Source organism: Nicotiana tabacum, chromosome 7 (assembly GCF_000715075.1).
Source record: "Nicotiana tabacum cultivar K326 chromosome 7, ASM71507v2, whole genome shotgun sequence".
In the NCBI taxonomy this organism is placed as follows: domain Eukaryota; kingdom Viridiplantae; phylum Streptophyta; class Magnoliopsida; order Solanales; family Solanaceae; genus Nicotiana; species Nicotiana tabacum.
The window spans coordinates 1,963,206-2,035,294 of NC_134086.1; the positions used below are offsets into that span (position 1 = coordinate 1,963,206).

The following is a 72,089-nucleotide window of genomic DNA, read 5'->3' on the forward strand; positions in this document are numbered from 1 at the left end:
AATGGTACTAAAGGGGTGCAAATTGTACTGCCCAAAACAAAGTTAAACCTGAAACTAATTCATCGACCCAATGTATTTTCAATCGATTATATAGTTTACACACATACACTTAATTAGTTAATAGAAAAACACGACCAAATAAAAGGTCTCATGAAGACAGGGGGGATTGAAAGAACATGTCAGAAATATCAAACAAATTAATTAAACATGCTGACAAACTGAAACAAACGTTTAAAACAACAATGGAAAAGAACAAAGGAACTCACTCTGAAAGCTTAACAAACAGTCGACTCCCAGCTTTGACCAGATTTGCCCATTTTGGGGTTGAACATATCTTAATCAAGGTGTTCTCGACCGAGAACACTTCTATTAGGGTCTATTAGACCCCACCTTTCCATTTAAATCTAAATAGACTCCAAAAATTCTTGTATTCTAAGGGTTGAACCTTTAGATTTGGGGTTTTGGGATTTGTGGGTAGATTCGGACCAAACAAAGCTTGGTTTGGTCACGAGGAAGGTCAAGGGTATACCTGGTATGAATTTGGGGTAGGTTGGTGTAGATCGAGGTTTTGCTCGAATCTTCAAATGAAGATTCGAGAACCTAGGGATTGATTCGAACTAAACGGTTGGTGGATTTGGATTCAGGGTGATTGAGTGGTCCTAGGGTGTTAGTCTGGTGGCCGACGGCGTTGATGCCGCCGAGTTTCAAACGGAAGGGGGCTAAGGCGGCTAGGGTTCTAAACCCAGGTTCGTCTCTGAAATGAGAGAGACGGAGGAACAGTGAGGAGGGGGGTCTGGCTCGGGGGGTGCGGGGTGAAGGAGGTAAGCTTATATACGGAGTGAATGGTTTGATGTTGGCTGTTGGATCAACAATGATCAACGGCCTTGATCATTCCACTGGGGGGAATGGCGTCGTTTGGTCTTATGTTGGGAACAGATCAAACCGGGTTTCATTGGGTCAGGTCAGGTAACGGGTAAAGGAGATGGGACGAGGGCCGTTAGATCAACCTGGTTTGAACGACTGAGATGGGTTGTCCTTGAAACGACGTAGTTTTGGTGTCAAACTACGTCGTTTGGTGGCCTGCGAGATGGGTCGCTTGGACCGGCTGCCTTGGGTTGCTTTTGGGCCTCAATTTTAAAGAAACACAGGCCCAATCTGATTTTTAAACCAATTTGCACTCTTTTTCTTTTATTTTCTAATTTAAAAAAAATACCTAATGAAAGTGAAATTAAACACCCATTAATTAACACTTAACACAATTATCACACACATATTAAAATATTTAAATAGGTAAAACCACACCATGGCGACAAATAGAATCAAAGATGCATATTTGTGATTTTTCTTTTAATAAGCAAATTATGGTTTAATTACACACGACATATTTTTTTTGTATTTTTGTTTGATAAGACTAAATAAAAAATGGACAAAATAACAAATAACTACCAAAAATACCACGTAAATTCTAAAAATTGTATAGCAAGACCATTTGTTATTATTTTTTGATTTCTTTTGGAGTGATTGTTGCGTAAACAATCACGTGCTCACAGCTGACCCTCTTTGTCCGAAAACACGAAGAGTTTTCGTGCAAAGATAAAGTGAGCGGATATGAGTAATTTTTGCCTATTGGAATACTCCGTGTGGAGCATATTTTGAAAGATTTGACCGAATCTTCGCTTCAAAGATTTCCTACATATCCTGGGCTAAACAGGAATCAGGTCAATGTAATTCGGGAAACTTTGGTAGCTGGGATTACCATGGGATTTGCAATGCTTGCCGTTACTGCCGTTGTTGTTGCCACTACTGCTTACCGACCGCCGTATTACAACCAAAGGAAATTGAAACTGAACTAACTATTTATGCCTGTCAACCGCTAGTTACAAGATTCCTATCTATAATTCTTTTGCAACTTGACCTTGGGTCTTAGCTGATTCTGCTTGTATACTTCGATCCGAATCTTGATGCTTGCAAGTTGTAGGCGTCTGTTTATTTCTGCGATATTGAGTGAGACGGGATTGGCGGAACTTGGGACCTTGATCAAATTTGGAGCGATCCGCCCTTTGTTTGTTCCAATATCTCGGAACATCTTCTTTTTATCCTTTTCTTCTTTTCTTTATTCTGGATTGAGACTCATCCCGTAGGTCGTTTCGATCCATGCGCCTCGAGGTTAGACTTGCTGAGACAAACAAAACAAACGAACGAAATTTTCTGCCCCAGTTTTACTAGGAAAATTTCGTGAATTAATCGCCATAACAACTTACAGAATTGATGAGGGGATTGGAAAACTTTAGTCTACAAAACGCAACTCAGGGATTGGGGTCCTAATGCCGTCATAAAGTAAAAACACTCAGTTTAGGGATTGGATCCCTAATGCTGGCTAACAAAAAAATGCTCAGTTCAGGGTTGAAGCCCTAATGCTGGCTAACAGAAAAATGCTCAGTTCAGGGTCGAAGCCCTAATGCTGGCTAAATGGAAGTTGCTCAGTTCAGGGTTGGAGCCCTAATGCTGGCTAACAGAAAAATGCTCAGTTCAGAGTTGGAGCCCTAACGCTGGCTAACAGACAAATGCTCAGTTCAGGGTTGGGGCCCTAATGCTGGATAAATGGAAGATGCTCAGTTTAGGGTTGGAGCCCTAATGCTGGCTAACAGAAAAATGCTCAGTTCAGGGTTGGGGCCCTAATGCTGGCTAAATGGAAAATGCTCAGTTCAGGGTTGGAGCCCTAATGCTGGCTAAATGGAAAATGCTCAGTTCAGGGTTGGAGCCCTAATGCTGGCTAACAGAAAAATGCTCAGTTCAGGGTTGGAGCCCTAATGCTGGCTAAATGGAAAATGCTCAGTTCAGGGTTGGAGCCCTAATGCTGGCTAAATGGAAAATGCTCAGTTCAGGGTCGGAGCCCTAATGCTGGCTAAATGGAAAATGCTCAGTTCAGGGTCGGAGCCCTAATGCTGGTTAAATGGAAAATGCTTAGTTCAGGGTTGGAGCCCTAATGCTGTGTAATGCTTAGTTCAGGGTCGGAGCCCTAATACTGGCTAAATGGAAAATGTTCAGTTCAGGGTCGGAGCCCTAATGCTGGCTAAATGAAAGATGCTCAGTTCAGGGTTGGAGCCCTAATGCTGGCTAACAGAAAAATGCCCAGTTCAGGGTTGGGGCCCTAATGCTGGCTAAATGGAAAATGCTCAGTTCATGGTCGGAGCCCTAATGCTGGCTAAATGGAAAATGCTCAGTTCAGGGTTGGAGCCCTAATGCTGGCTAACAGAAAAATGCTCAGTTCAGGGTTGGAGCCCTAATGCTGGCTAAATGGAAAATGCTCAGTTCAGGGTTGGAGCCCTAATGCTGGCTAACAGAAAAATGCTCAGTTCAGGGTTGGAGCCCTAATGCTGGCTAAAAGAAAAATGCTCAGTTCAGTGTTGGAGCCCTAATGCTGGCTAACAGAAAAATGCTCAGTTCAGGGTTGGAGCCCTAATGCTGGCTAAATAGAAAATGCTCAGTTCAGGGTCGGAGCCCTAATGCTGGCTAAATGGAAAATGCTCAGTTCAGGGTTGGAGCCCTAATGCTGGCTAAATGGAAAATGCTCAGTTCAGGGTTGGAGCCCTAATGCTGGCTAACAGAAAAATGCTCTGTTCAGGGTTGGAGCCCTAATGCTGGCTAAATGGAAAATGCTCAGTTCAGGGTTGGAGCCCTAATGCTGGCTAACAGAAAAATGCTCAGTTCAGGGTTGGAGCCCTAATGCTGGCTAAATAGAAAATGCTCAGTTCAGGGTTGGAGCCTTAATGTTGGCTAAATGGAAAATGCTCAGTTCAGGGTTGGAGCCCTAATGCTGGCTAAATGGAAAATGCTCAGTTCAGGGTTGGAGCCCTAATGTTGGCTAACAGAAAAATGCTCAGTTCACGAGCCCTAATGCTGGCTAAAAGAAAAATGCTCAGTTCAGGGTTGGAGCCCTAATGCTGGCTAACAGAAAAATGCTCAGTTCAGGGTTGGAGCCCTAATGCTGGCTAAATGGAAAATGCTCAGTTCAGGGTCGGAGCCCTAATGCTGGCTAAATGGAAAATGCTCAGTTCAGGGTCGGAGCCCTAATGTTGGCTAAATGGAAAATGCTTAGTTCAGGGCTAGAGCCCTAATGCTGGCAAATAGAAAAATGCTCAGTTCAGGGTTGGAGCCCTAATGCTGGCTAAATGGAAAATGCTGGTGATTCTAAACTGACCCTCTTTTTCGAGTTTTCTTTTTTTAGTAAAAATGTAAAAGAGAATTTTGGGGAAACTTCCCTTTTGAGTGGATTCCTTTGTCGAGCCATTTCTTGCACTCATGTATTTCTTTTTTTTGGGCGGCAACCTGCTTCTTGTATGGTTGCTCTGGGTCACACCTGTTTTAATTTCCAAACAAAGAACAATTGTCAGTTCGGCAATGGCGGTTGATTCGGTGACCTTGATTGTTCCAGTTGCTTTGTCGCGTCCTTATTTCTGTTGAGAAACTCTGCCATTGATTGGATTCACAGGCAAAACCCTTTGGACTACTCAGACTCGCGTTTCCAGATTTTGTGATGATTTTCCTTGTAAGGCTTTGGTTTTTCCATCCCGTTCTGTTTGGGGATTTCAGTGGGGATTTTTATTAGGGAGACTCCGTGGGGATTTGTACAAGGGGAGGCTCTGTGGGGATTTGTCTAAAGGGAACTCTGTGGGGATTTTTACAAAGCAGACTCGCTGAGGATTTGCTGGGGCGACTCTTTGGGGAATTTTTACAAAGGAAGGCTCTGTGGGGATTTTTACAAAGGGAGGCCCTGTGGGGATTTGTACAAAGGGAAACCCTGTGGGGATTTGTCTCTCGCTTTTTTTTTTTAATATGTGTGTGGCTCTACTTCGAATGCAACCAAGATCATGATCCATCGGGTTTGGACAAACGTACCACTGAAGCGGGGTATTTACTTCTTACAAAACAGAATTCCGTGAAACCGGTCCTGCCACCTATTCTTTCCGGTATATCTGGAACTTGGAGTTAAAAATGGAAGGGATTCAAAGAAAAGTAAAACGAAGAACGGAGAAACCAAATTTTAGAAGAGAAGTGCCCCTTTCGGGACAAGAAGGACTTATCTGATGGAAACATGCTGACTTTAAATTGACATGACATGCTTTTTGGACTGGATGCCTGACCTTCAATGAACTTGCATTTCCTCATGAACCAAAATGGATCTATGTTTCCAAACCGGTGGAACTTTGCCGAGACTTCCTGAGGTGGAGTCATCCTTTCGGCCGACAGCGCCCTTTACGGGTTTTCGCTAGTTGACCTCTCTCATTTCTCTTCTTGGTGTCGCTTGATAGCACTCTTTGCGAGTTTTTACTAAACAAGCTCTCTCATTTTGGTTTCTCTACTCCCGTCGCCTCGCGGTGCCCGAAGGTTTTCACCGACAAGACTTTCTCGTTTTATTTCTCTCAATTCTGAATGTACCGGCCTCCAATCATGATATCTCTTGGCTCGCTCCCCTACCTTTGGTAATTGATCCGAAGGACTTGTGCTTGGTAAATAATGGCAGATGAAACTACAACTTCTAAGCCGTTTGGTGTGCCCCGGCTTCAATATCAGGGTAAATGGGATTTTATTTTTGGTGTGACTGAACCTCAGAGAGAGGCTGCCTACGTATCCTTTCTGAATCAAGTTGGACGTAGTTCAGGCTCAATCAATGTTTTTTTTGATAGGTAGCCAAAGAAATGTAACCGGCTCAAAGGGCTTGTAGAGAGAGTTGATAGTGTTTGGGGTAGTGGGAATAAAACCTTCATCATTTCAAATGTGTCAGGACCACTGGAGTATAACTCAGACATAGTACCTTTTGACTGCATCCGCATTCACTGCTGTTTCAGGATCATTTCCTTCAATATCACCTAGATACAATGCTCCTCTCGGCAATATCTTCCTGATGATGTATGGGCCTTTCCAATTTGGAGCAAATTTTCCTTTCGCTTCCTGGTGATGTGGCAGAATGCGCCTCAGTACCAGTTGACCCACTTCGAAATTCCTGGGTCGGACTTTCTTGTTGTAAGCACAGGCCATTCTTCATTGGTACAACTGCCCGTGACAAACCACAGCCATTCGTTTCTCGTCAATCAAAGTCAACTGCTCCAATCGAGTCTTAACCCACTCGCTATCTTCAATTTCTGCTTCGACAATGGTTTGGAGCGAAGGAATTTCTACCTCTATTGGTATCACAGCCTCGGTCCCATAAACCAAAAGATAAGGGGTTGCTCCTACTGACGTGCGTACCGTAGTGCGATATCCCAACAATGCAAAGGGTAACTATTCATGCCACTGTCGGGAACTCTGGATCGTCTTCCTCAAAATCTTCTTGATGTTCTTGTTTGCTGCTTCCACAGCGCCATTGGCCTTGGGCCGATAAGGAGTGGAATTCCTATGCGTTATTTTGAACTGTTCGCATACATCCCCCATCAAGTGACTATTCAGGTTTGCCGCATTATCTGTGATGATAGTCGCAGGAATACCAAAATGACAAATAAGATTTGAATGCACAAAATCCACTACAGCCTTTTTAGTGACCGACTTGAGAGTGACAGCTTCCACCCATTTTGTGAAGTAGTCCATAGCAACCAATATAAATCTATGTCCATTTGAGGCCTTCGGCTCGATCGGACCAATGACATCCATACCCCAAGCAACGAATGGCCAAGGTGCAGACATGGGATGCAGTTCTATGGGGGGCGCATGAATCAAATCGCCGTGCACCTGACACTGATGACACTTTCGAACGAAGCTAAAACAGTCCTTTTCCATGGTCATCCAGTAATAACCCGCTCAAAGGATTTTCTTTGCCAAAACATACCCGTTCATGTGGGGCCCGCACACACCTGCGTGTATTTCGTGCATGATTCTTCTCGCCTCCTCGGCGTCAACACATCTTAGCAGATTGAGGTTCGGGGTCCTCTTATACAACAACTCGCCGCTCAAAAAGAAACCGCTTGCATGCCGCCTAATGGTTCTCTTTTGATCTCCAGTAGCATGTTCGGGGTATTCTTGTGTCTTAAAGAACCTCTTGATATCATGGTACCATGGTTGTGTACACGATCCTGCCTCGCTTACGTTACAGTAACCGTGTCTTTCCCTGATTTGGATTTCCAAAGGATCGACGTGGGCGTTTCCTGGGTAGGGTAACATTGAAGCTAAGGTAGCAAGTGCATCCGCTAGTTCATTGTGACACCGCGGGATATACCTGAACTCTATTGATTTAAAACGCTTGCCGAGGTCCTCCACGTGCTGTCAGTAAGGAATGAGCTTGACATCCCGAGTTTCCCATTCACCTTGGGCTTGCCGGATAATCAGGTCAGAATCTCCCATAATCAATAAATCTTCAACATCCTGATCGATCGCCATATGCATGCCCATGATGCAGACTTCATACTCAGCTGTATTGTTCGTGCAAAAGAAACGTAGTCTAGCTATAGCAGGATAATGCTAACCAAAGGGCGAGATCAAAATTGCCCCGATTCCTACACCTTTGGCGTTTACGGCCCCATCAAAGAACATCTTCCAAACATAAGCGTTTTCCGAGACTACTTCTACGGTGTTTATTTCTTCATCCGGAAAATAAGTACTCAATGGTTGGTATTCTTCATCAATCGGGTTTTCGACCAAATGATCTGCTAACGCCTGGGCTTTCATTGCCGTGCGGGTGACATAGACTATGTCAAATTCAGTAAGCAAGATTTGCCACTTTGCCAGTCTTCCAGTAGGCATTGGTTTCTGAAATATGTACTTCAAAGGATCCAACCTGCTTATGAGGTAAGTAGTGTGAGCTTGGAGATAATGTCTCAATTTTTGAGCAACCCACGTCAAAGCACAACATGTTCTTTCCAGCAGAGTGTACTTGGCCTCGTAGCCGGTGAATTTCTTGCTCAAGTAGTAGATCGCTTGTTCCTTCTTTCCGGTTATGTCATGTTGCCCGAGGACACAACCGAAAGAATTTTCCAAGACTGTCAGATACAAGAACAGTGGTCTCTCTGGCTCTGGCGGGACCAAAACTGGGGGATTTGAAAGATATTCTTTGATTTTGTCAAAAGCTTCTTGACACTCAACCGTCCATTTGATCGATGCATCTTTCCTCAATAGCTTAAATAGGGGCTCACATGTGCTAGGCAGCTGGGCAATGAATCGGCTGATATAGTTTAACCTGCCCAACAGACTCATCACGTCTTTCTTCATTCTTGGGGGAGGTAGATCTCTGATAGATTTTATCTTTGTTGGATCTAATTCGATACCTCTCCTACTTACTATGAAACCCAAAAGCTTGCCCGATGGGACTCCGAAAGCGCATTTGGCTGGGTTCAGCTTCAAGTCATACTTCCTCAGTCTCTCCAAGAATTTCCTCAAGTCTTGGATATGATTGTCCCGCGTCCTGGACTTGACTATCACGTCGTCCACGTACACCTCTATTTCTTGATGCATCATGTCATGAAAAATAGCAGTCATGGCCCTCATGTAAGTTGACCCAGCATTCTTCAGACCAAACGGCATAACCCGATAACAGTAAGTGCCCCAAGGTGTAGTGAAAGCAGTCTTCTCGGCGTCTTCTTCATCCATCAACACCTGATGATACCCAGCGTAGCAATCTACGAAAGACTGTATCTCATGTTTGGCGCAATTATCAACAAGGATGTGGATGTTGGGCAATGGAAAATTGTCTTTGGGACTCGCCCTATTCAAGTCTCGATAATCCACACATACCTGAGTCTTCCCATCTTTTTTCGGCACTGGAACTACATTCGCCAACCACGTGGTGTACTGGACTACCCGAATTACTCCCGTTTTCAGCTGCTTGGTGATCTCTTCTTTAATTTTATTAGTGACATCAGTTTTGAACTTTCTTTGCTTTTGTTGAACTGGAGAACATTCAGGGTGGATTGGCAATTTATGAACCACTAGATCAACACCTAATCCTGGCATGTCATCGTATGACCAAGCAAACACATCTTTAAATTCAAAAAGGAGTTGAATTATCGTGTCTCGCATTTTCTTGTCCGTGTGAATGCTTATTTTGGTCTCTCGGATTTCTTCAGGAGTTCCCAAATTAACCGGTTCAGTGTCATTCAGATTCGGCTTAGGTTTATTCTCAAAGTGTTCCAATTCTCGGTTTATTTCCCTAAAAGCCTCTTCTTTTTCATATTCCTGTTCTTGGTTCATTATTTCACAATTAAATAGCTCGTTGTGATCTGGGCGTGAAGTCCGCAAGCATGTAATATTATTTAAAGCCGCATTATTATAACTAAAAGAAAAGATAAAGGAAAAATAACAAAAATCAGAACAAAGGAAAAATGAGAAAACAATGATTTTTATTTTCTTGGAATTTGGAAGATAACAATGTTTATAACTCAGGAATTCAAAACAACAATTGAAGGGAAAAACATCCAAGTTATATCCTGGGGATAACTCGTGATACAGGAAGGATGGCAGGACAGGTCTACCCGGACTTCTGTCTAGTAGGGAATGGCGTGGCCTCCCAGTTTCGAAGCATGGCATTTGGCCCCACGTATAGCATCTCAGCGGTGCTTGTGCCTTCTCCTGGTTGAACCATGTGAGCTTCGTAGAGCATTTCCCTCATTGCCCCACATATCTCCTCGATCTCTTCGGCTGTGAAAACCTCATCGTCCTTTTCTTCGATGTATTTCGGTCCGACGAAAGTTTCATATTAATCCGGCAATGGCCGAGGCAGTTTCCAACCCTCATTTTTCCTCTTCTTTGCCCACTCTTCATCTTTTGGAGTGGGTAGGAAACCTATCCCAAAAAGTTTCTTGGTGAAAGGCAAGGTGATGGGTTCTGTTATTCCTTGCAATGTTCGTCCGAGCCCTTTCCCTGGCCTGAATCCATGTCGGATCATTTCTTTAGCCACCATGATCGAGGCGTTAGACAAGAAAGGTTGGGGGTAAGGTCTTCCCTCTTCATACTGCTCTGCTAGCACAACTTCGAAAGCCTGATAAACCGTGTGCTCGCTCCCTTCCCTTGGTTCAAGATATGGGATGGATGGGTCCCGATAAATAGACTGTTCGTCTTCTCCGTGGACCACAATTTCCCGGTCTTCGTACTCAAACTTCACCATTTGGTGAAGAGTGGAAGGCAAAACTCCTGCCGCATGAATCCAAGGTCTGCCGAGGAGAAAATTATAGGACGTATCCATGTCAAGCACCTAGAAAGTTATTTCAAACTCCACTGGTCCTATAGTCAACACCAAGTCTATTTCCCCGAGGGTATCCCTCTTGATGCCATCAAAAGCCCTTACGCAGACATTATTGGGGCGAATTCTTCCGGTCCCAATTTCCATTCTCTGCAGTGTGGAGAGGGGACAAATGTCAACACCTGATCCTCCATCCAACATTACCCACTTGACATAGTAGTCCTCGCATTTAACTGTTAGATGTAAGACTTTGTTGTGAGCTGCTCCCACTGGAGGTAAGTCGTTCTTGCTGAAAGAAACCTGGTTAACGGCGAAGAACCTCTCCGTCATCCGTTCCAGTTGTTCGACTGAGGTTTCAACTGGTACGTATGCTTCGTTCAGGGTTTTGAGCAAGATCTTTTGGTGTTCAGCCGACCTCATCAGCAGAGATAGCATGGACACTTGCTCGGGGCACTTGTGTAGTTGATCTACCACTTCGTAGTCTAGAATTTTCATCGTTTGGAAGAAAACTTCCGCTTCTTCAACGCTTACAGGCTTCTTTGGTGGGAAACGTCTCCGTGTGGCGTTGTTTAACTCTTGAGTGTTCGAATACCTTCCAATGAAAGTATTTTCCGGAAGTTCTCCCGTGACTTCTCTACCTTTGTACGTAACTAACGTTCTTTGATAGTTCCACGGCACTGTGGACGGGTTTGTCATCGGCATCTATGGCACGCGTCCGATAACCACTGGCTCATTCAGCCGAGGTGGTTGAATCGTCCCTCGGACCACATAGGCCCCTTTTGGTAGGTACATTGGTTTTGCCCTTTTGACTTCGAAACTCTGCGGTTTCTCTGCTCGACCTCGTGGAACGTAAAGAACTTCATTCCTTACAGGCACCATCATTACTGTCTTTTTCTCCACCTTCTCTTCGGGCTCGCCCTTGACAGTACTGACCTTCTTTTCCCCTTTTTCTAGCTTCGGGGTGGTTTTAGGCCTTTTCCCTGCATCGACGATGGCGATTATAGCTTTTAAAGCAGGATCAAATTCTTTTTCCTCACAGATCATTCCAATCAGCGGCCCGTTATTGTGAGCAGGCAACGGATTGTTAGTCACATTTGGGACCTCCTCGTCCCTTAGTACTATTTTCCCCTGCTCTATTAAATTCTCGACTACCCTTCTCAAAGCCTAGCAGTCATTTGTATCGTGCCCTTCCGCTCCTGAATGATAGGCGCACCTAACACCGGCTTTGTAAGTAGGTGATGCCGGATTGTGCCTTGTCTGAGGGGACTGGCTGCAGGAAACCCAACTGGACTAGATTTGGGAACAAAGTAGAATATGGTTCACCGATGGGTGTGAAAGTCCGTCTTCTAGGTGGTTCCTGACGGCGGAAGTTATTTTGAGGAGGTTGTGGATTATAGTGGTTGCGGTAGGGAGGCTGATTTCTTGGAGGTGGAGCTTGGCCTCGATTGGCTTGCTGTGGCGGATGGACATAGGGCTGGGTGTTCATGACCATGTAGGGTTGAGGAGCATATGTCACATTTTGGTGGGGGTAGTAGTGTCGTGGGGTTCTTTCTAGAAAACGGGGCCTGGGATTACGATATTCCTTTGCTTCTAATGCTGCCATGGACTTTTCTTCCTTTTTCTTTCCTCTTGCCATTCCTCCGGACCCGCTTTGGACGGCTTGGGAGGTTGCCCTTATGGCTGCCTGACTTATGATTCTACCCGTTTTCAAACCGTTCTCCACCATCTCCCCGATCTTGATTGCTTTCGCGAAAGGCTTTCCTATGGCTGACATCATATTCTGGAAATAGTCCGATTCTTGAGCCTGGAGAAAAGTAGTGACCATTTCTATCTCTTCCATGGGAGGTTTTACCCTTGATGCCTGCTCGCGCCACTTAATAGCATATTCTCTGAAGGTTTCTTCTTCAAGTTTGACAGAGAATTTCGGTCGGGTGCAATGTCGATGTTATACTGGAACTGTCTCACAAAATCACTGGTGAGATCATCCCATATATGCCATCGAGATATGTCTTGGTCCATATACCATTCTGAGGCTATTCCTACTAGACTTTCCCCGGAGTATGCCATTAGCAATTCCTCTTTGCCGCCGGCTCCCCGCAATTGGTTGCAATATTTCTTGAGATGAGCAATGGGGTCACCGTGCCCATCATACTTCTCAAATTTTGGGGTTTTGAAACCCACGGGTAGGTGCACGTGAGGGAACATGCATAGATCGGTATAGGAGACGCTCTTCTGTCCGCTCAAACCTTGCATGTTTTTCAAACTCTGCTCAAGGCTCCTCATCCTTTTGGCCATCTCATCTTGTTCAGCAATTTTGGGGATCTGATCCTGCCCAGGTGCAAACTCGTATTGAGGCTGTGGAGGATGAGTGTTGGTGGCGAACCGAGTTGGTTCCAGCGAGCAAGATGGTGCTTGGAATGTGAATGAGGATGAGTCAAAATTTGGCTTGTGTGTAGCGGGTTGCGCCACGATCGGACAGGGAGGTGCAGTGAATATGTTCGTAGATACGTCTGTTGTTGACATCCGGGGATAAGAATCAGAGGGTGATCCAGTAGAGAAGGCCGAAATGGCTGGGTACCCGAATAGGGTAGCCGGATAGCTTATGGGGACGTTGGAAGTCCCACTTGTCCTGGAGAACAACTCAGGGAACCCAGGGATAACACTTGGTGGCTCTTTTCCGTTATTCCAGTCATCCAGCATTTCCAACATGCGGAGCCGCATGATTCTGTTTTCCTCCACAATTGCGGATTCGGGCGTGAGGACGGCCGAGATCGAACTCTCCTCGGAAATAGGAACTGTCGGCAAAGGAATTTCTGAAGACATTTCTATGCTTCCCTTTGATCTTGTGAAGTAAGTGTGAGTACCACCTCTTGACTTATCAACAGGTAATTGAACACTCCCTTTCGACCTCGTGAAGTATGAATGTGAGGCCAGACTTTCACCAAACTAACCGCCTTTTCTAAAACCTGGAAAGACTCAATGACAAACGAACGGTCAGTTCGAAACAAATAACAGATATGTAATCTCACGTTGGGGCATGATGCACCTATACAGTTAAGTGAATTCCTACATGTTTGCAACGAAGGCATGCGTCATTCCGGCTTCTTTTAGGCTTCCCCTTTATTTTTTTTATTTTAATTTTTTTTACTTTCTTTCTATCTCTTTTTTTTTATTACTGTTTTCAATATTTGCTGTCTAAATGTGACCGGATCTGATGAGGATTGCCTACGTATCACGATGCCGCGTGAATCAGATCATTACGTAGTTCAAAATAGATGAGTGTAAAAGAAGCACACATTTTATTACTGAACATTCTATTACAAACTAACATTCTTGAAAAAGGGAAAATAACAAGCCTTGAAAAAAGTATAGACTAAACAGACTAATACACCTTGATGCAAAAGACGGACATACTCGACCTATGAATACATTAAGGTTTTGAGAACTGGCATCCGAGGGGCATCGTTCGGCCTCGCCGCGGTCCTAGGTGTGAGATCCCTTTCAAGTTGTTCCAGCTCATGCATGGTCTGCTTGACATAACCCATCACTGCCGAGAGTACGGTAATGTTGGTCATGTTTTCACACCGTAGACACCGTCTGATGATGGCGTGGGCAATGGTCCTGATCTTATCTCTGGTTTGCTTCTTTTCCACGAGCAGGCATTTTATCTGATCACTGCACGTTTTTAAAACCTAAGAATCCTGCATATGCTGACTATTCAGTTGTCGTACTTCTACCTTCATCCGGGCCAACAAGTCGTAACAGTATCTGCTCTCAATTTGGAAATCCTCGGCCTGATTAACTGCTTTAACCTCAAGTGTAGCCATCTCTCTCTTCATTTTGGCAACAGTTTTCTCGTGGTCACGTTTCAATTGATTCAAGTATCGGCGATGCTTATCTGCTATTGTACCCCACTGTACCTTGAGCTCTGCCATGACGTTTTCAGACTTTTCTAAACCATCTCGCCATTCCCTGACTTCACTTTTCAGCCCTTTTATCAACTGCTCGTCTGATCGACTCCTTTGTTGTTTATCAAGAGCCAATCTCAATTTCTGGATTTGGGCCCTAAGTTCTTCATTTTCTTGGGCCAATCTATTATTTTCGCCTCGATCCGCAGCGATTTGCATACTGTTATTGAATTTCAGACTGTCAACTATTGCTTCAAATCACCGATCTCTGCCCGATACCCCTTTTCTTTTGCTAACCAGTTCCATTGCTCTTGGTATGACTCAATGAAATCTTCGAGATGAGGTCTTTTAGCTGGTCTCTCGCAGGATATGTTACCTCTAAACCAAGCGTGATACCTCGGGGCAACTTCCCCTTTAGCCGTATCCATCACACAAGTGTTTGCTGTCAGGTGTTGGCACTCACTCCAGATTTGGCGAACTTCTTCTTCGGGGAAACGACCGTCTGGACTGATTTCAATCACTTGGGTACTCAAGTCTTCATCTTTCGGCACTACTTGATACCTCTCAAATTGCCTCAAAACCCGATACGGTGCATAAGGTTGGATGCTTTTAAGTCCCATCAACAGAAAGTGGGGCCTGGTTGCCGGCATGTATATGATTTCCTCAACAGGCAACCATCCGAGCGTCCACTGGATTTGGTTGGCAGTGAGAGTTCGAAAAAATGACGTCCAAGCTGTGACTCCCTCGGGTAGACTAAACCCTTTGATTCTTGTGTAGAATTCTCCAATACAAGTTTTCTCGGGCGAACCGTAACCCAAGAGTGGGGAGCGGTGGCATAAATGATCGGTCATCCACATTTGCAACAATAGGTTACATCCTTCGAAAAAGTCACCCCTGGCTCGGCAAGCAGTGAGAGCCCGGAAGATGTCAACCATAATCATAGGCGCTAGAGTACTTTTATCTTGGGTGAGCAAAGTACTGACGACCCCAGTTACTTTTAGATCGATGTTTCCGTCTTTCCTTGGGAACACTATAAGACCCAAAAAAGCTGTCATAAAAGCTACCAGCCTGTGTTCGTCCCACTTTTGTTGGTTACCTCTACTGCATAGTTTGAAGTCTGGCTTATTGAACCCGCCCACGTGGCCGTATCTAGCATATGTGAGGTGGAGACTGCAGAAACCTTTGGCAAGATCTGGATGGTGAAATGTTCGGGGTATTCTTAGGAAATCCAGAAACCGGTGTATCGTGACGGCCCTAGGTGCAATCAAGTACTTGAACCTTAACGGGGCTTCATCACTTCCGATGTATCCCGCTATTTCTTCCAACGTTGGGGTAAGCTCAAAGTCCGAGAAATGAAATACATTGTGTGCTGAATCCCAGCAAGTGACCAATGATCTGATAATATCACCCCGAGGCTGAATGTCTAGTAAATCCGGGAGATCTTTCAGATACTTCTTTACTTTGTCTTGCCCCTCCTTGCCTAAATCATTCCACCATAATCGCAACTCGAAAGGGATCTTGGTCATTATTGAAAAGGGTTTGTTTTGTATCGTGCTCATCCTGCACATTTATTAAGGTGATTATGCCAACGAAGAACTTTCATTAGACTCAAAAAAATAAAACTATGTTTTCTTTTTTTTTTTTTTGTAAAATGATGGACTCGGTTTTCGAATGTGGCCTTTTAGCACTTCGGGAACGAAGATTTTAAGGCTGCGAGGATCAACCGGTCGAAAATCAAAAACGATGACCAAAGACGACCGTTTATGCAATGGCAGCCTTCCGCCGTCCCTTTCGGGAACATTCGGCTGTTTTTGACAACGAAAGCATCACTTGATTTTTTATTTATTTATTATTTTTTTAGGAATGGTGACCCGATATTGGGAACATGGCCTCGCAGATCCTCGGGGACGAGGATCCTAAGGCCATTGGGCAATTTGGTCAAAATTTAAAAATGACTAAAATGGCTGTTTATGCAAAGATAGCCTTCCGGCGTCCCTTTCGGGAACATTTGACTATTCTCGACAAAACGGCATCACCCGACTTATAAATTAAAATTCTAATATTTTGGCTATTTTCGAAAACGGGGAGGCTGGACCTGATGAGGGTTGCCTACGTATCTCGCACCCTGCGAGAATCAAACCGGCGTAGTTCGGGTTTGATCAAGCGTAGAGTAAAACCCTTTTCTGAATACAATCTTTTAAAGAAAAGAAAAAAAATATTTTTCTAGATTTTTATATTTTATATTTTATATTTTTTATTTTGAAAAGAGATAAAGACTAAAGAAAATCTTTTTAAGGAAGTATTTGGACTATTAGTCTGAATTTATAAAAGAGATACTACAAAAGAAACAACATTTTTTTGAATTTTGAATTTTCCCCTTTTTTTTTTACTTTCAAATAAATATGTATATTTTTTGGATTTTGAAAGTGATTAAAAGAAGTTTTTTTTATATATGTTTTTTTAATAAATCAAACTAAAAGACAAACTTTGTTTTCATTTTTTCTTTTTTCTTTTTTTTAAGAAAATTCCGGCGAGGTTTTGGCATTACTTGGACATTGGTTTTATTTTTTCCAAAAATAAGTAATTATCTCCCTACGCTGCTATTTTTTTATTTTCGCTGCTATTTTTTTTTAAAGTTTTTTTAGAAACCGGTCAGCATGCAGAACTGAAGCAAATAAATGCGCAAAACAAACGGGATGCAGCAGGATGGTCTTTTCATTTCAGGTTGCCTGTCCTAGACGGACCCAACCCCTGTGTTGAGTCCCCTATGTCAAATGCAACATGATGCAAATAAACGTTCCTACTAGGGATCCGGCATGAGGTTTCGTTATACTAGGTTTATAACCTGGGTATATGTTCTAGACTGTGTACCCGAGCGGACAACTCGAGTCGAGGAGGGGGCAACTTACCGGGAACCAAAAGGCCATCCGGCTTCGTAACTTGTCCGAACCTCTTTTTTATTTCAGGGTATTGACACTAACAGAATAGGGAGTCTCAACCAGTAAGCACATCCCCGGAGGTGAAGAGAGAAGGGTTTCGGCACAGTTTATATACAGTTTAGATAATATCAAAGCGGTAAAAGACAACATTTAGCACATTATGCCAAAACATGTAATAAAGATCAGATAATAAAGCCAAATATAACAATTATTCTAAGCTCGAATTCTTGAACCCTGAACCGGAGGTTCTGGGTTCTGAAATCCCCAGCGGAGTCGCCAGAGCTGTCACACCTCCTTTTTGCGCGACCGCCCCGAAGGGTTAAATGCACGAGGGAGTTTTTCCAATTTAAGTGACAATATTCGAAATGGGATTATTTATTTAATTCAGAGTCGCCACTTGGAAAAGGTTTAGCTTTTGGTGTCCCAAGTCACCGCTTTATCTTGAATCCCAAATCGAGGAAATTTTCGACTTTTCCAAAAGAAGTCTGCGAACCGAGGGAAGGTGTTAGGCGCCCTCGGATCCCGTGGTTCTAGCACGGTCGCTTAAATTGTTATAATGGCTAAATATCTGATTTGAATACATGTTGTGACTTATGTGCTTTTATTAAGTTTAAACAACTTTTATTGTTATCATTTGTTTTTATAGAATTGCAACATCGTGAAAATGCATCTCGAACCACGTCACAATCAATGCACCCGTAGTTGTTAACACATTTCGATTCCGTTGAGATTTGAATTTGGGTCACATAAATGCGCACCCGAATTTAAGAATGTAATTTATTTAAGTCGCGCCTAAAGAGTCTAACGCGTTATTATCTTTGGGGAAGGCAGCGACATTCACTAAGCAGTCCATCCCAACTTCTAAGTATTTACTATGACCAATTATTGAGGGCCCCGCAATTTGCACTTTTTATTTGGCTAGGCTCGTCCCCTTATTTTAGAAGGATATCCTAAAGTGGCTACATTTCTATTAATCGTTTCTAAAAATAAGAGAAAAGAAAATCTTATTTAGTTACGTGCTACGAGCATAACATATTGCATACTAGATTAAGACAAATGTCAACAGAAGGGAATGTTACTTAAAATTTGAAATATAAATAAATACAAAATCGACAAAATAATATATTCAAAGAAGATTAATTATTCTATAACTAGGTTAGCTTCACATAATTATGTGGATAGACCAATAATTGTTTTTGACTAGTGAAAATAAACATCAACCTTGAGTCTTAGTGCTTATTCGAAAGTTTATTAGATCTAAATTTTAACCATCTTGCTAGATTCACGCCTATTAGATTAAAGCTCTTAACCCCACACCATTGATTCGTATTCCCAAATATGTAAAAACCTGCCGATTCTATAGAATTAATAGCCGCTTTATTTACACGGTGAGCCGATGCTAACATTAATTATTAAACTACACTATTAAACCTATATTGAAACAGGGAATTCAAACAAGAGAGTTGACATTAATGGTTAATCCATTGACATTAACTAACGTAATATGAAATTTGCTTGAAATATGCGTTGAAATCAAACTGAATCGGGCCATGGTAAAACAGTTCAAAGATCCAACGAGATACATACAAATGCCTGCTAATATTCTGTGTTATGTTATCATCACCAACCAAACTAAATTGCTAAAAACACATGGACATATGTCTAATTGATCTAGCACTGTACTATTTAACAGTCACTAAATAGAGTTCGAGTACGTTCCAATTCGTGCAAAGTAAATACAATTGGGATGAACCTAAACAACCACAAACTACTTTATCATTCATCCTATTACTACATCTTGAGCACAGACATTGGGAAAACATGTGAACATTTCATTTCTTTGTTTATTTCAATTCAACTTCCAATTCAAGCTTACATCCACCCATAGTTTTAGAAGTGTGTACCTGGATGTTGAAATGCAAAATAAGAAGCAGAAGGTAGAGAAATCAGCAGCAGTAGCAGAAGATAGCAGCAACGACAACAATTACAGCAGCAATGACAACCCCAGGCAGAATAAACCAAGTAGTAACTCAATGATACAGTACCCAATGTTGATTTTTCAAATACTCAAAGGAAAGATCCTAAGTCTGACAGAACCAGTAGCAGATTAATGCTAATTTCCAAACAGAAAGGATGAGGAAAAGCAGTGTTTTCAGGTTCAATAAAACAAACAGAAATTTCTTTTCTATCTCTCTCCCTGATTTCTGAACCCTCTCTTTCTGATTTTCAGAACTATTTTTGCTTCCTTATTTCAGAACTATATTTTCTGATTTTTAGAACTCTCCCCCTCTCTGAACTCTCCACTGTCTTTTCCAGTTTTTTCTAGCTTCTGTCCTATCTCTGTCTTGTATCCTCTAACTAATGGATACTCTCCTCTATTTATATCCTAACATCAGACCATCTACCAGCCTGTTAAACAATTCAAATTCCCCATCCCTCCTCCTGTTTTCCACTCACAACCATAAAGAAAGCCCTTCCCCATCAGATTCCCCCTGACAGCCCTATCTTTAAAATATTCAAAGTAATTTCCATTTTATTAAACTAAAACAAGGGTATAGCCAGCCTGAATATGCCCTAACAGCACATGCTGTCAAGTTAATTTTAATCTCTTAAAGGCTTTAATGCACATACTGTCCACAACTGCACATGCCATCAATTCAGACTTAACCCTGAACTGCAGCTACAACCCAATCCTTAAAGTGTTTTCTGATTTAGCTAACAGACTAATACACAATGTAATCGATTCTCAACTGATTTGAATAAAATCAGATTAAAAGGAATCAAATTACTATCATTCCAAACTGAAACTGTTTGACGACATGTATCGAATCGACTGTGTGAATTACAATGCGTACATTCAAATCATACCAAAGGAATCAGAATCGAATGGTACTAAAGGGGTGCAAATTGTACTGCCCAAAACAAAGTTAAACCTGAAACTAATTCATCGACCCAATGTATTTTCAATCGATTATATAGTTTACACACATACACTTAATCAGTTAATAGAAAAACTCGACCAAATAAAAGGTCTCATGAAGACAGGGGGATTGAAAGAACATGTCAGAAATATCAAACAAATTAATTAAACATGCTGACAAACTGAAACAAACGTTTAAAACAACAATGGAAAAGAACAAAGGAACTCACTCTGAAAGCTTAACAAACAGTCGACTCCCAGCTTTGACCGGATTTTCCCATTTTGGGGTTGAACAGATCTTAATCAAGGTGTTCTCGACCGAGAACACTTCGATTAGGGTCTATTAGACCCTACCGTTCCATTTAAATCTAAACAGACTCCAAAAATTCTTGTATTCTAGGGTTTGAACCTTCAGATTTGGGGTTTTGGGATTTGTGGGTAGATTCGGACCAAACCAAGCTTGGTTTGGTCACCAGGAAGGTCAAGGGGATACCTGGTATGAATTTGGGGTAGGTCGGTGTAGATCGAGGTTTTGCTCGAATCTTCAAATGAAGATTCGAGAACCTAGGGATTGATTCGAACTAAACGATTGGTGGATTTGGATTCAGGGTGATTGAGTGGTCCTAGGGTGTTAGTCTGGTGGCCAACGGCGTTGATGCCGCAGGGTTTCAAAAGGAAGGGGGATAAGGCAGCTAGGGTTCTAAACCTAGGTCCGTCTCTCAAATGAGAGAGACGGAGGAACAGTGAGGAGGGGGTGTGGCTCGGGGGTGCGGGTGAAGGAGGTAAGCTTATATACGGAGTGAATGGTTTAATGTTGGCCGTTGGATCAACAATGATCAATGGCCTTGATCATTTCACTGGGGGGAACGACGTCGTTTGGTCTTATGCTGGGAACGGATCAAACCGGGTTTCATTGGGTCGGGTCAGGTAACGGGTAAAGGAGATGGGACGAGGGCCGTCAGATCAACCTGGTTTGAACGACTGAGATGGGTTGTCCTTGAAACGACGTAGTTTTGGTGTCCAACTACGTCGTTTGGTGGCCTGGGAGATGGGTCGCTTGGACCGGCTGCCTTGGGCTGCTTTTGGTCCTCAATTTTAAAGAAAACAGGACCAATCTGATTTTTAAACCAATTTGCACTCTTTTTCTTTTATTTTCTAATTTAAAACCAATACCTAATGAAAGTGAAATTAAACACCCATTAATTAGCACTTAACACAATTATCACATACATATTAAAATATTTTAATAGGTAAAATCACACCATGGTGACAAATAGAATCAAAGATGCATATTTGTGATTTTTCTTTTAATAACCGAATTATGGTTTAATTACACACGACATATATTTTTTGTATTTTCGTTTGATAAGACTAAATAAAAAATGGACAAAACCACAAATAACTACCAAAAATGCCACGTAAATTCTAAAATTTGTACAGCAAGACCATTTGTTATTAATTTTTGATTTCTTTTGGAGTGATTGTTGCGTAAACAAAAATCATGTGCTCACAAATAATAAATTAAATCGTGAATTTTTATAAACATGATTATAATCCGATAGGTTGAAGCAAGTAAACAATTCACTCTTTTATAGGAAATTTTAAATTTCTTTTCATCGTATACATATATTCTTAAGCCAAGAAGAGGCAACAACAACTTCAATAAGTTTCAAGGCAAACAATACAAGCATGCACAAATCATGCCGAGGTCGTACGGCCCGATCCAATAGAAATGTAAAATGTGCACTGCCGAGGGTTGAACGACGCGAACCATAGATGCATCTATTATCCCGCTCGCGAACCATATATGCGGCACGGTCAAATTTAAATAAACAATTACCCTGCTCGTGAATCATACATGCGACGCAGGTACACATAGAAATACATGCTCAAACAGCCAATTAAGAATTTGTCGGAGAACATTTATCCAAATAAAAGCCAATTCTCTTTGAACAATTTTAGAAAAATGAAGTTTAATTCTTTTAGAAATTCATTTACCAATTTGATAGGATTTAAGCAATTCAACTGTCAATAAGATTACAGATATTCCAAGTATAGCATGCTTTTTGGTCCTAGACTACCCGGACTTACACATATTAGTATCTACGAACGGACTCTCGTCACCTTGTGCGTACGTAGCCCCCACAAATAGGAGCACATAACCAATTATTTCGCCTATGGGGACAATTCCCTCTTACGAGGTTAGTAAGGAGACTCATCTTGCTCCGAAGATCCATAACTGGCATTCCACGCCCTTCTGAAGACTCGAATTGATGCTAAATGCACCAAAACTATCCAATAATTATGCAAATCTGTTAATATACGCTCAATTACTCATTACAATCCAGTTTATAATAATTCCTAACCCCGATCGAGAAGTTGACAAAAACACCATCGGGCCCACGTGCCCGGATTTCGAATATTTTCGAAGATAAGGTTTACCAATGAACTCACGAACTCAAATATATGATTATCTCTTAATTCCATACCCACGATCGTGGTCAAATTCCAAGAATATCAATTTTCTAGGTTTTCCCTCAAACCCCAAGTTTTCTACAAATTTACATGTCCAAATCCGTATATAATCATGTATTTAACTCAAAACTAGCATAAATTACTTACCTCATGCTTGGTGGTGAAAATGGCACCTCAAAGTTGCTCCAAAATCGGCTCCAATGGAAGAAAATGGGGTTAAAATGAACCCAACCCCTGATTTAAAAGAACCTCACTGCCTCCAGCATTTTCGCACCTGCGGTCCCTTGGCCGCTTCTGCGGTTCCGCAGGTGCGAGCCACTCTACCGCTTCTGCGGTTTCCTCTAGGTTCCCCCTTTCCGCTTCTGTGCCTCGTCCACCGCAGGTGCGGTCCCGCTTCTGCGGCTCCATGACCGCATATGCGGTCTCTTCACTTCTGGCCAAAACCGCATCTGCGGCCCAAATTTCGCAGGTGCGGTTATATCAGCATCCAACAACTTCAGCCCTTTCAAAAATCCCATTTTCAATCCGTTAACAACCCGGAATCCACCCGAGGCCCTCGACCCCCCAACTAATAATACCAACCAGTCCCAAAACACATTACGGACTTGCTCGTGGCCTCAAATCATAGCAAACAACGATTAAAACCACGAATCGACCTCCAATCCAAGCTTTATGAACTTTAGAACTTCAAACTTCTACTTTCGATGTTTAAACCAATCAAATCACGTCCGATTGACCCCAAATTTTGCACACAAGTCACATTTGACGTTACGGACCTACTCCAACTTCCGAATTTGGATTCCGACCCCGATATCAAAATGTCCACTTCCGGTCAAACTTCTCAAAAACCTTCAAATTTCTATCTTTAGCCAAATGACTCCAAAATGACCCACGGACCTCCGAATTCACTTCTGATCGCGCTCCCAGCACCAGAATCACCATACAGAGCTACTCCCAGACTCGGAATCCCAAACGGACATCGATAACACTGAAATACACTTCAACCCAAACTTATGAAATTTCTTCCAAAATGCTAACTTCCACAATAGGCGCCAAAACGCTCCTGGGTCATCCAAAACCCGATCCGGGCATACGCCTTGGTTTGAAATCATCATTCGAACTTGCTGGAACCTTCAAATCCCGATTCTGATGTCATTTACTCAAAAATCAATATTAGTCAATTCTTTGAACTTAAAGCTTCCGAAATGAGAATTCCCTTTCCAAATCAACTCCGAATCCCCCGGAATTCAATTTCGACCATGCGTACAAGTCATAATACCTGAGGTGAAGCTGCTCATGGCCCCAAACTGCTAAACGATGCACTAGAGCTCAAAACGTTGGGTCGTTACATTCTCTCCCACTTAAACATACGTTCGTCCTCGAACGTGCTGAGAATTGTGCTGGGGCTGTCCGAAATCACTGTTAACACCTCGAGCACTTACTAGTGCTTCCACAACTCAGTTGGGCGCCCTAGTTTAGTCTATCTGAAGATATCCTTTTTCACCTAAGCAAATAAGCCTTAGAGCCCAATTCCATCATCTAGAATTCTCTGCCAGGCCGGTTCCAACATACGCTCACCGTATCAATAACTACACGCAGCACCAAAATATGACTGCATATCTTAGCTGAATTCACACCTTGCTCCACTTTACTCACAGGACCACAATAACATTCTTTGATCAAATAAATCGAAACTCTACGAATCTGATGCTCCCATAGCACCTCATGACCTACTTAGGTCTTGCTCTAACTCTGACAATACCGCCATGACGGAAGAGATGTGTAGAAATCCATAACCAACTACCGAATCAACAAATCATTGGGTATATACTCCTGACAAGAACCACCACCTCATCCTGAACCAAATAATGGTCTTAGCTCATTAATATACTTCATATAATCAGCTTGCACTAATCTCGAATCCAATGATCTCGTCTCACCCAGTACGAACTGCTCAGGCACTAAACTACCCCGGACATGATCAAAAGTCTCATATGATGCCACAATGTGCCAATAGGCTACGAATTCGAACACGATACAAAAGGAAAACGAACTCTGAAAAAGAAATCCAGTTATCCCGCTTGCGAATCATACATGCGACGCGGTCATCATAATTGAACTGACACCCCGCTCGCGAATCATACATGCGACGCGGGCACACAACTAATATGAGTTTTCCTTAAAAACATAGGAAACAAAGCATACAAAAATAGCATATAGAAAACTGTACTCAACATCACACTGTTGCGGCATGCAACCCGATCCAAATAACATACCCATGGCGGCGTGCCACCTGATCCATACATAGAATTCACATAAGGAGATATACATCGAGCTAAATTGCTCATTACAATAAGATACCGAATATCGGTCACTAGCACGCTAAGTGCATAATACTATCCCTGGGGAGACATATAGTGCCATAAGCTACAAAACTCAAGCACAACTGAGGTGCAATATACGATCTGAATCTCAAAAGCAATCCTGCTCATATAACATCATCTCTACGCGGAACCTCAACACATAAGAAATTCACCAAGCCGTCTCACAACTCGCATGGCGCAATACATCATTACATGAAATAGCTGAAGACAAAATAACACCCGACTACTCTTCCATAAGGAGTGTTTGGTTAAAATGAACACATCTGGCTTGATATAGAGCCCATATTCACATTTAAATCCATCCACCGACCTCAACTCAATCCTGATCGTACCAAACTAGGCCAATAACCTTTCAAAGGTCCATACTAACTCCCCTTTCCTCATAACACACAAGAACAACCATCACAACTGGAGTAATCCTCCACAGTCCACAACCCAATAGACCGAGTACCCTCCAGGCATCAATTCTCAATTTAACGACATCACTACAATCTTCATACTTGGTTTAACTCTTCAATCAATCAAGTGACTACATGCCACACTTATACGACCTTCTCGTGGGACACGCTCCCACATCCTTCGGTAATAGATAAAAGGTCTATACATCCAAACCACCGGCTGCACTAACGCTGATAAGCGATCAAGAATCCTTAACCAGGGTGCAAAGCCTTTATCGCAAAGCACCAATCTAAAGTGACGCTGAAGACAATACCAACTTACTTTAAACATTGAAACTCCCTTCCTACTCATCCGAGCCCGTAACATCCTTGTCAACACCGAACTGCAACATTGATCCTTACTTCAAATTTCATACCACTCACTACACCCAACATGCCAATATGCGATAGAACACGATTTTTCATCATAAATCCTGAACCACTAACAGATTAACACTTCATCATATAAAAACTTTTCACTTAACTCACTTCAGGAGAACCATAGCAACACACAGGTGAATTCTCATAACCGTAGAATATGCAAATCTCTAAGTAGCGGTCTAAGACACCATAGCCCTTTCGGGATCCGCCTACACATAACATGCCATAACAGTAGAATACTTCTGAATAACATCAATCACGGCGGCCGACAAGCTTACCATGTACCGTCACAAATCACTTGCATAACTTGATCACGCTAAAGGAACTGATCATTACCACTAATCTGCCAATTCAACTATGGCTAAGCAATCTACCAATTCAACTATGGCTAACCAATCTATCTTCTTCCATTTTATCCTTGATTGCCTTAAAAATAATAATAACTCCATCCAACACATAACATGCTCAATCCGCACTCATCCCGAGTGACCTTGAATCACAAGACCATGCTGTCTTAGATCCCACGAACCATTTCATACCTCCCAAATGCTACATTACAAGTGAAAACATCATAGAATATTCTGGGCCTCTTCTCATAAGCTGCTACAAAGCTTTATTCTTAACCATACCTATAGGCTCGAAATTATTAAGCACCACACTTTACCCCTTTGAATCCACTAGGACCGTTGTTGAGAGCCACCCGCTCTGACTTGGCCCCGAATGTAATCAACTCCATGAATCTTCTAGAACATGAATACCCTCACGACAAAGCACTCGGCAGAATCACTTCCCTTGGAACCCACATCTATACAAGGCATAAATCCTGAATCCTTCCCCAAGTCTGAACATGAGCCAATAAGGCCAACCATAACACACCTTTAACAATTCTTTTGCTCAAATTACCACTTATGTTCTTTTCCCGTAGCTGAAATAACCCATTAATATGCTAATAACCAGAAACCTCGCAAGTAGTTAACCATGCAACCCAATCATAGAAGGTGGGACTCTCCCACTTAGCTCGAATCCACTATTACACAACTTTGGAATTCACCGGGATTATTTATCTCTTATTGACATAACCTTATGCAATCAACCCCCAAAATTCTCGGAATCTTCCTGTAAAACCCCTTTTATACTCTGAATCATCAACCACATTTGCACGACCGATCTCTTTGCTGTACAACCAATAGAATTCTCCACAGAAGCCTCGCCAATCACGTGACCGCTAAACTGCTCACAAGAAATAACCCACCTTTGGAAATCATTTCTCGACATCTTCCAATGTTGCTGCATGGGGTACAATCACTATGACATCAATAACCAATCTTGAGTCTGAGATCACTCTCTAGATGCACAAGTCCATTTACCCCTCGTAGACATCAATTAAATGTGCGGCAACATTCTTCCAATTCAAAGTTATGTTGTATCCTTCTTCATTTCAAGTAGCTCCTTCCCGTTATATCAAATCTCTTGCCACATAATAGCCCATACTTCAAATTAAATCCGTAGACCCCAATCACCTATCACTAAAATTCTCAAATCATTCCAAACTCTCCTTAAGGTGCGTAGTCATCCTACCTCAAAGCCCACACGCAACTCCGCCACTCTCCCACTTTGGCGGAACTCACCCCTTTAATCTATTACTCGACCTTTGCTTCTTATAACTGGCCTTCTAGAAATTTTAATCACCGCCTGACACTCCCCACATGTCCTTTCTCATCCTTCGCTGCTCAGTTGTTGCCTTAAATAAAATCTATCTTCGTAGCACTGGAACCCTCAAATCGCTACTAACCTTAAACTTTTCCGAAGAAAATCTTTCTCGAGTCGTCAACATTAGAAAAACAGATTCAATCCTGAAACATTGTACTCCGCGATCTCTGACAGTCGTTTCTCCCATATTATTTCATAATATCTTACCCCAAAGGTGATTTGCAGAAGACCATAACACCGACAAACTTAACATATACAATCGAGGACGACGACATTACGTCACAGATGAAAATTCCACCACGCTCGAAAATACCAAGTCTCGTTACTCCATCACCCCAAATCTGGACATTCATAGGCCAATTGCTTTTCCTCCGCCAGAAATAAAATATCAGATCTCTGAATCGTGCACTGAGTAGACTTCCTTTCAAATTATTCACTGCCCCAGCACATAGGCAAGTATCCTACCATCAAGTTAATATTGTGCGATAACCAATCATGAGCAATCATAGCGATCTGTGCATAGTCTCAAAGCTCTCAGGAATACTGTTATTGAGCTAAAATGACAAGATATCCTCCTGCAAGGCAATGACAATAGCCCAATCAACAATACCAGGAGAAATATCCCGCACCACATCTGTAGTGCCATTACAATCGTTCAATTCTCGATTTATAACCAGCGGTTCGCGTCGTGTAAGATTGAGTAGGAAGGAAACAAGGGCATAAGCCTCAAGGAAACAAATTGCACGATGAGGAATCAAGAAGGGAAGTACTCTTAACAGCCCTGTAGCCTCCCGAAGATACGACGAAACTCCAGATAATGAACGCTTTCTCATGACTGAGGCGTGGAAAAATTCTGATTTTCTATGCAAGAATTACATTCTTAGCTGTCACGACCCAAAATCCACTAAGGGTCGTGATGGCGCCGGACACCGCTGTCAGGCAAGCCAACCAAAATACTTAATTAACTTCTCGTGTAAATATTTCCGCAAACACTTCTTTTATACGTTTAAAACATTACATAGTAAATTCCTCTGAATAAATAATGAAATATTTAACAACCTTTAAAATTCCTGAATAAACCCAAAGATATCCCCGAACCCGGTGTCACAAGTACAAACAATTTCTAAGAAATAATGCAATACAACAACAGTCCGGAATATAATATTGGACAGGAAATAAATACATTGATCTAAAAAAGACTTGCTGGCTGCGGGTCGTCTCGGGAAATGCAGCTCACCTAAGTCTCCATATCAACCATGCTACTACGCTCACTAGGCCGCTAGAGATGCATGTGCCTATGCAACAAAAATGCACAGAAGTGTAGTATGATTACGAAAGATAACATGTACCCAATGAGTATCCCGTCTAATCTCGAAGAAGTAGATACGAGAGGTCGACTTTGACACTTACTAGTGGTCCAATAATGTTACATCAATAATAAATTAAATCGTGAATTTTTATAAACATGATTATAATCCGATAGGTTGAAGCAAGTAAACAATTCTCTCTTTTATAGGAAATTCCAAATTTCTTTTCATCATTTATACACATATTCTTAAGCCAGGAAGAGGCAACAACAACTTCAATAAGTTTCAAGGCAAGCAATACAAGCATGCGCAAATCATGCCGAGGGCGTACGACCCGATCGAATAGAAATGTAAAATGTTCACTGCCGAGGGTCGAACGACGCGAACCATAGTTGAATCTATTACCCCGCTCGCGAACCATACATGCGACGCGGTCAAATTTAAATAAACAATCAGCCTGCTTGCGAATCATACACACGACGTAGGTACACATAGAAATACATGCTTAAACAGCCAATTAAGAATTTGTCGGGGAACATTTATCCAAATAAAAGCCAATTCTCTTTTAACAATTTTAGAAAAATGAAGTTTAATTCCTTTAGAAATTCATTTACCAATTCGATAGGATTTAAGAAATTTAACTATCAATAAGATTACAGATATTCCAAGTATAACATGTTTTTTGGGTCCTAGACTACCTAGAATTACACATATTAGTAGCTACGCACGGATTCTCGTCACCTTGTGTGTACGTAGCCCCCACAAATAGGAGCACATAACCAATTATTTCACCCATGGGGAGAATTTCCTCTTACGAGGTTAGAAAGGAGACTCACCTCGCTCTGAAGATCCATAACCGGCATTCCATGCCCTTCCGAAGACTCGAATCGATGCTAAATGCTCCAAAACTGGCCAATAATTATGCAAATCCATTAATATACTCTCAATTACTCATTACGATCATATTTATAATAATTCCTAACTACGATCAAGAAGTTGACAAAAATGCCCTTGGGCCCACGTGCCCGAATTTCAAATATATGATTTTCTCTTAATTCCATACCCACAATCGTTGTCAAATTTCAAGAATATCAATTTTCTAGGTTTTCCCTCAAACCCCAAGTATTATACAAATTTCCATCTCCAAATTCATATATAATCATGTATTTAACTAAAAACTAGCATAAATTACTTACCTCATGCTTGGTGGTGAAAATGACACCTCAAAGTTGCTCCAAAATCGGCTCCAATGGAAGAAATAGGGTTGCAATGAACCCAACCCCCGATTTAAAAGAACCTCACTGCCTCCAGCATTTTCGCACCTGCGGTCCGTTGACCGCTTCTGCGGCTCCGCAGGTGCGAGCCACTCTACCGCTTCTGCGGTTTCCTCTAGGTTCCCCTTTTCCGCTTCTGTGCCTTGTCCACCGCAGGTGCGGTCCCGCTTCTGCGGCTCCATGACCACATATGCGGTCTCTTCACTTCTGGCCAAAACAACATCTGTGGCTCTTCTGGCTGCTTATGCGGCTCCGCATCTGCAGCCCAAATTTCGCAGGTGCGGTTATATCAGCAACCAGCAACTTCAGCCCTTTCAAAAATCTCATTTTCGATCCGTTAACCACCCGGAATCCACCCGAGGCCCTCGGGACCCCAACCAATCATACCAACCAGTCCCAAAACACATTACAGACTTGCTCAAGGCCTCAAATCATAGCAAACAACGCTTAAAACCACGAATCGACCTCCAATCCAAGCTTTATGAACTTTACAACTTCAAACTTCTACTCTCGATGTTTAAACCTATCAAATCACGTCCGATTGACCCCAAATTTTGCACAAAAGTCACATCTGACGTTACAGACCTACTCCAACTTCCGGAATCGGATTCTCACCCCGATATCAAAAAGTCCACTTCCGGTCAAACTTCTCAAAAACCTTCAAATTTCTATCTTTAGCCAAATGACTCCAAAATGACACACGGACCTCTGAATTCACTTCTGATCGCGCTCCTAACACCAGAATCACCATATGGAGCTACTCCCCCACTCGGAAACCCAAACGGACATCGATAACACTGAAATGCACTTCAACCCAAACTTATGAAATTTCTTCCAAAATGCTAACTTCCACAATAGGCGCCAAAACGCTCCCGGGTCATCCAAAATCCGATCCAGGCATACGCCCAGGTCCGAAATCATCATACGAACATGTTGGAACCTTCAAATCCCGATTCTGATATCGTTTACTCAAAAACCCAACCTTAGTCAATTCTTTGAACTTACAGCTTCCGAAATGAGAACTCCCTTTCCAAATCAACTCCGAATCCCCCGGAATTCAATTTCGACCATGCGTACAAGTCATAATACTTGAGGTGAAGCTGCTCATGGCCCCAAACTGCTGAACGACGCGCTAGAACTCAAAACGACCGGTCAGATCGTTGCAACGTAAGAAATAAAAGGAAGCACATAATATATTAACAAAAAGAAAAAGAAAACATAAAGGCCAATTGGCCCAAACCAAAATCCCCAAAACGGCAAAACCTAATAAAAACCCTTTAAACTCATTTTTTGCGTCTTTCCCAGCTGCCTCCCCATGCGTTCCCTTCCCAACCGCCTCCCCTTTTCCTCCCTTTTCTCATTTCCTTCTTCAACATCACTTTCTCTCTTCACATGTACGGAGCAAACCAATGGAATCATTGGTTAGATAGCCTGGCGTCTTCTGTCTTTCCAAGTATATTGATGTATTTATATTTTAGAATTTCTTAATCCCATACACCTACTTGATTTGAATTTTTGGATTTATATTCTAACAATTTGATATATATTATGCAGTATTTTGATAGGTATTGAGTGGAACCTTTAAGATTATAATGTAATATTAGGAAGAGCTACAGTTCGTCGAAAAGACATTACAAATAAAAATTAGATAAAAATCTTTTCAAAAGTTTTTAGAAAAGTATACAGGTTTGTTTTCTTATCTTGTTGCATTGAATTTTTCCCATTTGTTATATGCTAAAAATTTTTGTAAAAGAATTATTTATACATAATTTTTCTCTCTTTGAACTTCTATTTATATTTTTACAAATCAACCTTGCATATTTGTATTAATGGTTCGCTCATTCTTGTGTGCTAATTTTTGTTTCTTTTGAATTTATAGGGTACATTTTAATCTATTGAATGCAAGAAGATCAAGGATTAGTCTTGATGCAAAGAGTGAAATTACTTTATCCGTGACGGAAAAAGATCATTTGGTGGCAACATCTTCAATCCGAGATTAAATACTTAGAACTTAGTTTTGTTTTGATGTGGAACCCTTCAGAATTTTATATATTATAGTTGAGTAACCGAGTTTACTTTAGATAGATAATTGTATATTTTAGAATTAATTTTTCAAATTTTTGGATGTAAATTTGTATAATAAAGTGATATTCAAAGTTTATTATTGTGTTAATGATTTGATCAAAGATGTAAGGATATGGAATATTTGAAAAATTTAAAAATATTTAGTGAGGTAAAAAAGGAAAATAGTGACTATAGGACAGAAATATTTATTATCTCTAATAAATTAATTTTTTATAAAAATAATGTAATCAAAATCTAGTCAACAAATAAAACATAATAAAAAATCTAATCATGGATATTTTGACGATTTATAGCTATGAAATTATGGGTTGGTAGCTAAATATAAATACTATAATACAAATCTAATATGTGAGCATAGCTACATATTTAAATTTTGTGGCTAAATAAATAATATTTTTTGCCGCGGAATATTCCTTTGTGGCTAAAGTATAGAAAATAGCTACCAAATTGATTTATCATGGCAAAAGAATAAAATCATTAGCTATAAATATATATTTTTCGTTGCAAAATATTTTATTAATATAGCTACATAACAGAAATTCTTGTAGCAATAAGTACTAATCCTTGGCCACGAAATATTAAAGTTTGTAGCTAACTTTTAGTTACACTACTTCTAGCTACGGATGCTACGAAAAAAATTACTGTGGCTAAAGTGTTTAGCGACAAAATTTTTCATGTTTAGCTACAACATAGTTCGTAGCTGTATATGTATAATCTTGTAGTGATAAAAGTGGGTATAAATAGGGTATCGGGGCTAAAATACTAAAAACAACCGGCCGCGTCGCTACAGGTGGTTAGACCAGCAATGTTATATGGGGCGGAGTGTTGGCAAGTCAAGAATTCCCATTTCTAGAAGATAAAAGTTAGCAGATATGAGAATGTTGAGATGGATGTGTGGGACACTATGCTTAGGATGGACAAGATTAGGAATGAAGATATTCGGGAGAATGTAGGCGTGGCTCCTATAGATGATAAGATGTGGGGAGTGAGACTTAGATTGTTCGGGCATATGAGGAGAAGCCAAGATGTCCCGGTTAGGATGTGTGAGCGGTTGTCTTTGGCGAGTATGAGAAGAGGTAGATGACGACCTAAGAAGTTTTGGGGTGAGGTGATCAAGTAGATTTTCGAGAACATGGCTCTTGATAGGAAAGTATGGAGGTCGAGCATTAGGGTTAAAAGTTGGAGGGAATCAAGCCTTTTTCTCCTTCGTTCCGGGGGTGGGACTAGTCTGCTAGGGTATTGTCTTGGTCTATTAGTGGTGTATGTTGTGTCCACACTATTTTTCCATTTTTTTCATAGTATTGTGTAGTGTTATTACTAATTGTTGTTATTGATTTTCTATCTATTTTCTGTTTCCTACAACGCTTATATTATTTTTCTCATTTTTCTTTCACAAATTCTATTGTCTATTTTCATCTTCTTGAACTGAGGGTCTCTCTATCCCTTGGGATAGGGGTAAGGTCTGCGTACACTCTACCCTCCCCAGACCCTACTTGTGGGAGTTTAATGAATTGTTGGTGTTGTTAGTGTTGTAACTATTTACACACGACAATAACTATTTTCCTTTGTTAAGCATATGACAATAATTCCTAAATATTTGTACTACCCTGAGATATCCGATGACTCGTTTTTCTTTGCCTTTATTACCATGTTCTTATGTTGCTTGTAAAATCACAATACTGATATAAAAAGTGTAGAGGACTCGTCTACAAGCCTCTAGGGATAATTGAACTGTGTCATGGTCGAGACAGGGCCTCGACCTACCCATCAAACTTGTATATATAAAATGAACTCCAAGGTGTAGACCTGGTAACTCCGAGAAAATGGAGCTTACGAACCAAGCTAATGTTTGACTTTGTCTACAATGAAGGTCTATCTAGTTGTCTATCAGAACCCGCAGGCATGAAATGCAGCGTCCCCAGCAAAAGGTAGTAGATAGTTGTAAGTTAAAATATACCAACAAGTCCCATAACATAACACGGACCTAATTGAGGCCCTAAATAACGCATAACAACATCTAAACAACGAATCACACCTCAAATCAAATATAAATGAACTTTGAACTTCAACTTCCAAAACTCACACTGAAACATATCAAATCAACTCGGAATGAACTCAACTTTCAACTTTCGCCAATTAGCGCTGATACCTTCTAGAAATATCCAAATGCAAATCCGGGCATATGCCGGAGTCCAAAATCACCATCCGGACCTAACGAAACCATGTTCTTATGTGGCAAGAATGCAGATGCTACGCATCAAAATGCACTCTCAAGGACAACCATATTTAGCCGTTGGTTGAAAGACTAGAACTAGCATCATTTGGTGTTGTGAACTTGTCAACAGGAAAGATGATGAGAAGGCCATAAACAAGGCTTTGACAATCTCATCCTTAGAATTGAATGAACTGTTCCTAAATCGTCATATATATCTTTTATTTCTTGCTTGACGTTAAGTTATTTTTGTCGTCGTGCATTATTCTTCTCTATTTTTATTTTGGTATTGATTTAAAACACTTATGGTTTTGCTCACCTCACTACTTCAAAATGGCTTCATATTTGAATTGTTAGACATGTACGTGTGTCAAATGCTTCTAGTTTTTCTTATGATTCATTGGTTTGATAGTTTCAATCTTAATAATAATTTTCAACATGCATGGATCGAGGTGTTATTTATCTACTTAGTTTCTTTCTACTTTGGTTTTCGTTTACTTTGTCTAGATCAAATTAAGTTTCGTCATAGAAGATTAATAATGGATTTTGCATATACTACCATTCAGCACAAGAAAGCATACCAAGAATTTAATTTCTATCAGAAGTAAACAACCAACACCTCAATATTGGCTAGTGAAGGTGGCGTGACAGATTTGCCAGGTATACTATACAGTCAAAATTGCACAATTACAGTTGGGCTGCTATCCAAGAATTTTGAAGAGATGTCCAGGTGGTCAACATTGGCAAAGAAATAGGCGATACCACTTGCAACAAAAGCAAAAGGCAATATATATAATATTTGTAAAATATCACTATAAAGGAAGATGTTGCCTACATATTAAAAAATCATAAATTTCATATACCTTTACTACTCTTGAAATTTTCAAATAATGTATCATCTTCTTTCTCCCATAGAAGCCATTGTAGGACTTGTAACCTTTGCATTTCTACTCTACTTCCTATGGACAAAAAAACAATCAAAAATCCTAAACCCACTGCCTCCAAAAATCCCAGGTGGATGGCCAGTAATCGGCCATCTCTTTTATTTCAAGAACAATGGCGATGATGACCGCCATTTTTCTCAAAAACTCGGAGACTTAGCTGACAAATATGGTCCCGTCTTCACATTCCGGTTAGGGTTTCGTCGTTTCTTGGCGGTGAGTAGTTATGAAGCTATGAAAGAATGCTTCTCTACCAATGATATCCATTTCGCCGATCGGCCAGCTTTACTTTACGGAGAATACCTTTGCTATAACAATGCCATGCTTGCTGTTGCCAAATATGGCCCTTACTGGAAAAAAAATCGAAAGCTAGTCAATCAAGAACTTCTCTCCGTTAGTCGGCTCGAAAAATTCAAACATGTTAGATTTTCTATAGTTCAGAAAAATATTAAAGAACTATATGATGGTGATTCACCAATGGTGAAGATAAACCTTAGTGATTGGATAGATAAATTGACTTTCGACATCATTTTGAAAATGGTTGTTGGGAAGACCTATAATAATGGACATGGAGAAATACTGAAAGCAGCTTTTCAGAAGTTCATGGTTCAAGCTATGGAGATTGAGCTCTATGATGTTTTTCACATTCCATTTTTCAAGTGGTTGGATCTTACAGGGAATATTAAGGCTATGAAACAAACTTTCAAAGACATTGATAATATTATCCAAGGTTGGTTAGATGAGCACATTAAGAAGAGAGAAACAAAGGATGTTGGAGGTGAAAATGAACAAGATTTTATTGATGTGGTGCTTTCTAAGAGGAGCAACGAACATCTTGGCGATGGTTACTCTCATGACACCACCATCAAAGCAACCGTATTCGTAAGTAAATTAATCTCTGCTTGCATTTTAACATGTTGTCGGAGGCAATTTATCTTATATTTTAGGTTACTATATTCGTATATATATAATATCACTTTAATTTTTATAGACTGATTTTTTAAGTGGCTTAGTGGTGTATAGATTCTTCTACACTTTCAGTATTTCGAAGTCAAACTTTAATTTATGGATTCACTTGATAAACTCTATCACCGTAGGTAATGAATTTTTATATTTTTGGTATATTTTAACCTATTGTAGCAATGGATTTCAATTAAAGACAAAAAGAGGCTTTTGTACCTTTATAACATATCTTCAATTTGACTGGAGTATTTTCATTTTTTTCTTAACCAACTCATGCATACTAGGATATGAACAATCATGCATCTTCATCTCTTTAGTTTCTTCTTTGTAAGTCATCTTTTTAACTGTTCTTTGTCCATATGTATAGACTTTGGTCTTGGATGCAACAGACACACTTGCACTTCATATAAAGTGGGTAATGGCGTTAATGATAAACAATAAGAATGTCATGAAGAAAGCACAAGAAGAGATGGACACCATTGTTGGTAGAGATAGATGGGTAGAAGAGAGTGATATCAAGAATTTGGTGTATCTTCAAGCAATTGTTAAAGAAGTATTACGATTACATCCACCTGCACCTTTGTCAGTACAACACCTATCTGTAAAAGATTGTGTTGTCAATGGATACCATATTCCTAAGGGGACTGCACTACTTACAAATATTATGAAACTGCAACGAGATCCTCAAATATGGGCAGATCCTGATAAATTCGATCCAGAGAGATTCTTGACAACTCATGCTGCAATTGACTATCGAGGGCAGCACTATGAGTTGATACCGTTTGGTACGGGGAGACGAGCTTGTCCCGCAATGAATTACTCATTGCAAGTGGAACACCTTTCAATTGCTCATATGATCCAAGGTTTCAATTTTGCAACTACGACAAACGAGCCTTTGGATATGAAACAAGGTGTGGGTCTAACTTTACCTAAGAAGACAGATGTTGAAGTGCTAATTACACCTCGCCTGCCTCCTACGCTCTATCAATATTAATATGTTTTGTTGTCGCGATTCGTTCTGATTTGTCCCTCAATGTTTAAAAAAAATGTTTTATTTTGGTTAAGATTGTTTCACAGATTGTTATTCATCTATTTTACTAATAAGTTATTGTAAACCATAAATAATAAGAAGTTTTTGTCTCCGATAAGCACTTCTCGGGCAGAAGTCTTAAGAATGAGCTCAGACCTCTATGGCCTAGCCTCTTCATGTTCTTGTTCAAGTTTAATTTCAATTCTTTTCCCTAGAAGTTTAACTTATATGCACAAATTAGGCAATAAGAAACCACTAGAACAAAAGAACGACACAAGACTAACCTAGAGTAAATGGTAAATAACCCGCTATAACAGGTTGAATTACATTGTTGCCGATGTAAAAGTTTCACTACAATGTAATGTCCGTGTATAGAGATAAAATCTAAAAAATATATCCTTTACATCCAAGGATTCTGATGGAAATCAAAACCTAAGTTGCTCGGTCTTGGGTGTGGGTATCTGACAGAGGTGCGTATCCAGAGGTCGGATCCATTGAGATGTAAATTCTAAGATTCGGGGATAAGGATCCTAGTACGGATACGGGTGCGAGGATCCAGCTAATTAAAATAAATAAAAATATAAAAATATCACTAAATTAAGAGAAAATTTGTGGAATACTTACATATAGCTTGTAAAGTGTTAATTTTTTTTATTCTCAAGTTGTACATATGTAAAGGATTGATTTTCTACGTAAAGTATGCTATTTTCGTTATGGTGAGCATAAGTTCATTATGCTATGAGTTTGCTTTACTTGGTAGAATGAGAAACAAAATGGGACTATTGTAAACTAACATTAATCCAATCATTGTTTAATGCGCCAAGTTATTACTAATAGGACTTTTGTAAATACCTGCTACTTTTTGTGTTACTTGTTGGATTTTTTTGACACTTCTCTTTCTAAATATGCTTCTAAGATTAGTGATGCCCGTAAAGTGTTCGATATACAGGCTATTAGGAAAACCTCTAAATCTGCACTATTCTGATTTTTGTGAGTTTATCAGAGACGGTGAAAGTCTTATCTTAATAGATCGTAATGAAGAAATAGTGTATCCTTCTTTATGTTATCTCTATTATTCTTGGTTCTACCTTGATAGTTCTTTTTCATTTTTCTGAATTCAGAGGGGTCCATCTGAAATATTGATAGCAATAATATAATAAAATTCCGGTTATGTTGTATTATGGTTATGTGTTTTCCCGCGAGTAGTTGGTTTCGGTTTTGGGTGAGTTCCGGAGTGAAATGGGACACTAAATCCCTAAGTTGGAGTTTTAAGTTGAAAGAGTTGATAGTAGTTTTACTTTTATGTAGACGACTCCGGGATGGAGTTTTGATAGTTCCAATATCTCCGTATGATGATTTTGGATCTAGAGAGCTCGGTTTGTCGCAATTGTTCGAGCGTTTTCAAGAAAATCATCGGGGGTAAGAAATTCTAACTCGGTTTTCACTATATTACGAGAATCTATTGTTGTTTTCATCATTTAATTAGTATTTTAGTTGGAAATTTGGGAAAAAAATTTTGAAACTTTTTAGGCTAAATTTTGGAGGTTTAAAAGGCGATTTGAGGTCGGATTTGATAAAAAGTTCTATTTATACTAAGTTAAAAATATCTGACAAATATTTTCCTAGGGAGGTTGTGCGGTCGCACAATTATGTGTGCGGTCCGCACAATTATGTGTGCAGTCTGCACAATGAGACTTGGCTTGACATGTTCTAGTTCTGCGGTCGCACAATTATGGATTTCGGTCATACTCCTTCAACTTCTGCAGACCGTACATTTATAAATGTGGTTGCACTCTTGCTTCTACGACCATATAATTATAGTGTGGTCTGGACTCCTTGATCTTGGGCTTTAGCTATGTGAGACTTATGCGGACCGCATAAAAATGAGTGCGGCCACATAAAAATGGTGTGGTTCGTATTTCTTCTTGAACTTAAAATCCCATCTCTCTGATCTTTGCCTTCTGCGGCCGCACCAGAATTGTACGGTCCGCATTTTGCATATCATTTCTTGTATGAGGTCTTCTTCATGATCTGCGGCCGCACTCAATATTGTGCGGTCCGCACTGTGCCCTTTTTGCCTTGTCTTTGTCCTTATCCAAAATTACTCCTTCTTGAGTTGATTTTTATCTCTTTATATCGTATTTTAACACTCCTGTAAGCAAGCACATTTCATTAGTTTTCGGAAATACCTTTAAGCAATTTTGAGCTAAAACGAAAGTAAATGAGTGCAAATAAGTAGTCAAAATTCCTACTTATCATGGATCAAGGTAACTGAAGTACATTTGATTGCCATACACATAGTTGCTGAATATAAAAATTTCAAGTCTGCATTTGTAATATTATCTCCTACTACTGGCCATGCCCTCTTAAAAAAGAGTGCATTGAAACCATCTGCTCCAGGCGCTTTGGCATCGTCAATGTCCTTTAGAGCATTATGGACTTCATCTCTGCTAGCTGGAGCAATTAGTCCTAGTTGTTGATTTCTGTTAAGTTTATGTCCGTATCTCAGCACTCTAGGATCACTACCAGGGTGATTAGAAGCAGCAGTTCCCAAAAGGTTTTGATAAAAGCATGTGATCTCATTTTCTATAGTACTTTCCGAAGATAGCATGGCCCCTGCTATATTGATCAGATTTCTAATTTGATTTTGAGTCTCCCTGTGCTTCATACTTGCATAGAAAAATATAGTTTTTGAATCACCAACATTTAACTAATTAATCCTTGACTTCTGTTTTGCTATGCCCTCTTCTATAAGTATCCACTTTTCTAGTTGCAGCTTCAGTCCCCTTTCCTACTCGAATAACACAGGAATATGATTGGTATTTCTCATTTGTACCTATATATCTTCCAATTTTTCTCTAATAGTGTTGATTCTAACTTCAACCCCATTGAACTCCTTTCTGTTAAGTTTTTTCAGGACCTGCTTCACATTCTTTAGTTTTGCCCTATAACGACCCGATCGGTCGTATTGAGTATTTGCACTTCGCTCGCCAGTTCTCGGGCATGACTAGCCCCGTATGATGTATTATGACTTATGTGAATCGTCGTTTTTTGTTTCCAGGTTATCCGGAATTTGATTTGGGAGAAAGATTCTCAGCTTGAAGCTTTAAATTTGAAAGTTTTGACCTTTTAGTATTCAATTTCGGATTTGAATTTTTATGAGTTGGTTAGCTCTATTGGGTGATTTGGACCTGTAAGAATGTTCAAAATGTGATTTGGAGGTCCGTGGTAGGATTAGGCTTGAATTGGCCAAATTGAAAATTTGATGATCCCCGGACGGCAGTGGAAAATTGATATTTGAGTCGGAATGGAATTCAGAGAGTTGGAGTAGGTTCGTAGTGTCATTTGTGACGTGTGTACAATAGCAATTTGAGAATGATCTGATAACCCTGGGTCCATGATAGTGGCTTCAAGATATGAGAGTTGTTGCATCCATTCCACATTGGCAATAGCTCTATCAATTTTACTAAATACATCCATGTGTACTTCCTGCCCATAGACTTCATTTCAACCATGCTAGTCTCCATAGACCTTGTGCGTTACTAGCCAGTATTTTTAATTTAACCCACATATTACTTCTATCATGGACAGTATGCAGACCATGTATTGCAGTGAACAAGAACTTTAGGTTCAAACTATTGATCATAACATGTCCATGAATGAATTGAGTCTGCATATCAATTAGAGAGAAATCGACATAGTTTGGATCCCACATAATCCATATCCTCCTTCTATTGGATAAACTATAATTTGCACACCACTTCCAACTACTAGAAATCTTCCTTATTATATGGCTAGCATGCTGCTCCTTGACCCTATGTTCAATCACAGCTATCATGCCAACCTTAATTTTATTTAAAAGCTCTTTTAACTCCTTTTGATTGTATACTTTATTCATACCTCTCACATTCCAAGTTATGACTTTTATTGTGGAACCAAATGAGGTATAGTACAAAAGCCTTCACCCCCAACTACGTTGACCACTTTCATAGATGTTGTTAGTAGGTTCAGCTCTTCCTTCTTCAAGCAAGCTAAAACCATTGTTCATAGAGAGATTTTAATATTTAAAAGAGTTTAAGTAGACTTTGTGCTTTTACCAAGTAGGAATGTGTTATTGAAGAAATAAAGTGGTGAGATCTGAGTAGTGTTAAAAAAATAAAGTGACAAGATGAAATTTATGTTCTCGGAGCATTGTATGATATGCTTTAGAAAGAGGTTACAGTTCTATGCAAAGATTGACATGAGGGAAATCATAGCGTCAAAGGTCTCATTCTCTGTTTCTCTGAACCCCAACACATCTAAGAGTTGAGATATGATCAATGCTGAAAAAATAAAGTTGGAAACGAGGAGCATTATATGGTATAAAACTAAAACAGGTTGTAATTCTATAGAAAGCTTGCAATGAGGAAAATCATTACCTCAAAGACAAAGATTATGTTGTTGAGGTCCAAGCTCTGTCTCTCTGAAATGTGACTTTGCACATGCAAATTTCAATCCCACACAACACATCATATCTATCATGCCATCATATGAAAAGTACGATAATTTCATAATCAACTCTGAGTCACAAGTAGAATACATACTCGGTTAATCGAAAACCTTACATTTGAACTCAGCCAGGAGAAAATCCCAATACGAAACACGTTCCTCATGCCAGTAGGAAATACCCATCTCGAACCGTGGTAGAAATCATCGAGAACACTTTGAAATCCATTTGCACATAACAGAAGCTATCAGAAGCGAATCCCTCTAACTCAATCAAGCCACGCAAGTTGCCAAAACCTAAGAGCATTGCAACAAAATACCTGTAAAAACTCACCACATCATAAGTACCCAAAGAACCGATCGTATCTATTATCGTGTTGATCCAACCTATTATCAAGCTGTTATATTTATCCGAGTTCTTCCGAATTAACCTCAAGTTGACACTTATCCTTGCTAGAATACCATGATCCTTACCCAAAGCTCACCACAAGGGATCCTAGCAAAAAACCACACTGCCCTAAGGCCCATAAGCCGTTGTATTCCCTCTTAAGCACCCTAAAAGTACCACAACCAAGACACTTACTTTGAAGAGACCTTCTGTGAATCTAAAGTTGTTTCCTTTACCTTCCTGATATTGAAATGTAGAATCCATAATGCTATAGAAATACTGCGAGTCTCGACACTATCCAATGCAAATTTAGATAACTAATAATACATATACACTATTACTGACATGATCCTGCACCGAAATTCAACTCAATCCTTTATAAACTCATGTAACACAAACCATCTAATACTTTAAATCATCTGCAAATCTCGCATTCATCCTCGTGACAGTCACGTCAACTATTACAACCGATCCAAACTCAAATTACACAAATATAACCCACTGGTAGAAAAGAAAGACTTCACACAACATCATACGGATCAGACATCCGTAGATTACCCCGCATGTTATAACCCACCTACTTAGCCTCAAACTAACATCTCTCTATACCCTTTCACCGCCACAACTACTGCATAGTCACTTAATCTTCCTAAGTCGGAACTCATCAACAATTCAAGAGAATCTAATTCGTTCCACATTTAAACAACATGATAGATCCTTCAATACACTAATAACTCAAGACAATACGTCACATTCAAAACAAAGTCAAACACCCAATATTCCTTTTCACAACCCAAGCAAACTCTTCCCGTCACATTCAAACCATCTGAACACATCTTGCAGTCATATCATACTCATCATATGGCCATCCAGCCACTCATAGAGCCACAAATTCCACTTATAGGGACACTACAGGACATATAAGTCCAAAAGACCTTGCTCACATAACTAAAATCCCTGTGCTCAAGCTACAGTCAAAACCCAACCTCATGTCCTCCAGACTGGACCATCATCAGCACACCGAAATCACATCTCACACCTCATATATGGAATCACAAACCATTGATTCACAGCTGATCAGTGTTGGTTTTGCCTACGAGTTCGGGGTGTTTCTCTATTTATTGTGATGTGTCGCTTGTTGGCCTTGGTGCGGTGTTGATGCAAGATGATAGGGTGATTGCCTACGTGTCTAGATAACTGATGGTGCATGAGAAGCAATATCCTGTCCACGACCTTAAAGATTTGGCAGCACTATTTGTATGGTGTTCCTTGTGAGGTTTATACCGACCACCGGAGTGTGCAACATTTGTTCAAATAGAAGGATCTTAACTTTCATCAGTGGAGATGGTTAGAGTTGCTTAAGGACTATGATATCACCATTCTATATCATTTTGGGAAGGCCAATGTGGTAGCCGATGCCTTGAGTCATAAGGCATAAAGCTTGGATAGTTTAGCATATCTACCGCCATCGGAAAAGCCATTAGCATTGGATGTTTAGGCTTTGGTAAACCGGTTTGTTAGATTGGATGTTTTGAGCTGAGTCAAGTTTTGTCTTGTGTGGTTTCTCGCTATTCTCTTTATGATCGTAGTAGAGAGCGTCAGTATGACTTACCCCGTTTGCTTGTCCTCAAGGACACAGTTTAGCACGACGATGTCAAAAAGGTCTCTATTGGTGATGACAGTGTGTTACGGATGCAGGGTCGGCTATGTGTGCCCAATGTAGATGGTTTGCACGAATTGATTCTTCAGGATGCCTACAGTTCATGGTACTCCATTCATTCGGGTGCTGCTACGATGTATCTGGACTTGAGGTAGCACTATTGGCGGAGGCGGATGAAGAGAGACATAGAGGATTATGTAGCTCGGTGCCTAAATTGTCAGCAGGTGAACTCTGAGCATCAGCGGCCAGGTGGATTTCTTCAGAGGCTATAGATTTCAAAGTTGAAATGGGAGCGGGTTACTATGGATTTTGTTGTTGGGCTCCCAGAGACTCAGAAGAAGTTCGATGTAGTATGGGTGATAATGGATATGTTTACCAAGCCATCATTTTAGTAATGACTACTTATTCTTCAGAGCAGTTGGCTCAGGTCTATATTCGCGAGTTGGGTACTCAGGTTGAGTTGAGCATAGCTTTTCAACCTTAGACGGACGGGCAGTTCGAGCGCACTATTCAGATATTAGAGGACATGTTGCGTGCGTGTGTCATTGAGTTTTGATGGTAATGGGATCAGTTTCTACCGCTCACAAAGTTTGCTTATAACAACAACTATCAGTCGAGTATTCATATGGCTCCATATGAGGCTTTGTATGGGAGATGGTGTAGATCTACGATCAGTTGGTTTGAGCCCAGTAAGGCTAGGCTATTGGGTACAGACTTGGTTCAGGATGCTTTAGACAAGGTGAAGGTGATTCAGGAGAGGCTTCGTACAGCATGGTCGAGACAAAAGAGTTATGCTGACAGGAAGGTTCGGTATGTGTCTTACATGGTTGGTGAGAAGGTTCTATTGAAGGTTCCACCCATGAAGGGTGTTTTTAGATTTGGGAAGAAGGGTAAATTGAGTCCTCGGTTCATTGGTCCATTTGAGGTACTTCGTAGGATTGGGGAGGTGGCTTTTAAGCTTGATTTACCACCCAACTTATCGAGTGTGCATCCTGTATTTCATGTTTCTATGCTTCGGAAGTATATTGGCGATCTGTCTCATATTTTGGATTTTAGAATGGTTTAGTTGGATGATGATTTGACATACGATGTGGAGGCAGTGGCTTCTTGGACCATCAGGTTCGAAAGTTAAGGTCAAAGGATATAGCTTCAGTGAAAGTGCAGTGGAGCGGTCGGCCCGTGGAGGAGGCTACCTAGGAGACCAAGCGGGAGATACAGAGCACATATCCTCACCTATTTAAGGTCTCAAGTATGTTTCTTGACTCGTTCGAGGATGAACATTTGTTTAAAAGGGGGGGGGGGGATGTAACGACCCGACCGATCATTTTATGAGTTACCGCCCCGTTTTCCCCATTTATGATTCTTATTGCCTTGTTCAGCTATATTTTGTGTTATTGGGTTGCTTGGTTCGGGTTCGAAGAGGTTTTGGCAAGGTTTGAGACACTTAGTCTCTTTTGAGTAGGCTTAAGTTGGAAAAGTCAACAGGATGTTGACTTATGTGAAAAAGGCCTCGGATGTGAATTTCGATGGTTCAGATAGCTTCAGGAGGTGATTTGGGACTTATGAGCATGATCGGAATGTGTTTTGGAGGTCTAGTGAAGATTTAGGCTTGAATTGGCAAAATTGGAATTTTGGCATTTTTCGGTTGATAGGTGAGATTTTGATATAGGGGTCGGAATGGAATTCCAAAAGTTGGAGTAGGTCTGTTGTGTCATTTGTGACGTGTGTGTAAAATTTCAGGTCATTCGGATGAGGTTTGATAAACTTTTTTATTTAAAGCGGAATTTGGAAGTTTTTGGAATTCTTAGGCTTGAATCCTATGTGATTTTGGTGTTTTGATGTTGTTTTGAGCGTTCTGAAGGTTGGAAAAAGTTTGAATGAGTTTATGGGATATGTTGGCATGTTTGGTTGAGGTCCCGAAGGTGTCGGATGAGTTTCGGGTGGTTAAACGAATAAAAATGCATAGTTGAGAAGTTGCAGATTTTGCTTCAGATCTATTACAGGTATTCTTTCATCGCGATCTCGTAAAGAGACTCGCGATCACGTAGAGGATTTGTACGGGCCCATCCAGGTTGTTATTCGCATTCGCGTAGCTGGAGCTGCAATCGCGTTGGTGTTAGCTGCTGTGTATCGCGATCGTGTGGGTATATTAGCGATCGCGTAGGGTAAATTATAGGCCAGCGGATTTTGTGCTTCGCGATCGCAATGGTATTCCCGAGATCACGATTAAGTAAATTTAATAGCTGGGCATAATGTTTAAAAAGCCATTTTTGCGATTTTTGGCCTAAGTTCACCATTGTTTACTCGGTTTTGGAGTTTCTTGAGGGATATTAAAGAAGGAGTAAAGAGAACTTCTTGGAGGTAAGAATTTTGGACTTAATACTCGATCCTATTGTGATTTCTACCTAATTAAACATGAAATATGGAGGATTTGAAGCCTAAAATTGGGGAGTTAGGCTTGGAATCTTGAAACCTTAATTTAGGGATTTGAAAGGCCATTTGTGGTCGGATTTTAGTATTCTTTGTATGTATGAACTCGTGGGAGGATAAGGACTGTATTGATGTAAATTTTATAGGATTCCGAGATGTGGGACCGGGGCTGGGCTTGGTCAATTTTGGGGCCTTGTGCCGACCTGTTGAAACCCTTAGGTGCATTTTTACTATTTTTCCACACTCTATTTGTTTGAAAGAATATTGGGTTGTATTTAGAAGCTCTTGACTTGTGACACCGGATTGTTGGGATATGTTGGTATATTTTGTCCTATTTTTCGCACATTTCAGTGATTTATATATTTCTTATGAAAATTCGAGACTTAATCAGTTTTAGAAAAATGGTTTTATAAAAAGAAATCAATGTGGTTACTTGTTGGGTTGGCTTGCCTAGTATTGTGTAGCGCCATTAGGACTGGGGTATTTGGGGTCGTGACAAGTCTCCCCTTGAAAAATAGCTAGCTATATCCTGAATAGAGTTCCTCCAAAATCTATCTTGAAAAACTCCCTTTGAACTATGGACAACCAGAAAACCTAGATTGAATCATTTTTACATTTTGGGATGTCCATCTGAAGTTCATATTTATTCACCCAAAGAAAAAAAATTAATCCTAAAACTACCAATTGTTTCTTTATAGGCTATCTTGATCACTCTTAATCTTTTAGGTTTTCTGTCATGGGCGTGGCACTAGAATCGTTGAGTCTTTTAATGCAAAATTTCTTGAGCATGATGTTTGTGATTGTGATTGTTCATGTGGGATGGAAATTGTGTTGAAAGACAAGGAAGTCATTGTCCCTATACCCGTTGTACATGAAAAGATGGTAACCAACCTATTCATATAGGGGAGAATCAAGGGAACAATGACGCAGATCCTATGGTCCCTGAGCAAAATGAACTCAATGAACCACTCCGTAGGTCACAAAGAGAAAGAAGATCTACCATCTCTGATGATTTATCGTATATGTGACTGAAAATCTTAGTGATTCTGGAGAGTTGATTGATCCTTTATCATATGCTCAAGCTATTTTATCTCCATATGTTGATACATAGCGTGATGCAATGAAACATTAAATGCTCTACATGGAACACAATAGAGTGTGGGAGTTAGTTGAATTGCATGTAGGTTTTAGACCTACTGGTTGCAAATGAGTGTTTAAAACTAAAAGAGACTCTAAGGGAAATATAGACCGTTATAAATCAAGGTTGGTTGCTAAGGATTACACTCAGAAAAAAGGTATTGATTATAAAAATACATTTTCTCTTGTTTCATCTAAGGATGAATTTAGAGTTGTGATGGCTCTTGTGGCTCATTTTGATTTAGAGTTGCACTAGATGGATGCTAAAACCGTTTTCCTGAATGGGAGTCTTCTTGAAGAAGTTTAAATGGTTCAAATAAAGATGTTGGTGAAGAAAATCTAATATGCAAGCTTAACAAATTTATATATGGGCTTAAACAAGCCTCCGGGCAGTGGTACTTGAAATTCCACGAAATTATTACGAAATTTGGAATTGTGGAAAATAATCTTGATGAATGTGCTTATCTCAAAATAGTTAATGTCAGTTTTATTATTATGGTTCTCTATGTTGATGACATTCTACTGGCCATAAATGATTTGGGCTTGATAATGAGATCAAACAATTTTTATATAGGTCTTTTGATACGAAAGATCTTGGTGACGCCTCTTTTGTTCTTAGGATAAAAATTAAAAAGATAGGTCTCGTGGTGTTTTGGGTTTATTACAACGTGCCTATAATGAGAGTTTTCTTAAAACAATTAATATGCAAAATTGCAAATCTGGTGTTGCACCTGTGGTAAAAAGGAGACAAACTTAGCAATCATTAATGTTGAAATGAAAACTATGAGAGATGTGCCATATGCAAGTGTTTTTGGCTATTTGATGTACATACAGGTTACAAGGACTGATATATCATTTGTTGTTAATATGTGGGGAAGATTTTCTTCTAATCCTCGGTGGGCACATTGGGTTGCTGCAAACAAAGCGATGAGATATCTACAACGTTCCAAAGAATTCATGCTTGTGTACAAAAAGGTTGATAATCTTGACCTATTTCACGACCCAAACCTCCCTCCGTGAGATGTCGTGATGACACCTAGTCTTTACGACTAGATAAGCCTAACATTTTCGGAAAAACCAAAATTTGAAAGCAAAACTTTAAAAACCAACAACAATAGATATTTAAATAACTGATAGAGATGTCGCTCGACATATACAATAACCAACTCTCGAACTATACATGAAAATTTTTCAAAGACCCGGAACACCGTAAGTCACAAGCTTCTAAGAACTTCTAATTGTTCTATACATCAGTGTCTAAAGAAGTAAGGAAAGAATCAACATAATGGGATATAAGGGGACTCCAAGGTCTGCGGACGCTCACAGATATACCTTGAAGTCTACGAAACAGTAGCAACTGGGCAACTAAAAGAGACACTAGTAGGAGGTACCTGGATCTGCACATAAAAACATGTGCAGAAGAATAGCATAAGTACACAACAACGGTATCCAGTAAGTGCCAAGCCTAACCTCGATCGAGTAGTGATGAGGTCAAGTCAGGGCCCTACTGGTATAAAAATATAAAATAAGGTAGAACAAAATATCGCAGTATAATAAAAGACCGAAGGCCTAGGGATGAATCCGGAAGGTTGTTGGAAAGATTGGACTTGAATTGGAGCAGCTGAAGTTGATGCTTCTACCATATCCGCACATACGGATTGGGGACCGCAGGTGCGAGAGAAAGGCCGCAGATGCGGAAGGTTTGGAACTCAGGCAAGGTCGTAGATGCTCACTAAATACCACACCTGCGGGACCGTAGATGCGTGTGTGGACCGCAGAAGTGGAATTCTCAGGGTAAAGTGAAAACCGCACCTGTGATGGTTTTTCCGCAGGTGCGGCATCGTAGAAGCAACTTGGAGACCGCAGGTAAGGAAATCCCTGGGAAGAAACTATATAAGCATCACTTCGCAAATTTCAGTCATTTATTCACCATTTTTGGACGAGTTGGAGCTTGGGGACCTCAATTTCAATGGAGAATTTAAGTGTTTTTAGTGAGGTACGTTACTTGGACTTTGTATCTTTTGTGTATGGTGATTATTTCATTTTTTAATCATGAAATTAGTGGGAAAATTAGAGAAGAAATTGGGAGATAAGGGCTTGAAATTGGAGAGTTTAAATTGGGGATTTGAGGGGCCATTTGAGATCTGATTTTGATGATCTTGGTATGTATAGACTCGTGGGAGGATAAGGATCCTAGTGATTTGATTTTTATCAAATTCCGAGACATAGGCCCAACCAATTTCGGGATTTTTGAGTTAATTTGATAGTTTACGCATGGGCTTTGTTCCTTTGGCATGTATTGATATTATGATTCCGATTTTGGATAGATTCGGGACGATTTGAGGCCCAGTCGAGAAGCAAGGTCATTGCGGAGTAGATTTTTGTCCGGTTTGAGGTAAGTAACGATTGTAAATCTAGACCTGAGTGTATGAAACCCCAAAATTCCGTACTGTTTTGATAATGAGGTGACTTAGATGCTAGGTGACAGGCGTGTAGGCGGACTGGTAAGGATTGTGACTTGGTCCATCCCGTAGAAACTGAAGAGTTGCATATTTTGATAAACTCTATATAAAATTTATGTGTTTAGAAATAATCTTGTTAACTTGGGCTAAATGCCATATTTGGGGCCTTGTGCCCTGATTGGACCCTCATGGGTATTTTACTACTTTCCTCACACTGTTTAGATTCGAAAGCATATCCTCATTCATGATTTTTACCTGTTTATTTTGATTCAGTTTCATTACTCTATTTTAAATATATTAAAGTTGTTTGGGTTGAGTTCCCTGATTTTCACTAAGATGCCGAGTGGCTGCGAGGTTGATGACTGAGAGAGGTCGAGGGCCTAATGATGAGGGTTTATATTTATGGATCGGGCTGCACGACGTAGCAATATATATATATATATCGGGCTGCACGCCGCAGCGATATAGTGCTTGGGCTGTAGGAGCCTGCACACCTCTAGTGAGTGCAGTCGACTATATATATTTACGGATCGGGCTGCACGCCGCAACAGTTATTATTATGAGATATTTGTTGAGCGGGAGTGTTGATTGATGAGAATTGAGTCACGAGTGATTGAGAGGCTTGACCGAGGGGCTATATATATATGAGTGATGCTTTGCCCGAGGGGCTTGTCTATGAAAAAATTGTTTTCACTCTTCTTTTATACTGAGCCTCTATTGAAAAAAGTTGAACAAATGTTTTAAATAACCTTCATTGTAACTAGAGTTTTTATGAGATGTTAGAAAATTAAACTACGGATTTGACTATGTTATTTCTATTGAGATTCAGTGTTAGATTATGTATAAGATTTAAATTCTCGTCATTGCACTCAACCTTTATTTACTTTTATTACTTACTGAGTTGGCATACTCACGTTACTCCCTGCACCTTGTGTGCAGATCCAGGTTCCAGAGCACCCGAGTGAGAGCATCCATCAGCTTTTGAGTATTTTTCCAGAGATAGCAAGGTAGTTGCACGGCGTACGCAGGTCTGCCTTGCTCCTTCCTATCCTTAGTATTATATATTTTAGTCTTATCTTGTATTGAGTAGACAATATTGGACTGTATTTTAGTGGCTCATGACTAGTGACACCAGGATCAGGTAGTGTTTGATGTATTTGCGCATTTGTTTTCCCCTTATTTTGACATATTAAAAGGAAAGATTTGTGATCATATCTGATTAGAAAATGAATTTACAAAAGACCTTATATTTTTAGTGTTGAATCAGCTGGTCTAGTACTGTGATAGGTACCATTACGATCGGGGTGGTTGGGGTCGTGACACCCTACTTGTGGGATTTTAATGGATTGTTGGTGTTGTTAGTGTTGTAACTATTTACCCACGACAATAACTATTTTCCTTTATTAAGCATATGACAATAATTCCTAAATATTTGTACTACCCTGAGATATCTGAAGACTCATTTTTCTTTGCCTTTATTACCATGTTCTTATGTTTCTTGTAAAGTCACAATACTAATATAAAAAATATATAGGACTCGTCTACAAACCTCTAGGGATAATTGAACTGTGTCATGTTCAGGACAGGGCCTCGACCTACCCGTCAAACTTGTCTATATAAAATGAACTCCAAGGTATAGACCTGGTAACTCCGAGAAAATGGAGCTTACGAACCAAGCTAATGTTTGACTTTGTCTACAATGAAGGTCTATCTAGTTGTCTATCAGAACCCGCAGGCATGAAATGCAGCGTCCCCAGCAAAAGGTAGTAGATAGTTGTAAGTTGAAATATACCAACAAGTCCCATAACATAACGCAAACCTAATTGAGGAATAACGCATAACAACATCTAAACAACGAATCACACCTCAAATCAAATATAAATGAACTTTGAACTTCAACTTCCAAAACTCACACTGAAACATATCAAATCAACTCGGAATGAACTCAACTTTCAACTTTTACCAATTAGCGTTGATACCTTCTAGAAATATCCAAATGCAAATCCGGGCATACGCCGGAGTCCAAAATCACCATCCGGACCTAACGGAACCATGTTCTTATGTGGCAAGAATGCAGATGCTACGCATCAAAATGCACTCTCAAGGACAACCATATTTAGCCGTTGGTTGAAAGACTAGAACTAGCATCATTTGGTGTTGTGAACTTGTCAACAGGAAAGATGATGAGAAGGCCATAAACAAGGCTTTGACAATCTCATCCTTAGAATTGAATGAACTGTTCCTAAATCGTCATATATATCTTTTATTTCTTGCTTGACGTTAAGTTATTTTTGTCGTCGTGCATTATTCTTCTCTATTTTTATTTTGGTATTGATTTAAAACACTTAAGGTTTTGCTCACCTCACTACTTCAAAATGGCTTCATATTTGAATTGTTAGACATGTACGTGTGTCGAATGCTTCTAGTTTTTCTTATGATTCATTGGTTTAAGCCTATAAAGTGGAAGAACTAGAAGTGCGGCTTATGTTAGATCCCCTTATTATAATGTAAAAGAAAGTGTATTTGATAGTTTCAATCTTAATAATAATTTTCAACATGCATGGATCGAGGTGTTATTTATCTACTTAGTTTCTTTCTACTTTGGTTTTCGTTTACTTTGTCTAGATCAAATTAAGTTTCGTCATAGAAGATTAATAATGGATTTTGCATATACTACCATTCAGCACAAGAAAGCATACCAAGAATTTAATTTCTATCAGAAGTAAACAACCAACACCTCAATATTGGCTAGTGAAGGTGGCGTGACAGATTTGCCAGGTATACTATACAGTCAAAATTGCACAATTACAGTTGGGCTGCTATCCAAGAATTTTGAAGAGATGTCCAGGTGGTCAACATTGGCAAAGAAATAGGCGATACCACTTGCAACAAAAGCAAAAGGCAATATATATAATATTTGTAAAATATCACTATAAAGGAAGATGTTGCCTACATATTAAAAAATCATAAATTTCATATACCTTTACTACTCTTGAAATTTTCAAATAATGTATCATCTTCTTTCTCCCATAGAAGCCATTGTAGGACTTGTAACCTTTGCATTTCTACTCTACTTCCTATGGACAAAAAAACAATCAAAAATCCTAAACCCACTGCCTCCAAAAATCCCAGGTGGATGGCCAGTAATCGGCCATCTCTTTTATTTCAAGAACAATGGCGATGATGACCGCCATTTTTCTCAAAAACTCGGAGACTTAGCTGACAAATATGGTCCCGTCTTCACATTCCAGTTACGGAGAATACCTTTGCTATAACAATGCCATGCTTGCTGTTGCCAAATATGGCCCTTACTGGAAAAAAAATCGAAAGCTAGTCAATCAAGAACTTCTCTCCGTTAGTCGGCTCGAAAAATTCAAACATGTTAGATTTTCTATAGTTCAGAAAAATATTAAAGAACTATATGATGGTGATTCACCAATGGTGAAGATAAACCTTAGTGATTGGATAGATAAATTGACTTTCGACATCATTTTGAAAATGGTTGTTGGGAAGACCTATAATAATGGACATGGAGAAATACTGAAAGCAGCTTTTCAGAAGTTCATGGTTCAAGCTATGGAGATTGAGCTCTATGATGTTTTTCACATTCCATTTTTCAAGTGGTTGGATCTTACAGGGAATATTAAGGCTATGAAACAAACTTTCAAAGACATTGATAATATTATCCAAGGTTGGTTAGATGAGCACATTAAGAAGAGAGAAACAAAGGATGTTGGAGGTGAAAATGAACAAGATTTTATTGATGTGGTGCTTTCTAAGAGGAGCAACGAACATCTTGGCGATGGTTACTCTCATGACACCACCATCAAAGCAACCGTATTCGTAAGTAAATTAATCTCTGCTTGCATTTTAACATGTTGTCGGAGGCAATTTATCTTATATTTTAGGTTACTATATTCGTATATATATAATATCACTTTAATTTTTATAGACTGATTTTTTAAGTGGCTTAGTGGTGTATAGATTCTTCTACACTTTCAGTATTTCGAAGTCAAACTTTAATTTATGGATTCAGTTGATAAACTCTATCACCGTAGGTAATGAATTTTTATATTTTTGGTATATTTTAACCTATTGTAGCAATGGATTTCAATTAAAGAAAAAAAGAGGCTTTTGTACCTTTATAACATATCTTCAATTTGACTGGAGTATTTTCATTTTTTTCTTAACCAACTCATGCATACTAGGATATGAACAATCATGCATCTTCATCTCTTTAGTTTCTTCTTTGTAAGTCATCTTTTTAACTGTTCTTTGTCCATATGTATAGACTTTGGTCTTGGATGCAACAGACACACTTGCACTTCATATAAAGTGGGTAATGGCGTTAATGATAAACAATAAGAATGTCATGAAGAAAGCACAAGAAGAGATGGACACCATTGTTGGTAGAGATAGATGGGTAGAAGAGAGTGATATCAAGAATTTGGTGTATCTTCAAGCAATTGTTAAAGAAGTATTACGATTACATCCACCTGCACCTTTGTCAGTACAACACCTATCTGTAAAAGATTGTGTTGTCAATGGATACCATATTCCTAAGGGGACTGCACTACTTACAAATATTATGAAACTGCAACGAGATCCTCAAATATGGGCAGATCCTGATAAATTCGATCCAGAGAGATTCTTGACAACTCATGCTGCAATTGACTATCGAGGGCAGCACTATGAGTTGATACCGTTTGGTACGGGGAGACGAGCTTGTCCCGCAATGAATTACTCATTGCAAGTGGAACACCTTTCAATTGCTCATATGATCCAAGGTTTCAATTTTGCAACTACGACAAACGAGCCTTTGGATATGAAACAAGGTGTGGGTCTAACTTTACCTAAGAAGACAGATGTTGAAGTGCTAATTACACCTCGCCTGCCTCCTACGCTCTATCAATATTAATATGTTTTGTTGTCGCGATTCGTTCTGATTTGTCCCTCAATGTTTAAAAAAAATGTTTTATTTTGGTTAAGATTGTTTCACAGATTGTTATTCATCTATTTTACTAATAAGTTATTGTAAACCATAAATAATAAGAAGTTTTTGTCTCCGATAAGCACTTCTCGGGCAGAAGTCTTAAGAATGAGCTCAGACCTCTATGGCCTAGCCTCTTCATGTTCTTGTTCAAGTTTAATTTCAATTCTTTTCCCTAGAAGTTTAACTTATATGCACAAATTAGGCAATAAGAAACCACTAGAACAAAAGAACGACACAAGACTAACCTAGAGTAAATGGTAAATAACCCGCTATAACAGGTTGAATTACATTGTTGCCGATGTAAAAGTTTCACTACAATGTAATGTCCGTGTATAGAGATAAAATCTAAAAAATATATCCTTTACATCCAAGGATTCTGATGGAAATCAAAACCTAAGTTGCTCGGTCTTGGGTGTGGGTATCTGACAGAGGTGCGTATCCAGAGGTCGGATCCATTGAGATGTAAATTCTAAGATTCGGGGATAAGGATCCTAGTACGGATACGGGTGCGAGGATCCAGCTAATTAAAATAAATAAAAATATAAAAATATCACTAAATTAAGAGAAAATTTGTGGAATACTTACATATAGCTTGTAAAGTGTTAATTTTTTTTATTCTCAAGTTGTACATATGTAAAGGATTGATTTTCTACGTAAAGTATGCTATTTTCGTTATGGTGAGCATAAGTTCATTATGCTATGAGTTTGCTTTACTTGGTAGAATGAGAAACAAAATGGGACTATTGTAAACTAACATTAATCCAATCATTGTTTAATGCGCCAAGTTATTACTAATAGGACTTTTGTAAATACCTGCTACTTTTTGTGTTACTTGTTGGATTTTTTTGACACTTCTCTTTCTAAATATGCTTCTAAGATTAGTGATGCCCGTAAAGTGTTCGATATACAGGCTATTAGGAAAACCTCTAAATCTGCACTATTCTGATTTTTGTGAGTTTATCAGAGACGGTGAAAGTCTTATCTTAATAGATCGTAATGAAGAAATAGTGTATCCTTCTTTATGTTATCTCTATTATTCTTGGTTCTACCTTGATAGTTCTTTTTCATTTTTCTGAATTCAGAGGGGTCCATCTGAAATATTGATAGCAATAATATAATAAAATTCCATTGGCAAACTCCTGCAATTCTTTATTTGTTGGGAGAAAGAACGCGAAACATGATTTTATTTAGAAAGCTTTTCTTTTTGGGTACTTTATTTTGTATAGCTCTAACAATGACTAGCATAGGCATTAACCTTTGGTTACAAGTAATTCTGATGTGTTTGATTATTTGAGAAATTTTTATTTTAATATTTAAAAGAATTTAAGTAGACTTTGTGCTTTTACAAAGTAGGAACGCGTTATTGAGGAAATAAAGAAGTGAGATCTGAGTACAGCTAACAAAAATAAAGTGAGAAGATGCAATTTATGTTCTCGGATCATTGTATGATATGCTTTAGAAAGAAGTTATAGTTCTATGCAAAGATTGGCATGAGGAAAATCATAGCGTCAAAATGAAGTTGGAAATGAGGAGTGTTGTATGATATGATTCTGAAACAGGTCGTAATTCTATGCAAAGCTTGCAATGAGGAAAATCATTGCCTCAAGACAAAGATTTATGTTGTTCAGGTCCAAGGTTTGTCTCTTTGAACCCCACCATTACCGCGCACACAACTCTTCTGATGTTTTCTCAATCTCATTCAATTTATCTTCATGTGAAATATGCAAATGTTAGAAAAGAAGGTGGAAACATCGAACAATGGAAATTGACGCCAAATAATGCATCGCATATGAAATATACTGCAATCCAAAATGTAAGGAGCATAATCAAAGGCCGTAAAGAAACACAGATCTACCAATGTACCCATGAATTGTCATACGGATTCACTAAGGTGAAGCTTTTGAACCTCCCTGCACCTTCAAATTGCTAGATATGCAATACTCAATAAGGATTACCTTAGATGATTTATAACTTTTAGTATGATTTGCATGCTTAAGGGAAAGTAAGAACTTTGAAGATTTCAATACAAGATAAAACATGCGAATACATTTTTAACTTATAGATGTAACAATCCGGCCAGTCGTTTTGGGTATATTAGCCTCGATCCCTATTTTATTGATTCTTTTATGTTGTATTATGGTTATGTGTTTTCCCGCGAGTAGTTGGTTTCGGTTTTGGGTGAGTTCCGGAGTGAAATGGGACACTAAATCCCTAAGTTGGAGTTTTAAGTTGAAAGAGTTGATAGTAGTTTTACTTTTATGTAGACGACTCCGGGATGGAGTTTTGATAGTTCCAATATCTCCGTATGATGATTCTGGATCTAGAGAGCTCGGTTTGTCGCAATTGTTCGAGCGTTTTCAAGAAAATCATCGGGGGTAAGAAATTCTAACTCGGTTTTCACTATATTACGCGAATCTATTGTTGTTTTCATCATTTAATTAGTATTTTAGTTGGAAATTTGGGAAAAAAAATTTGAAACTTTTTAGGCTAAATTTTGGAGGTTTAAAAGGCGATTTGAGGTCGGATTTGATAAAAAGTTCTATTTATACTAAGTTAAAAATATCTGACAAATATTTTCCTGCGGAGGTTGTGCGGTCGCACAATTATGTGTGCAGTCTACACAATGAGTCTTGGCTTGACATGTTCTAGTTCTGCGGCCGCACAATTATGGATTTCGGTCATACTCCTTCAACTTCTGCGGACCGTACATTTATAAATGTGGTTGCACTCTTGCTTCTACGACCATATAATTATAGTGTGGTCTGGACTCTATCTTGGGCTTTAGCTATGTGAGACTTATGCGGACCGCATAAAAATGAGTGCGGCCACACAAAAATGGTGCGGTCCGCATTTCTTCTTGAACCTAAAATCCTATCTCTCTGATCTTTGCCTTCTGCGGCCGCACCAGAATTGTACGGTCCGCATTTTGCATATCATTTCTTGTATGAGGTCTTCTTCATTATCTGCGGCCGCACTCAATATTGTGCGGTCCGCACTGTGCCCTTTTTGCCTTGTCTTTGTCCTTATCCAAAATTACTCCTTCTTGAGTTGATTTTTATCTCTTTATATCGTATTTTAACACTCCTGTAAGCAAGCACATTTCATTAGTTTTCGGAAATACCTTTAAGCAATTTTGAGCTAAAACGAAAGTAAATGAGTGCAAATAAGTAGTCAAAATTCCTACTTATCATGGATCAAGGTAACTGAAGTACATTTGATTGCCATACACATAGTTGCTGAATATAAAAAATTCAAGTCTGCATTTGTAATATTATCTCCTACTACTGGCCATGCCCTCTTAAAAAAGAGTGCATTGAAACCATCTGCTCCAGGCGCTTTGGCATCGTCAATGTCCTTTAGAGCATTATGGACTTCATCTCTGCTAACTGGAGCAATTAGTCCTAGTTGTTGATTTCTGTTAAGTTTATGTCCGTATCTCAGCACTCTAGGATCACTACCAGGGTGATTAGAAGCAGCAGTTCCCAAAAGGTTCTGATAAAAGCATGTGATCTCATTTTCTATAGCACTTTCCGAAGATAGCATGGCCCCTGCTATATTGATCAGATTTCTAATTTGATTTTGAGTCTGCCTGTGCTTCATACTTGCATAGAAAAATATAGTTTTTAAATCACCAACATTTAACTAATTAATCCTTGACTTCTGTTTTGCTATGCCCTCTTCTATAAGTATCCACTTTTCTAGTTGCAGCTTCAGTCCCCTTTCCTACTCGAATAACACAGGAATATGATTGGTATTTCTCATTTGTACCTATATATCTTCCAATTTTTCTCTAATAGTGTTGATTCTAACTTCAACCCCATTGAACTCCTTTCTGTTAAGTTTTTTCAGGACCTGCTTCACATTCTTCAGTTTTGCCCTATAACGACCCGATCGGTCGTATTGAGTATTTGCACTTCGCTCGCCAGTTATCGGGCATGACTAGCCCCGTATGATGTATTATGACTTATGTGAATCGTCGTTTTTTGTTTCCATGTTATCCGGAATTTGATTTGGGAGAAAGATTCTCAGCTTGAAGCTTTAAATTTGAAAGTTTTGACCTTTTAGTATTCAATTTCGGAGAGTTGGAGTAGGTTCGTAGTGTCATTTGTGACGTGTGTACAAAATTTGATGTCATTCGGATGAGGTTTGATAGGTTTCGGCATCGGTTGTGAAAGTTTGAGGTTTCAAGTCCATTAAGCTTGAATTGGTATGCGATCCATGTTTTTATTATTTTTTGAGGTGATTCGAGAGCTCGATTGAGTTGGTATGATATTTTATGACTTGATGGTGCATTTGGTTGAGGTTCTGAAGGCCACGGATGTGTTTCAAGTGAGTTTTGAGTGAGTCCGGGTATTACCGGAACTAAGGCATGGTTCTGATGCTTAATTTTCGCTGAGGGCGAAGGAATTTTTGCTGAGGGTGGAATAATTTCGTTGAGGGCGGAATTTGGGTCGCAGTGGCGCTCAGGGAAGATGTGCAAATTCGCTAGTTCGACTTCGGAAGCTTATAGCTTTTGATCTACAAGTAAGTTTGAGATGATTCAAAAACGAAAGTTGTAGTCCTTCGTGTTTAGCTTTCAGAAAGGTAAGGAAATTATCATTTGGACATCTATAAAGAAATTTATGTCCAAAATACTAAGTCTTGTCTGTGCAGCCCCCAGACGCGCAGACCGCTACGTTTTCGTGACCGCGGAGGGGTGAGCACTGGGGCGGTGATTTTTGTCTGTCAGCGGAAATGGGAATCCGAGAGAGGCACTATAAATATGAGATTTAGGGTTTTATTTCATATTGTGACCTAGAGAGCTCGGATCATGTCAATATTTCGAAAGTTTTTCAAGAAATTCATCGGGGTAAGTGATTCTAACTCAGATTTGGTTAACATACATGAATATGTCATTGATTTCATCATTTGATTAGTACTTTGAGGTGAACAAATTGTGAAAATTTCATAAAATGAATTTTTGAGATTTGATTGTCGATTTGGAGTCAGATTTGAGTGAAACTAGTATGGTTAGTCTAGTAATTGAATGGTTTGTGGGATTTTATGACTTTGATCGGATTTTGAGACGTGGGACCGGGGCTCGGCTTTTGAGTTAAGACTTTGACTTTTGGCCTTAAGCTTAGTATTTTCTTATGGGATTGCTCCCTTTTGCTCGTGTTGATTGTATCGAATTACTTGTGGCTAGGTTCGAGGTATTTGGAGGCAAATGAATTGCGGAGTAGAGGATTGACCAGGTTGATATAAGTAATTATTGTAAATGTTGTCCTGAGGGTATGAAACCCCGGATGTCACATCGTTGTACCATTTTGAGATGACGCACACGCTAGATGACGAGCGTGAGGGGAGTGCACCGTTGGGGATTGTGACTTGGTCCGTCTCGTAGCAACCATTGAGTTGCACATTTGACTGAAACTACTTCATACTACCATATATTTACAAATTATTACTATGTTTTGGTCTGAATGCCATATTTGGGCCTCGAGCTAAATGTTTGGACCCTTAGGGGCTTTCTTTACTGAAATTTCTCACTATTTTGATTTAATAATCATACTCAGTCATGCAATATTTTACTGATTTCATAACTCAGTCTTTATTACCGCATTGTTTATGCATAAAATGATATTATGGGCTGAGCACCCTATTTTACTGATATCCCGAGTGGCTTGAGAGGTTTCTGACTGAGTGAGGCCAAGGGATTATTTTGTGAGGATATTATGGGATCGGGCTGAATGCCGCAGCAAGTTTTTAGTGATTCATGATATTGTGAGGCCGATAACTTGATTGATTTATGCCACGAGGTGGCTTATTGTTGTTATGAGGCCGAGGGCCTGATTAATTTATGCCTTGAGGTGGTTTGTTATAAAGCTTGGGTTGTAGGAGCCCCTCCAAAGTTTGTACACCCCTAGTGAGCGCGGGTACCCTGAGTGAGTGATATGATATTTTTCCCGAGGGACTGTTCTTGATTTATGTTAACCGAGGGACTATTCTTGATTTATGCTATGCCCGAGGGGCTAATTATAAGTGGTTGTAAGGTTGCTCGAGGGGCTGATTCTGAGTGATGTTATGCCCGAGGGGCGATTTATGATACTTGTTTTTCCTGAGGGGCTACTCATGATTTTTATCATTGTTACTCTAAATTTCATTGAACCTCTGTTGAAAACTATTGAAAACTATCTTCAAATGATTTTTACTTAAATTGGAATTTAAGAGAGATGATTTGACTCATATCCTGATTTAAAGGCATTTTGTACTTATTGAGTTTTCATGATATGAATTTTATGTGTTTCCTATTGCTCAGTCTTTATTTACTTTTATTACTTACTGAGTTGGCATACTCACATCACTCCCTGAACTTTGTGTGCACATCTAGGTAATTTTGAACCCAGTAGCGCATGTTGATTACTCAGTGGCAGGTCCATCAGAGTTAGCAAGGTATCTGCCTGGCGATCGCAACCATGTTCTCCTCCCTCCTTATCCTACCTTAGTTGTAATCGGTTATTTTCAGGCTATGTTAGTCTCGTTGTTGTTAGACGATTGTAGTAGATGCTCATGGCTAGTGACACCCCGATGTCAGGCTTGTGTTGTTTTATGCACTTGTTATTTAGATGCATGTTATGGGATTTTTTCTAATTAATAGTTTAAAACGTTCTTCATTATGAAATATTGGTTATACTTGGGATTGTGTCAGCTGGCCTAGTTCCACAATAGGCGCCATCACGACCGGATCGGTTTTGGGGTCGTGACATGCCCAAACTTGCTGGATTAGGTGCCCTTGTATAGGTCTCGACCATGCTTCCTCCACCAATTGTAGGAAAGTAGGATGTAAAGCTAAAAAGTTAAGAAAACGGAACGACATGCTACCTTTTACTGGAGCATTGTCAAAACTAATAGCAATTTGAGAATGATCTGATAACCCTGGGTCCATGATAGTGGCTTCAAGATATGAGAGTTGTTGCATCCATTCCACATTGGCAATAGCTCTATCAATTTTACTAAATACATCCATGTGTACTTCCTGCCCATAGACTTCATTTCAACCATGCTAGTCTCCATAGACCTTGTGCGTTACTAGCCAGTATTTTTAATTTAACCCACATATTACTTCTATCATGGACAGTATGCAGACCATGTATTGCAGTGAACAAGAACTTTAGGTTCAAACTATTGATCATAACATGTCCATGAATGAATTGAGTCTGCATATCAATTAGAGAGAAATCGACATAGTTTGGATCCCACATAATCCATATCCTCCTTCTATTGGCTAAACTATAATTTGCACACCACTTCCAACTACTAGAAATCTTCCTTATTATATGGCTAGCATGCTGCTCCTTGACCCTATGTTCAATCACAGCTATCATGCCAACCTTAATTTTATTTAAAAGCTCTTTTAACTCCTTTTGATTGTATACTTTATTCATACCTCTCACATTCCAAGTTATGACTTTTATTGTGGAACCAAATGAGGTATAGTACAAAAGCCTTCACCCCCAACTACGTTGACCACTTTCATAGATGTTGTTAGTAGGTTCAGCTCTTCCTTCTTCAAGCAAGCTAAAACCATTGTTCATAGAGAGATTTTAATATTTAAAAGAGTTTAAGTAGACTTTGTGCTTTTACCAAGTAGGAATGTGTTATTGAAGAAATAAAGTGGTGAGATCTGAGTAGTGTTAAAAAAATAAAGTGACAAGATGAAATTTATGTTCTCGGAGCATTGTATGATATGCTTTAGAAAGAGGTTACAGTTCTATGCAAAGATTGACATGAGGGAAATCATAGCGTCAAAGGTCTCATTCTCTGTTTCTCTGAACCCCAACACATCTAAGAGTTGAGATATGATCAATGCTGAAAAAATAAAGTTGGAAACGAGGAGCATTATATGGTATAAAACTAAAACAGGTTGTAATTCTATAGAAAGCTTGCAATGAGGAAAATCATTACCTCAAAGACAAAGATTATGTTGTTGAGGTCCAAGCTCTGTCTCTCTGAAATGTGACTTTGCACATGCAAATTTCAATCCCACACAACACATCATATCTATCATGCCATCATATGAAAAGTACGATAATTTCATAATCAACTCTGAGTCACAAGTAGAATACATACTCAGTTAATCGGAAACCTTCCATTTGAACTCAGCCAGGAGAAAATCCTAATACGAAACACGTTCCCCATGCCAGTAGGAAATACCCATCTCGAACCGTGGTAGAAATCATCGAGAACACTTTGAAATCCATTTGCACATAACAGAAGCTATCAGAAGCGAATCCCTCTAACTCAATCAAGCCACGCAAGTTGCCAAAACCTAAGAGCATTGCAACAAAATACCTATAAAAACTCACCACATCATAAGTACCCAAAGAACCGATCGTATCTATTATCGTGTTGATCCAACCTACTATCAAGCTGTTATATTTATCCGAGTTCCTTCCGAATTAACCTCAAGTTGACACTTATCCTTGCTAGAATACCACGATCCTTACCCAAAGCTCACCACAAGGGATCCTAGCAAAAAACCACACTGCCCTAAGGCCCATAAGCAGTTGTATTCCCTCTTAAGCACCTTAAAAGTACCACAACCGAGACACTTACTTTGAAGAGACCTTTTGTGAATCTAAAGTTGTTTCCTTTACCTTCCTGATATTGAAATGTAGAATCCATAATGATATAGAAATACTGCGAATATCAACACTATCCATTGCAGATCTTAGATAACTAATAATACCTATACACTATTACTGACATGATCCTGCACCGAAATTAAACTCAATCCTTCATAAACTCATGTAACACAAACCATCTAATACTTTAAATCATCTGCAAATCTCGCATTCATCCTCGTGACAGTCACGTCAACTATTACAACCGATCCAAAATCAAATTACACAAATATAACCCACTGGTAGAAAAGAAAGACTTCAAACAACATCATACGGATCAGACATCCGTAGATTACCCCGCAGGTTATAACCCACCTACTTAGCCTCAAACTAACATCTCTCTATACCCTTTCACCGCCACAACTACTGCATAGTCAATTAATCTTCCTAAGTCGGAACTCATCAACAATTCAAGAGAATCTAATTCGTTCCACATTTAAACAACATGATAGATCCTTCAATACACTAATAACTCAAGACAATACGTCACATTCAAAACAAAGTCAAACACCCAATATTCCTTTTCACAACCCAAGCAAACTCTTCCCGTCACATTCAAATCATCTGAACACATCTTGCAGTCATATCATACTCATCATATGGCCATCCATCCACTCATAGAGCCACAAATTCCACTTATAGGGACACTACAGGACATATAAGTCCAAAAGACCTTGCTCACATAACTAAAATCCCTGTGCTCAAGCTACAGTCAAAACCCAACCTCATGTCCTCCAGACTGGACCATCATCAGCACACCGAAATCACATCTCACACCTCATATATGGAATCACAAACCATTGATTCACAGCTGATCAGTGTTGGTTTTGCCTACGGGTTCGGGGTGTTTCACTATTTATTGTGATGTGTCGCTTGTTGGACTTGGTGCGGTGTTGATGCAAGATGATAGGGTGATTGCCTACGTGTCTAGATAACTGATGGTGCATGAGAAGCAATATCCTGTCCACGACCTTAAAGATTTGGCAGCACTATTTGTATGGTGTTCCTTGTGAGGTTTATACCGACCACCGGAGTGTGCAACATTTGTTCAAATAGAAGGATCTTAACTTTCATCAGTGGAGATGGTTAGAGTTGCTTAAGGACTATGATATCACCATTCTATATCATTTTGGGAAGGCGAATGTTGTAGCCGATGCCTTGAGTCATAAGGCATAAAGCTTGGATAGTTTAGCATATCTACCGCCATCGGAAAAGCCATTAGCATTGGATGTTTAGGCTTTGGTAAACCGGTTTGTTAGATTGGATATTTTGAGCTGAGTCAAGTTTTGTCTTGTGTGGTTTCTCGCTATTCTCTTTATGATCGTAGTAGAGAGCATCAGTATGACTTACCCCGTTTGCTTGTCCTCAAGGACATAGTTTAGCACGACGATGTCAAAAAGGTCTCTATTGGTGATGACAGTGTGTTACGGATGCAGGGTCGGCTATGTGTGCCCAATGTAGATGGTTTGCACGAATTGATTCTTCAGGATGCCTACAGTTCATGGTACTCCATTCATTCGGGTGCTGCTACGATGTATCTGGACTTGAGGTAGCACTATTGGCGGAGGCGGATGAAGAGAGACATAGAGGATTATGTAGCTCGGTGCCTAAATTGTCAGCAGGTGAACTCTGAGCATCAGCGGCCAGGTGGATTTCTTCAGAGGCTATAGATTTCAAAGTTGAAATGGGAGCGGGTTACTATGGATTTTGTTGTTGGGCTCCCAGAGACTCAGAAGAAGTTCGATGTAGTATGGGTGATAATGGATATGTTTACCAAGCCATCATTTTAGTAATGACTACTTATTCTTCAGAGCAGTTGGCTCAGGTCTATATTCGCGAGTTGGGTACTCAGGTTGAGTTGAGCATAGCTTTTCAACCTTAGACGGACGGGCAGTTCGAGCGCACTATTCAGATATTAGAGGACATGTTGCGTGCGTGTGTCATTGATTTTTGATGGTAATGGGATCAATTTCTACCGCTCACAAAGTTTGCTTATAACAACAGCTATCAGTCGAGTATTCAGATGGCTCCATATGAGGCTTTGTATGGGAGATGGTGTAGATCTCCGATCAGTTGGTTTGAGCCCAGTGAGGCTAGGCTATTGGGTACAGACTTGGTTCAGGATGCTTTAGACAAGGTGAAGGTGATTCAGGAGAGGCTTCGTATAGCATGGTCGAGACAAAAGTGTTATGCTGACAGGAAGGTTCGGTATGTGTCTTACATGGTCGGTGAGAAGGTTCTATTCAAGGTTTCACCCATGAAGGGTGTTATGAGATTTGGGAAGAAGGGTAAATTGAGTCCTCGGTTCATTGGTCCATTTGAGGTACTTCGTAGGATTGGGGAGGTGGATTTTGAGCTTGATTTACCACCCAACTTATCGAGTGTGCATCCTGTATTTCATGTTTCTATGCTTCGGAAGTATATTGGCGATCTGTCTCATATTTTGGATTTTAGAATGGTTTAGTTGGATGATGATTTGACTTACGATATGGAGCCAGCGGCTTCTTGGACCATCAGGTTCGAAAGTTAAGGTCAAAGGATATAGCTTCAGTGAAAGTACAGTGGAGCGGTCGGCCCGTGGAGGAGGCTACCTAGGAGACCAAGTGGGAGATACAGAGCACATATCCTCACCTATTTGAGGTCTCAAGTATGTTTCTTGACTCGTTCGAGGATGAACATTTGTTTAAAAGGGGGAGGATGTAACGACCCGACCGATCGTTTTATGAGTTACCGCCCCGTTTCCCCCATTTATGCTTCTTATTGCCTTGTTCATCTATATTTTATGTTATTGGGTTGGTTGGTACGGGTTCGAAGAGGTTTTGGCGAGGTTTGAGACACTTAGTCTCTTTTGAGTAGGCTTAAGTTGGAAAAGTCAACCGGATGTTGACTTATGTGAAAAAGGACTCGGATGTGAATTCAGATGGTTCAGATAGCTTCAGGAGGTGATTTGGGACTTATGAGCATGATCGGAATGTGTTTTGGAGGTCTAGTGTAGATTTAGGCTTGAATTGACGAAATTGGAATTTTGGCATTTTTCGGTTGATAGGTGAAATTTCGATATAGGGGTCGGAATGGAATTCCGAAAGTTGGAGTAGGTATGTTGTGTCATTTGTGACGTGTGTGTAAAATTTCAGGTCATTCGGATGAGGTTTGATAAACTTTTTTATCTAAAGCGGAATTTGGAAGTTTTTGGAATTCTTAGGCTTGAATCCCATGTGATTTTGGTGTTTTGATGTTGTTTTGAGCGTTCTGAAGGTTGGAACAAGTTTGAATGAGTTTATGGGATATGTTGGCATGTTTGGTTGAGGTCCCGAAGGTGTCGGATGAGTTTCGGGTGGTTAAACGAATAAAAATGCATAGTTGAGAAGTTGCAGATTTTGCTTCAGATCTATTACAGGTATTCTTTCATCGCGATCACGTAAAGAGACTCGCGATCACGTAGAGGATTTGTAGGGGCCCATCCAGGTTGTTATTCGCATTCGCGTAGCTGGAGCTGCAATCGCGTTGGTGTTAGCTGCTATGTATCGCGATTGTGTGGGTATATTAGCGATCGCGTAGGGTAAATTATAGGCCAGCGGAGTTTGTGCTTCGCGATCGCAATGGTATTCCCGCGATCGCGATTAAGTAAATTTAACAGCTGGGCAGAATGTTTAAAAATCCATTTTTGCGATTTTTGGCCTAAGTTCACCATTTTTTACTCGGTTTTGGAGTTTCTTGAGGGATATTGAAGAGGGAGTAAAGAGAACTTCTTGGAGGTAAGAATTTTGGACTTAATACTCGATCCTATTGTGATTTCTACCTAATTAAACATGAAATATGGAGGATTTGAAGCCTAAAATTGGGAAGTTAGGCTTGGAAACTTGAGACCTTAATTTAGGGATTTGAGGGGCCATTTGTGGTCGGATTTTAGTATTCTTGGTATGTATGAACTCGTGGGAGGGTAAGGACTGTATTGATGTAAATTTTATCGGATTTCGAGATGTGGGCCTGGGGTTGGGATTGGTCAATTTTGGGGCCTTGTGCCGACCTGTTGAGACCCTTAGGTGCATTTTTACTATTTTTCTCCACTCTTTTTGTTTGAAAGAATATTGGGTTGTATTTAGAGGCTCTTGACTTGTGACACCGGATTGTTGGGCTATGTTGGTATATTTTGTCCTATTTTTCGCACATTTCAGTGATTTATATATTTCTTATAAAAATTCGAGACTTAATCAGTTTTAGAAAAATGGTTTTATAAAAAGAAATCACTGTGGTTACTTGTTGGGTTGGCTTGCCTAGTATTGTGTAGCGCCATCACGACCGGGGTATTTGGGGTCGTGACAAGTCTCCCCTTGAAAAATAGCTAGCTATATCCTGAATAGAGTTCCTCCAAAATCTATCTTGAAAAACTCCCTTTGAACTATGGACAACCAGAAAACCTAGATTGAATCATTTTTACATTTTGGGATGTCCAGCTGAAGTTCATATTTATTCACCCAAAGAAAAAAAATTAATCCTAAAACTACCAGTTGTTTCTTTATAGGCTATATTGATCACTCTAAAGGTTTTAGGTTCTCTGTCATGGGCGTGACACTAGAATCGTTGAGTCTATTAATGCAAAATTTCTTGAGCATGATGTTTGTGATTGTGATTGTTCATGTGTGATGGAAATTGTGTTGAAAGACAAGGAAGTCATTGCCCCTATACCTGTTGTACATGAAAAGATGGTAACCAACCTATTCATATAGGGGAGAATCAAGGGAACAATGACACAGATCCCATGGTCCCTGAGCAAAATGAACTCAATGAACCACTCCGTAGGTCACAAAGAGAAAGAAGATCTACCATCTCTGATGATTTATCGTATATGTGACTAAAAATCTTAGTGATACTGGAGAGTTGATTGATCCTTTATCATATACTCAAGCTATTTTATCTCCATATATTGATACATAGCGTGATGCAATGAAACATTAAATGCTCTCCATGGAACACAATAGAGTGTGGGAGTTAGTTGAATTGCATGTAGGTTTTAGACCTACTGGTTGCAAATGGGTGTTTAAAACTAAAAGAGACTCTAAGGGAAATATAGTGCGTTATAAAGCAAGGTTGGTTGCTAAGGATTACACTCGGAAAGAAGGTATTGATTATAAAAATACATTTTCTCTTGTTTCATCTAAGGATGAATTTAGAGTTGTGATGGCTCTTGTGGCTCATTTTGATTTAGAGTTGCACTAGATGGATGTTAAAACCGTTTTCTTGAATGGGAGTCTTCTTGAAGAAGTTTAAATGGTTCAACCTTAAGGGTTTAAAGATGTTGGTGAAGAAAATCTAATATGCAAGCTTAACAAATTTATATATGGGCTTAAACAATCCTCCGGGCAGTGGTACTTGAAATTCCACGAAATTATTACGAAATTTGGAATTGTGGAAAATAATCTTGATGAATGTGCTTATCTCAAAATAGTTAATGGCAATTTTATTTTTATGGTTCTCTATGTTGATGACATTCTGCTGGCCACAAATGATTTGGGCTTGATAATGAGATCAAACAATTTTTATATAGGTCTTTTGATACGAAAGATCTTGGTGACGCCTCTTTTGTTCTTAGGATAAAAATTAAAAGGATAGGTCTCGTGGTGTTTTGGGTTTATCACAACGTGCCTATAATGAGAGTTTTTTTAAAACAATTAATATGCAAAATTGCAAATCTGGTGTTGCACCTGTGGTAAAAGGAGACAAACTTAGCAATCATTAATGTTGAAATGAAAACTATGAGAGATGTGCCATATGCAAGTGTTTTTGGCTATTTGATGTACATACAGGTTTGTACAAGGACTGATATATCATTTGTTGTTAATATGTGGGGAAGATTTTATTCTAATCCTCGGTGGGCACATTGGGTTGCTGCAAACAAAGTGATGAGATATCTACAACGTTCCAAAGACTTCATGCTTGTGTACAAAAAGGTTGATAATCTTGACCTATTTCACGACCCAAACCTCCCTCCGTAAGATGTCGTGACGACACCTAGTCTTTACGACTAGATAAGCCTAACATTTGCGGAAAACCCAAAATTTGAAAGCAAAACTTTAAAAACCAACAACAATAGATATTTAAATAACTGACAGAGATGTCGCTCGACATATACAATAACCAACTCTCGAACTATACATGAAAATTTTTCAAAGACCCGAAACACCGTAAGTCACAAGCTTCTAAGAACTTCTAATTGTTCTATACATCAGTGTCTAAAGAAGTAAGGACAGAATCAACATAATGGGATATAAGGGGACTCCAAGGTCTGTGGACGCTCACAGATATACCTTGAAGTCTACGGAACAGTAGCAACTGGGCAACTAAAAGCGACACTAGTAGGAGGTACCTGGATCTGCACATAAAAACATGTACAGAAGAGTAGCATAAGTACACAACAACGGTATCCAGTAAGTGCCAAGCCTAACCTCGATCGAGTAGTGATGAGGTCAAGTCAGGGCCCTACTGGTATAAAAATATAAAATAAGGCAGAACAAAATATCGCAGTATAATAAAAGACCGAAGGCCTCGGGATGAATCCGGAAGGTTGTTGGAAAGATTGGACTTGAATTGGAGCAGCTGAAGTTGCTGCTTCTGCCATATCCGCACATGCGGATTGGGGACCGCAGGTGCGAGAGCAAGGCCGCAGATGCAGAAGGTTTGGAACTCAGGCAAGGTCGTAGATGCTCACTAAAGACCACACCTGCAGGACCATAGATGCGGGTATGGACCGCAGAAGTGGAATTCTCAGGGTTAAGTGAAAACCGCACCTGTGATGGTTTTTCCGCAGGTGCGGCATCGTAGAAGCAACTTGGAGACCGCATGTAAGGAAATCCCTGGGAAGAAACTATATAAGCATCACTTCGCAAATTTCAGTCATTTATTCACCATTTTTGGACGAGTTAGAGCTTGGGGACCTTAATTTCAATGGAGAATTTAAGTGTTTTTAGTGAGGTAAGTTACTTGTACTTTGTATCTTTTGTTTATGGTGATTATTTCATTTTTTAATCATGAAATTAGTTGGAAAATTAGAGAAGAAATTGGGAGATAAGGGCTTGAAATTGGAGAGTTTAAATTGGGGATTTAAGGGGCCATTTGAGGTCCGATTTTATAGACTCGTGGGAGGATAAGGATCCTAGTGATTTGATTTTTATCAAATTCCGAGACATAGGCCCAACCAATTTCGGGATTTTTGAGTTAATTTGATAGTTTACGCATGGGCTTTGTTCCTTTGGCATGTATTGATATTATGATTCCGATTTTGGATAGATTCGGGACGATTTGAGGCCCAGTCGAGAAGCAAGGTCATTGCGGAGTAGATTTTTGTCCAGTTTGAGGTAAGTAACGATTGTAAATCTAGACCTGAGGGTATGAAACCCCAGAATTCCGTACTGTTTTGATAATGAGGTGACTTACATGCTAGGTGACATACGTGTAGGCGTGCACTGGTAAGGATTGTGACTTGGTCCATCCCGTGGAAACTGAAGAGTTGCATATTTTGATAAACTCTATATAAAATTTATGTGTTTAGAAATAATCCTGTTAATTTGGGCTAAATGCCATATTTGGGGCCTTGTGCCCGGATTGGACCCTCTTGGGTGTTTTACTACTTTACTCACACTGTTTAGATTCGAAAGCATATCCTCATTCATGATTTTTACCTGTTTATTTTGATTCAGTTTCATTACTCTATTTTAAATATATGAAAGTTGTTTGGGTTGAGTTCCCTGATTTTCACTAAGATGCCGAGTGGCTGCGAGGTTGATGACTGAGAGAGCTCGAGGGCTTAATGGTGAGGGTTTATATTTATGGATCCGGCTGCACGACGTAGCAATATATATATATATATATATCGGGCTGCACGATGCAGCAATATAGTGCTTGGGCTGTAGGAGCCTGCACACCTCTAGTGAGTGCAGTCGACTATATATATTTACGGATCGGGTTGCATGCCACAACAGTTATTATTATGAGATATCTGTTGAGCGGGAGTGTTGATTGATGAGAATTGAGTCACGAGTGATTGAGAGGCTTGACCGAGGGGCTATATATATATGAGTGATGCTTTGCCCGAGGGGCTTGTCTATGAAAAAATTGTTTTCACTCTTCTTTTATACAGAGCCTCTATTGAAAAAAGTTGAACAAATGTTTTAAATAACCTTCATTGAAACTGGAGTTTTTACAAGATGTTCGAAAATTAAAATACGGATTTGACTATGTTATTTCTATTGAGATTCGGTGTTAGATTATGTATAAGATTTAAATTCTTGTCACTGCACTCAACCTTTATTTACTTTTATTACTTACTGAGTTGGCATACTCACGGTACTCCCTGCACCTTGTGTGCAGATCCAGGTCCCAGAGCACCCGAGTGAGAGAATCCAGCAGCTTCTAAGTATTTTCCCAGAGATAGCAAGGTAGTTGCACGGCGTCCGCATGTCTTCCTTGCTCCTTCCTATCCTTAGTATTATATATTTTAGTCTTATCTTGTATTGAGTAGACAATATTGGACTGTATTTTAGTGGCTCGTGACTAGTGACACCAGGATCAGGTAGTGTTTGATGTATTTGCGCATTTGTTTTCCCCTTATTTTGACATATTAAAAGGAAAGATTTGTGATCATATTTGATTAGAAAATGAATTTACAAAAGACCTTATATTTTTAGTGTTGAATCAGCTGGCCTAGTACTGTGATAGGTATCATCACGATCGGGGTGGTTGGGGT

At 39.7% G+C, this 72,089-nt stretch overlaps 1 protein-coding gene and 1 pseudogene across 1 annotated transcript; both read left to right on the top strand.

Annotated features, from left to right (window-relative positions):
* The first annotated feature begins 35,045 nt into the window (after window positions 1-35,045).
* Window positions 35,046-37,243, top strand: LOC142182626 (nicotine N-demethylase CYP82E4-like). Its single transcript, XM_075256861.1, has 2 exons — window positions 35,046-36,020; window positions 36,469-37,243. The coding sequence occupies exons 1-2, from the start codon at window positions 35,088-35,090 to the stop codon at window positions 37,093-37,095; spliced, it is 1,560 nt and encodes a 519-aa protein (XP_075112962.1). The 5' UTR covers window positions 35,046-35,087; the 3' UTR covers window positions 37,096-37,243.
* Window positions 37,244-52,675: 15,432 nt separating this feature from the next.
* On the top strand, window positions 52,676-54,759 carry LOC142182627 (nicotine N-demethylase CYP82E4-like; annotated as a pseudogene).
* The last annotated feature ends 17,330 nt before the right edge of the window (window positions 54,760-72,089 follow it).

Coding starts and splice junctions, on each gene's coding strand:
- LOC142182626 (XM_075256861.1), top strand. CDS start 35,088: ATGTATCATCTTCTTTCTCCCATAGAAGCCATTGTAGGACTTGTAACC. Junction 36,021..36,468: donor CCATCAAAGCAACCGTATTC/GTAAGTAAATTA, acceptor CCATATGTATAG/ACTTTGGTCTTGGATGCAAC.